Raw genomic sequence first — 72089 nt, 5'->3', positions numbered from 1 at the left:
AACGTTTTATTTTGAATTAATCTCCAACTTTAGTACTGCCTTTGTTTCTTGTAACAGTAAGGCTATCAAGTTGGGGCAAATGTGAGAATAATATACTGCTTTTTATTTACCAAAATGTAACCCAGTACACAGTACAGTGAATATGAACCTGGACAAATGTAATGCCAGGTGACAGTTTTAAACAGACAAGATTTGTTTTATTCAGAAGGATTATTGTAACGTATACACTGACTGGTTTTATGTGTTAGAAAGTTATTTGAATTTGCATCGTTTCAGTTGCTTCTCACTTGGAAGCCTCGATTCTACAGGTTTTGGGGCAGAAAAGGAATTACTCTTTACTTTGCTAATGATATTTTAGAATTCACCAACGACCAATTATATCAACATCATTTTTTAACCATGCAGGCTACTTCAAAAAAAGGCATTCTCTTTCATTTATTATAGTAAGAGCTTTTCTTTGGGGTAGCTTTATTGGCGTTTATCAGCCAGTATCTCAACATGTTGTGTTTTTATATCCAAAGCTACAACAGTTCCTTTTGAATTCTACTTCAACTTTAGTACTGTCTTTTATAAATAAGAGTAAGTGCTATCAAGTTGGGGCAACATTTGAGGATACTAAGCTTCTCTTCTCTGCTGTTTCTCATCCAAACATTAGAAAATCGAAAAATGAATGAAAATGTTCACAAAATTAACTGTGAAAGGATAATGCTGATCCAGAAATGTCTTATAGTCACAAGGATTACTTTAACAAAAGCACTAACTCGTTCATTGCATTAGTAAGTGCTTTTTGTTGGGGTAGATCTTGGCTGTATTTTTTTCAATTTACCAATAATGTGTTTTAACAATCAGAATGCGGGCGCAAGGGTTATTTTACAAAATGTTATATCATATCTATCAAATAAATGGACAATGGGTTCAATAAGTATTAACACTTGTGTTGACATAGAAACTACATGTGTGAGACTGCTGATTGGGTACTCAACACTATCTTTTGTTTAGTAAAGCAGAAGGAGGTTAAATCATTTTCATTGAGACAAATATAATGACGGTGCAAGAAAGGGGCTTGGCTGCAAATAGTTCCGTTCCTGCCAGATTTCTCCCAGAACATAAAAAGGGAGCATTTTTGTAGTAGGAACATTCCTGCAAGGTATCCAGAAGGAGAAGACATTGCCACTAAGAAGGAAGATTTGTTTCACCAAGGATTTGCACATGCTGGAATTAAGTAAGTCTTAGTTGTATTTCTTTAAAACAACACTTTATTGTCCCAGGAGTTGAAATACTTACAGATTGTAATAGTCACAATGATTACTTTAACTTAAGCACTAACTCGTTGTTTTTAAAAGTAAGTGCTTTTTGTTGGGGTACTCTGTAGTTGATTTTTTCATCAGATATTTCACTCTGTCTGTCTCCATTGAGAACAGTCCATCTCCAGCTTTATTTTTGATAGAAATGAACACTTTCAGGCTACTTCAAAAAGGGGCATTCACTTTACTTTTCTTGTAGTAAGTGCTTTTCTTTGGGGTAGCTTTATTGCTGCATTTCAACCAGAAACTCTTCAAATCAATGTTGTTTGTCAATCGTATCCTACAACAACGTTTTATTTTGAATTAATCTCCAACTTTAGTACTGCCTTTGTTTCTTGTAACAGTAAGGCTATCAAGTTGGGGCAAATGTGAGAATAATATACTGCTTTTTATTTACCAAAATGTAACCCAGTACACAGTACAGTGAATATGAACCTGGACAAATGTAATGCCAGGTGACAGTTTTAAACAGACAAGATTTGTTTTATTCAGAAGGATTATTGTAACGTATACACTGACTGGTTTTATGTGTTAGAAAGTTATTTGAATTTGCATCGTTTCAGTTGCTTCTCACTTGGAAGCCTCGATTCTACAGGTTTTGGGGCAGAAAAGGAATTACTCTTTACTTTGCTAATGATATTTTAGAATTCACCAACGACCAATTATATCAACATCATTTTTTAACCATGCAGGCTACTTCAAAAAAAGGCATTCTCTTTCATTTATTATAGTAAGTGCTTTTCTTTGGGGTAGCTTTATTGGCGTTTATCAGCCAGTATCTCAACATGTTGTGTTTTTATATCCAAAGCTACAACAGTTCCTTTTGAATTCTACTTCAACTTTAGTACTGTCTTTTATAAATAAGAGTAAGTGCTATCAAGTTGGGGCAACATTTGAGGATACTAAGCTTCTCTTCTCTGCTGTTTCTCATCCAAACATTAGAAAATCGAAAAATGAATGAAAATGTTCACAAAATTAACTGTGAAAGGATAAGGCTGATCCAGAAATGTCTTATAGTCACAAGGATTACTTTAACAAAAGCACTAACTCATTCATTGCATTAGTAAGTGCTTTTTGTTGGGGTAGATCTTGGCTGTATTTTTTTCAATTTACCAATAATGTGTTTTAACAATCAGAATGCGGGCACAAGGGTTATTTTACAAAATGTTATATCATATCTATCAAATAAATGGACAATGGGTTCAATAAGTATTAACACTTGTATTGACATAGAAACTACATGTGTGAGACTGCTGATTGGGTACTCAACACTATCTTTTGTTTAGTAAAGCAGAAGGAGGTTAAATCATTTTCATTGAGACAAATGTAACGAAGGTGCAAGAAAGGGGCTTGGCTGCAAATAGTCCCGTTCCTGCCAGATTTCTCCCAGAACATAAAAAGGGAGCATTTTTGTAGTAGGAACATTCCTGCAAGGTATCCAGAAGGAGAAGACATTGCCACTAAGAAGGAAGATTTGTTTCACCAAGGATTTGCACATGCTGGAATTAAGTAAGTCTTAGTTGTATTTCTTTAAAACAACACTTTATTGTCCCAGGAGTTGAAATACTTACAGATTGTAATAGTCACAATGATTACTTTAACTTAAGCACTAACTCATTGTTTTTAAAAGTAAGTGCTTTTTGTTGGGGTACTCTGTAGTTGATTTTTTCATCAGATATTTCACTCTGTCTGTCTCCATTGAGAACAGTCCATCTCCAGCTTTATTTTTGATAGAAATGAACACTTTCAGGCTACTTCAAAAAGGGGCATTCACTTTACTTTTCTTGTAGTAAGTGCTTTTCTTTGGGGTAGCTTTATTGCTGCATTTCAACCAGAAACTCTTCAAATCAATGTTGTTTGTCAATCATATCCTACAACAACGTTTTATTTTGAATTAATCTCCAACTTTAGTACTGCCTTTGTTTCTTGTAACAGTAAGGCTATCAAGTTGGGGCAAATGTGAGAATAATATACTGCTTTTTATTTACCAAAATGTAACCCAGTACACAGTACAGTGAATATGAACCTGGACAAATGTAATGCCAGGTGACAGTTTTAAACAGACAAGATTTGTTTTATTCAGAAGGATTATTGTAACGTATACACTGACTGGTTTTATGTGTTAGAAAGTTATTTGAATTTGCATCGTTTCAGTTGCTTCTCACTTGGAAGCCTCGATTCTACAGGTTTTGGGGCAGAAAAGGAATTACTCTTTACTTTGCTAATGATATTTTAGAATTCACCAACGACCAATTATATCAACATCATTTTTTAACCATGCAGGCTACTTCAAAAAAAGGCATTCTCTTTCATTTATTATAGTAAGAGCTTTTCTTTGGGGTAGCTTTATTGGCGTTTATCAGCCAGTATCTCAACATGTTGTGTTTTTATATCCAAAGCTACAACAGTTCCTTTTGAATTCTACTTCAACTTTAGTACTGTCTTTTATAAATAAGAGTAAGTGCTATCAAGTTGGGGCAAAATTTGAGGATACTAAGCTTCTCTTCTCTGCTGTTTCTCATCCAAACATTAGAAAATCGAAAAATGAATGAAAATGTTCACAAAATTAACTGTGAAAGGATAATGCTGATCCAGAAATGTCTTATAGTCACAAGGATTACTTTAACAAAAGCACTAACTCGTTCATTGCATTAGTAAGTGCTTTTTGTTGGGGTAGATCTTGGCTGTATTTTTTTCAATTTACCAATAATGTGTTTTAACAATCAGAATGCGGGCGCAAGGGTTATTTTACAAAATGTTATATCATATCTATCAAATAAATGGACAATGGGTTAAATAAGTATTAACACTTGTGTTGACATAGAAACTACATGTGTGAGACTGCTGATTGGGTACTCAACACTATCTTTTGTTTAGTAAAGCAGAAGGAGGTTAAATAATTTTCATTGAGACAAATATAATGACGGTGCAAGAAAGGGGCTTGGCTGCAAATAGTTCCGTTCCTGCCAGATTTCTCCCAGAACATAAAAAGGGAGCATTTTTGTAGTAGGAACATTCCTGCAAGGTATCCAGAAGGAGAAGACATTGCCACTAAGAAGGAAGATTTGTTTCACCAAGGATTTGCACATGCTGGAATTAAGTAAGTCTTAGTTGTATTTCTTTAAAACAACACTTTATTGTCCCAGGAGTTGAAATACTTACAGATTGTAATAGTCACAATGATTACTTTAACTTAAGCACTAACTCGTTGTTTTTAAAAGTAAGTGCTTTTTGTTAAGGTACTCTGTAGTTGATTTTTTCATCAGATATTTCACTCTGTCTGTCTCCATTGAGAACAGTCCATCTCCAGCTTTATTTTTGATAGAAATGAACACTTTCAGGCTACTTCAAAAAGGGGCATTCACTTTACTTTTCTTGTAGTAAGTGCTTTTCTTTGGGGTAGCTTTATTGCTGCATTTCAACCAGAAACTCTTCAAATCAATGTTGTTTGTCAATCGTATCCTACAACAACGTTTTATTTTGAATTAATCTCCAACTTTAGTACTGCCTTTGTTTCTTGTAACAGTAAGGCTATCAAGTTGGGGCAAATGTGAGAATAATATACTGCTTTTTATTTACCAAAATGTAACCCAGTACACAGTACAGTGAATATGAACCTGGACAAATGTAATACCAGGTGACAGTTTTAAACAGACAAGATTTGTTTTATTCAGAAGGATTATTGTAACGTATACACTGACTGGTTTTATGTGTTAGAAAGTTGTTTGAATTTGCAATGTTTCAGTTGCTTCTCACTTGGAAGCCTCGATTCTACAGGTTTTGGGGCAGAAAAGGAATTACTCTTTACTTTGCTAATGATATTTTAGAATTCACCAACGACCAATTATATCAACATCATTTTTTAACCATGCAGGCTACTTCAAAAAAAGGCATTCTCTTTCATTTATTATAGTAAGTGCTTTTCTTTGGGGTAGCTTTATTGGCGTTTATCAGCCAGTATCTCAACATGTTGTGTTTTTATATCCAAAGCTACAACAGTTCCTTTTGAATTCTACTTCAACTTTAGTACTGTCTTTTATAAATAAGAGTAAGTGCTATCAAGTTGGGGCAAAATTTGAGGATACTAAGCTTCTCTTCTCTGCTGTTTCTCATCCAAACATTAGAAAATCGAAAAATGAATGAAAATGTTCACAAAATTAACTGTGAAAGGATAATGCTGATCCAGAAATGTCTTATAGTCACAAGGATTACTTTAACAAAAGCACTAACTCGTTCATTGCATTAGTAAGTGCTTTTTGTTGGGGTAGATCTTGGCTGTATTTTTTTCAATTTACCAATAATGTGTTTTAACAATCAGAATGCGGGCGCAAGGGTTATTTTACAAAATGTTATATCATATCTATCAAATAAATGGACAATGGGTTCAATAAGTATTAACACTTGTGTTGACATAGAAACTACATGTGTGAGACTGCTGATTGGGTACTCAACACTATCTTTTGTTTAGTAAAGCAGAAGGAGGTTAAATAATTTTCATTGAGACAAATATAATGACGGTGCAAGAAAGGGGCTTGGCTGCAAATAGTTCCGTTCCTGCCAGATTTCTCCCAGAACATAAAAAGGGAGCATTTTTGTAGTAGGAACATTCCTGCAAGGTATCCAGAAGGAGAAGACATTGCCACTAAGAAGGAAGATTTGTTTCACCAAGGATTTGCACATGCTGGAATTAAGTAAGTCTTAGTTGTATTTCTTTAAAACAACACTTTATTGTCCCAGGAGTTGAAATACTTACAGATTGTAATAGTCACAATGATTACTTTAACTTAAGCACTAACTCGTTGTTTTTAAAAGTAAGTGCTTTTTGTTGGGGTACTCTGTAGTTGATTTTTTCATCAGATATTTCACTCTGTCTGTCTCCATTGAGAACAGTCCATCTCCAGCTTTATTTTTGATAGAAATGAACACTTTCAGGCTACTTCAAAAAGGGGCATTCACTTTACTTTTCTTGTAGTAAGTGCTTTTCTTTGGGGTAGCTTTATTGCTGCATTTCAACCAGAAACTCTTCAAATCAATGTTGTTTGTCAATCGTATCCTACAACAACGTTTTATTTTGAATTAATCTCCAACTTTAGTACTGCCTTTGTTTCTTGTAACAGTAAGGCTATCAAGTTGGGGCAAATGTGAGAATAATATACTGCTTTTTATTTACCAAAATGTAACCCAGTACACAGTACAGTGAATATGAACCTGGACAAATGTAATGCCAGGTGACAGTTTTAAACAGACAAGATTTGTTTTATTCAGAAGGATTATTGTAACGTATACACTGACTGGTTTTATGTGTTAGAAAGTTATTTGAATTTGCATCGTTTCAGTTGCTTCTCACTTGGAAGCCTCGATTCTACAGGTTTTGGGGCAGAAAAGGAATTACTCTTTACTTTGCTAATGATATTTTAGAATTCACCAACGACCAATTATATCAACATCATTTTTTAACCATGCAGGCTACTTCAAAAAAAGGCATTCTCTTTCATTTATTATAGTAAGAGCTTTTCTTTGGGGTAGCTTTATTGGCGTTTATCAGCCAGTATCTCAACATGTTGTGTTTTTATATCCAAAGCTACAACAGTTCCTTTTGAATTCTACTTCAACTTTAGTACTGTCTTTTATAAATAAGAGTAAGTGCTATCAAGTTGGGGCAACATTTGAGGATACTAAGCTTCTCTTCTCTGCTGTTTCTCATCCAAACATTAGAAAATCGAAAAATGAATGAAAATGTTCACAAAATTAACTGTGAAAGGATAATGCTGATCCAGAAATGTCTTATAGTCACAAGGATTACTTTAACAAAAGCACTAACTCGTTCATTGCATTAGTAAGTGCTTTTTGTTGGGGTAGATCTTGGCTGTATTTTTTTCAATTTACCAATAATGTGTTTTAACAATCAGAATGCGGGCGCAAGGGTTATTTTACAAAATGTTATATCATATCTATCAAATAAATGGACAATGGGTTCAATAAGTATTAACACTTGTGTTGACATAGAAACTACATGTGTGAGACTGCTGATTGGGTACTCAACACTATCTTTTGTTTAGTAAAGCAGAAGGAGGTTAAATCATTTTCATTGAGACAAATATAATGACGGTGCAAGAAAGGGGCTTGGCTGCAAATAGTTCCGTTCCTGCCAGATTTCTCCCAGAACATAAAAAGGGAGCATTTTTGTAGTAGGAACATTCCTGCAAGGTATCCAGAAGGAGAAGACATTGCCACTAAGAAGGAAGATTTGTTTCACCAAGGATTTGCACATGCTGGAATTAAGTAAGTCTTAGTTGTATTTCTTTAAAACAACACTTTATTGTCCCAGGAGTTGAAATACTTACAGATTGTAATAGTCACAATGATTACTTTAACTTAAGCACTAACTCGTTGTTTTTAAAAGTAAGTGCTTTTTGTTGGGGTACTCTGTAGTTGATTTTTTCATCAGATATTTCACTCTGTCTGTCTCCATTGAGAACAGTCCATCTCCAGCTTTATTTTTGATAGAAATGAACACTTTCAGGCTACTTCAAAAAGGGGCATTCACTTTACTTTTCTTGTAGTAAGTGCTTTTCTTTGGGGTAGCTTTATTGCTGCATTTCAACCAGAAACTCTTCAAATCAATGTTGTTTGTCAATCGTATCCTACAACAACGTTTTATTTTGAATTAATCTCCAACTTTAGTACTGCCTTTGTTTCTTGTAACAGTAAGGCTATCAAGTTGGGGCAAATGTGAGAATAATATACTGCTTTTTATTTACCAAAATGTAACCCAGTACACAGTACAGTGAATATGAACCTGGACAAATGTAATGCCAGGTGACAGTTTTAAACAGACAAGATTTGTTTTATTCAGAAGGATTATTGTAACGTATACACTGACTGGTTTTATGTGTTAGAAAGTTATTTGAATTTGCATCGTTTCAGTTGCTTCTCACTTGGAAGCCTCGATTCTACAGGTTTTGGGGCAGAAAAGGAATTACTCTTTACTTTGCTAATGATATTTTAGAATTCACCAACGACCAATTATATCAACATCATTTTTTAACCATGCAGGCTACTTCAAAAAAAGGCATTCTCTTTCATTTATTATAGTAAGTGCTTTTCTTTGGGGTAGCTTTATTGGCGTTTATCAGCCAGTATCTCAACATGTTGTGTTTTTATATCCAAAGCTACAACAGTTCCTTTTGAATTCTACTTCAACTTTAGTACTGTCTTTTATAAATAAGAGTAAGTGCTATCAAGTTGGGGCAACATTTGAGGATACTAAGCTTCTCTTCTCTGCTGTTTCTCATCCAAACATTAGAAAATCGAAAAATGAATGAAAATGTTCACAAAATTAACTGTGAAAGGATAAGGCTGATCCAGAAATGTCTTATAGTCACAAGGATTACTTTAACAAAAGCACTAACTCATTCATTGCATTAGTAAGTGCTTTTTGTTGGGGTAGATCTTGGCTGTATTTTTTTCAATTTACCAATAATGTGTTTTAACAATCAGAATGCGGGCACAAGGGTTATTTTACAAAATGTTATATCATATCTATCAAATAAATGGACAATGGGTTCAATAAGTATTAACACTTGTATTGACATAGAAACTACATGTGTGAGACTGCTGATTGGGTACTCAACACTATCTTTTGTTTAGTAAAGCAGAAGGAGGTTAAATCATTTTCATTGAGACAAATGTAACGAAGGTGCAAGAAAGGGGCTTGGCTGCAAATAGTCCCGTTCCTGCCAGATTTCTCCCAGAACATAAAAAGGGAGCATTTTTGTAGTAGGAACATTCCTGCAAGGTATCCAGAAGGAGAAGACATTGCCACTAAGAAGGAAGATTTGTTTCACCAAGGATTTGCACATGCTGGAATTAAGTAAGTCTTAGTTGTATTTCTTTAAAACAACACTTTATTGTCCCAGGAGTTGAAATACTTACAGATTGTAATAGTCACAATGATTACTTTAACTTAAGCACTAACTCATTGTTTTTAAAAGTAAGTGCTTTTTGTTGGGGTACTCTGTAGTTGATTTTTTCATCAGATATTTCACTCTGTCTGTCTCCATTGAGAACAGTCCATCTCCAGCTTTATTTTTGATAGAAATGAACACTTTCAGGCTACTTCAAAAAGGGGCATTCACTTTACTTTTCTTGTAGTAAGTGCTTTTCTTTGGGGTAGCTTTATTGCTGCATTTCAACCAGAAACTCTTCAAATCAATGTTGTTTGTCAATCATATCCTACAACAACGTTTTATTTTGAATTAATCTCCAACTTTAGTACTGCCTTTGTTTCTTGTAACAGTAAGGCTATCAAGTTGGGGCAAATGTGAGAATAATATACTGCTTTTTATTTACCAAAATGTAACCCAGTACACAGTACAGTGAATATGAACCTGGACAAATGTAATGCCAGGTGACAGTTTTAAACAGACAAGATTTGTTTTATTCAGAAGGATTATTGTAACGTATACACTGACTGGTTTTATGTGTTAGAAAGTTATTTGAATTTGCATCGTTTCAGTTGCTTCTCACTTGGAAGCCTCGATTCTACAGGTTTTGGGGCAGAAAAGGAATTACTCTTTACTTTGCTAATGATATTTTAGAATTCACCAACGACCAATTATATCAACATCATTTTTTAACCATGCAGGCTACTTCAAAAAAAGGCATTCTCTTTCATTTATTATAGTAAGAGCTTTTCTTTGGGGTAGCTTTATTGGCGTTTATCAGCCAGTATCTCAACATGTTGTGTTTTTATATCCAAAGCTACAACAGTTCCTTTTGAATTCTACTTCAACTTTAGTACTGTCTTTTATAAATAAGAGTAAGTGCTATCAAGTTGGGGCAAAATTTGAGGATACTAAGCTTCTCTTCTCTGCTGTTTCTCATCCAAACATTAGAAAATCGAAAAATGAATGAAAATGTTCACAAAATTAACTGTGAAAGGATAATGCTGATCCAGAAATGTCTTATAGTCACAAGGATTACTTTAACAAAAGCACTAACTCGTTCATTGCATTAGTAAGTGCTTTTTGTTGGGGTAGATCTTGGCTGTATTTTTTTCAATTTACCAATAATGTGTTTTAACAATCAGAATGCGGGCGCAAGGGTTATTTTACAAAATGTTATATCATATCTATCAAATAAATGGACAATGGGTTAAATAAGTATTAACACTTGTGTTGACATAGAAACTACATGTGTGAGACTGCTGATTGGGTACTCAACACTATCTTTTGTTTAGTAAAGCAGAAGGAGGTTAAATAATTTTCATTGAGACAAATATAATGACGGTGCAAGAAAGGGGCTTGGCTGCAAATAGTTCCGTTCCTGCCAGATTTCTCCCAGAACATAAAAAGGGAGCATTTTTGTAGTAGGAACATTCCTGCAAGGTATCCAGAAGGAGAAGACATTGCCACTAAGAAGGAAGATTTGTTTCACCAAGGATTTGCACATGCTGGAATTAAGTAAGTCTTAGTTGTATTTCTTTAAAACAACACTTTATTGTCCCAGGAGTTGAAATACTTACAGATTGTAATAGTCACAATGATTACTTTAACTTAAGCACTAACTCGTTGTTTTTAAAAGTAAGTGCTTTTTGTTAAGGTACTCTGTAGTTGATTTTTTCATCAGATATTTCACTCTGTCTGTCTCCATTGAGAACAGTCCATCTCCAGCTTTATTTTTGATAGAAATGAACACTTTCAGGCTACTTCAAAAAGGGGCATTCACTTTACTTTTCTTGTAGTAAGTGCTTTTCTTTGGGGTAGCTTTATTGCTGCATTTCAACCAGAAACTCTTCAAATCAATGTTGTTTGTCAATCGTATCCTACAACAACGTTTTATTTTGAATTAATCTCCAACTTTAGTACTGCCTTTGTTTCTTGTAACAGTAAGGCTATCAAGTTGGGGCAAATGTGAGAATAATATACTGCTTTTTATTTACCAAAATGTAACCCAGTACACAGTACAGTGAATATGAACCTGGACAAATGTAATACCAGGTGACAGTTTTAAACAGACAAGATTTGTTTTATTCAGAAGGATTATTGTAACGTATACACTGACTGGTTTTATGTGTTAGAAAGTTGTTTGAATTTGCAATGTTTCAGTTGCTTCTCACTTGGAAGCCTCGATTCTACAGGTTTTGGGGCAGAAAAGGAATTACTCTTTACTTTGCTAATGATATTTTAGAATTCACCAACGACCAATTATATCAACATCATTTTTTAACCATGCAGGCTACTTCAAAAAAAGGCATTCTCTTTCATTTATTATAGTAAGTGCTTTTCTTTGGGGTAGCTTTATTGGCGTTTATCAGCCAGTATCTCAACATGTTGTGTTTTTATATCCAAAGCTACAACAGTTCCTTTTGAATTCTACTTCAACTTTAGTACTGTCTTTTATAAATAAGAGTAAGTGCTATCAAGTTGGGGCAAAATTTGAGGATACTAAGCTTCTCTTCTCTGCTGTTTCTCATCCAAACATTAGAAAATCGAAAAATGAATGAAAATGTTCACAAAATTAACTGTGAAAGGATAAGGCTGATCCAGAAATGTCTTATAGTCACAAGGATTACTTTAACAAAAGCACTAACTCGTTCATTGCATTAGTAAGTGCTTTTTGTTGGGGTAGATCTTGGCTGTATTTTTTTCAATTTACCAATAATGTGTTTTAACAATCAGAATGCGGGCGCAAGGGTTATTTTACAAAATGTTATATCATATCTATCAAATAAATGGACAATGGGTTAAATAAGTATTAACACTTGTGTTGACATAGAAACTACATGTGTGAGACTGCTGATTGGGTACTCAACACTATCTTTTGTTTAGTAAAGCAGAAGGAGGTTAAATAATTTTCATTGAGACAAATATAATGACGGTGCAAGAAAGGGGCTTGGCTGCAAATAGTTCCGTTCCTGCCAGATTTCTCCCAGAACATAAAAAGGGAGCATTTTTGTAGTAGGAACATTCCTGCAAGGTATCCAGAAGGAGAAGACATTGCCACTAAGAAGGAAGATTTGTTTCACCAAGGATTTGCACATGCTGGAATTAAGTAAGTCTTAGTTGTATTTCTTTAAAACAACACTTTATTGTCCCAGGAGTTGAAATACTTACAGATTGTAATAGTCACAATGATTACTTTAACTTAAGCACTAACTCGTTGTTTTTAAAAGTAAGTGCTTTTTGTTGGGGTACTCTGTAGTTGATTTTTTCATCAGATATTTCACTCTGTCTGTCTCCATTGAGAACAGTCCATCTCCAGCTTTATTTTTGATAGAAATGAACACTTTCAGGCTACTTCAAAAAGGGGCATTCACTTTACTTTTCTTGTAGTAAGTGCTTTTCTTTGGGGTAGCTTTATTGCTGCATTTCAACCAGAAACTCTTCAAATCAATGTTGTTTGTCAATCGTATCCTACAACAACGTTTTATTTTGAATTAATCTCCAACTTTAGTACTGCCTTTGTTTCTTGTAACAGTAAGGCTATCAAGTTGGGGCAAATGTGAGAATAATATACTGCTTTTTATTTACCAAAATGTAACCCAGTACACAGTACAGTGAATATGAACCTGGACAAATGTAATGCCAGGTGACAGTTTTAAACAGACAAGATTTGTTTTATTCAGAAGGATTATTGTAACGTATACACTGACTGGTTTTATGTGTTAGAAAGTTATTTGAATTTGCATCGTTTCAGTTGCTTCTCACTTGGAAGCCTCGATTCTACAGGTTTTGGGGCAGAAAAGGAATTACTCTTTACTTTGCTAATGATATTTTAGAATTCACCAACGACCAATTATATCAACATCATTTTTTAACCATGCAGGCTACTTCAAAAAAAGGCATTCTCTTTCATTTATTATAGTAAGAGCTTTTCTTTGGGGTAGCTTTATTGGCGTTTATCAGCCAGTATCTCAACATGTTGTGTTTTTATATCCAAAGCTACAACAGTTCCTTTTGAATTCTACTTCAACTTTAGTACTGTCTTTTATAAATAAGAGTAAGTGCTATCAAGTTGGGGCAACATTTGAGGATACTAAGCTTCTCTTCTCTGCTGTTTCTCATCCAAACATTAGAAAATCGAAAAATGAATGAAAATGTTCACAAAATTAACTGTGAAAGGATAAGGCTGATCCAGAAATGTCTTATAGTCACAAGGATTACTTTAACAAAAGCACTAACTCATTCATTGCATTAGTAAGTGCTTTTTGTTGGGGTAGATCTTGGCTGTATTTTTTTCAATTTACCAATAATGTGTTTTAACAATCAGAATGCGGGCACAAGGGTTATTTTACAAAATGTTATATCATATCTATCAAATAAATGGACAATGGGTTCAATAAGTATTAACACTTGTATTGACATAGAAACTACATGTGTGAGACTGCTGATTGGGTACTCAACACTATCTTTTGTTTAGTAAAGCAGAAGGAGGTTAAATCATTTTCATTGAGACAAATATAACGAAGGTGCAAGAAAGGGGCTTGGCTGCAAATAGTCCCGTTCCTGCCAGATTTCTCCCAGAACATAAAAAGGGAGCATTTTTGTAGTAGGAACATTCCTGCAAGGTATCCAGAAGGAGAAGACATTGCCACTAAGAAGGAAGATTTGTTTCACCAAGGATTTGCACATGCTGGAATTAAGTAAGTCTTAGTTGTATTTCTTTAAAACAACACTTTATTGTCCCAGGAGTTGAAATACTTACAGATTGTAATAGTCACAATGATTACTTTAACTTAAGCACTAACTCGTTGTTTTTAAAAGTAAGTGCTTTTTGTTGGGGTACTCTGTAGTTGATTTTTTCATCAGATATTTCACTCTGTCTGTCTCCATTGAGAACAGTCCATCTCCAGCTTTATTTTTGATAGAAATGAACACTTTCAGGCTACTTCAAAAAGGGGCATTCACTTTACTTTTCTTGTAGTAAGTGCTTTTCTTTGGGGTAGCTTTATTGCTGCATTTCAACCAGAAACTCTTCAAATCAATGTTGTTTGTCAATCATATCCTACAACAACGTTTTATTTTGAATTAATCTCCAACTTTAGTACTGCCTTTGTTTCTTGTAACAGTAAGGCTATCAAGTTGGGGCAAATGTGAGAATAATATACTGCTTTTTATTTACCAAAATGTAACCCAGTACACAGTACAGTGAATATGAACCTGGACAAATGTAATGCCAGGTGACAGTTTTAAACAGACAAGATTTGTTTTATTCAGAAGGATTATTGTAACGTATACACTGACTGGTTTTATGTGTTAGAAAGTTGTTTGAATTTGCAATGTTTCAGTTGCTTCTCACTTGGAAGCCTCGATTCTACAGGTTTTGGGGCAGAAAAGGAATTACTCTTTACTTTGCTAATGATATTTTAGAATTCACCAACGACCAATTATATCAACATCATTTTTTAACCATGCAGGCTACTTCAAAAAAAGGCATTCTCTTTCATTTATTATAGTAAGTGCTTTTCTTTGGGGTAGCTTTATTGGCGTTTATCAGCCAGTATCTCAACATGTTGTGTTTTTATATCCAAAGCTACAACAGTTCCTTTTGAATTCTACTTCAACTTTAGTACTGTCTTTTATAAATAAGAGTAAGTGCTATCAAGTTGGGGCAACATTTGAGGATACTAAGCTTCTCTTCTCTGCTGTTTCTCATCCAAACATTAGAAAATCGAAAAATGAATGAAAATGTTCACAAAATTAACTGTGAAAGGATAATGCTGATCCAGAAATGTCTTATAGTCACAAGGATTACTTTAACAAAAGCACTAACTCGTTCATTGCATTAGTAAGTGCTTTTTGTTGGGGTAGATCTTGGCTGTATTTTTTTCAATTTACCAATAATGTGTTTTAACAATCAGAATGCGGGCGCAAGGGTTATTTTACAAAATGTTATATCATATCTATCAAATAAATGGACAATGGGTTCAATAAGTATTAACACTTGTGTTGACATAGAAACTACATGTGTGAGACTGCTGATTGGGTACTCAACACTATCTTTTGTTTAGTAAAGCAGAAGGAGGTTAAATAATTTTCATTGAGACAAATATAATGACGGTGCAAGAAAGGGGCTTGGCTGCAAATAGTTCCGTTCCTGCCAGATTTCTCCCAGAACATAAAAAGGGAGCATTTTTGTAGTAGGAACATTCCTGCAAGGTATCCAGAAGGAGAAGACATTGCCACTAAGAAGGAAGATTTGTTTCACCAAGGATTTGCACATGCTGGAATTAAGTAAGTCTTAGTTGTATTTCTTTAAAACAACACTTTATTGTCCCAGGAGTTGAAATACTTACAGATTGTAATAGTCACAATGATTACTTTAACTTAAGCACTAACTCGTTGTTTTTAAAAGTAAGTGCTTTTTGTTGGGGTACTCTGTAGTTGAATTTTTCATCAGATATTTCACTCTGTCTGTCTCCATTGAGAACAGTCCATCTCCAGCTTTATTTTTGATAGAAATGAACACTTTCAGGCTACTTCAAAAAGGGGCATTCACTTTACTTTTCTTGTAGTAAGTGCTTTTCTTTGGGGTAGCTTTATTGCTGCATTTCAACCAGAAACTCTTCAAATCAATGTTGTTTGTCAATCGTATCCTACAACAACGTTTTATTTTGAATTAATCTCCAACTTTAGTACTGCCTTTGTTTCTTGTAACAGTAAGGCTATCAAGTTGGGGCAAATGTGAGAATAATATACTGCTTTTTATTTACCAAAATGTAACCCAGTACACAGTACAGTGAATATGAACCTGGACAAATGTAATGCCAGGTGACAGTTTTAAACAGACAAGATTTGTTTTATTCAGAAGGATTATTGTAACGTATACACTGACTGGTTTTATGTGTTAGAAAGTTATTTGAATTTGCATCGTTTCAGTTGCTTCTCACTTGGAAGCCTCGATTCTACAGGTTTTGGGGCAGAAAAGGAATTACTCTTTACTTTGCTAATGATATTTTAGAATTCACCAACGACCAATTATATCAACATCATTTTTTAACCATGCAGGCTACTTCAAAAAAAGGCATTCTCTTTCATTTATTATAGTAAGTGCTTTTCTTTGGGGTAGCTTTATTGGCGTTTATCAGCCAGTATCTCAACATGTTGTGTTTTTATATCCAAAGCTACAACAGTTCCTTTTGAATTCTACTTCAACTTTAGTACTGTCTTTTATAAATAAGAGTAAGTGCTATCAAATTGGGGCAACATTTGAGGATACTAAGCTTCTCTTCTCTGCTGTTTCTCATCCAAACATTAGAAAATCGAAAAATGAATGAAAATGTTCACAAAATTAACTGTGAAAGGATAAGGCTGATCCAGAAATGTCTTATAGTCACAAGGATTACTTTAACAAAAGCACTAACTCATTCATTGCATTAGTAAGTGCTTTTTGTTGGGGTAGATCTTGGCTGTATTTTTTTCAATTTACCAATAATGTGTTTTAACAATCAGAATGCGGGCACAAGGGTTATTTTACAAAATGTTATATCATATCTATCAAATAAATGGACAATGGGTTCAATAAGTATTAACACTTGTATTGACATAGAAACTACATGTGTGAGACTGCTGATTGGGTACTCAACACTATCTTTTGTTTAGTAAAGCAGAAGGAGGTTAAATCATTTTCATTGAGACAAATATAACGAAGGTGCAAGAAAGGGGCTTGGCTGCAAATAGTCCCGTTCCTGCCAGATTTCTCCCAGAACATAAAAAGGGAGCATTTTTGTAGTAGGAACATTCCTGCAAGGTATCCAGAAGGAGAAGACATTGCCACTAAGAAGGAAGATTTGTTTCACCAAGGATTTGCACATGCTGGAATTAAGTAAGTCTTAGTTGTATTTCTTTAAAACAACACTTTATTGTCCCAGGAGTTGAAATACTTACAGATTGTAATAGTCACAATGATTACTTTAACTTAAGCACTAACTCGTTGTTTTTAAAAGTAAGTGCTTTTTGTTGGGGTACTCTGTAGTTGATTTTTTCATCAGATATTTCACTCTGTCTGTCTCCATTGAGAACAGTCCATCTCCAGCTTTATTTTTGATAGAAATGAACACTTTCAGGCTACTTCAAAAAGGGGCATTCACTTTACTTTTCTTGTAGTAAGTGCTTTTCTTTGGGGTAGCTTTATTGCTGCATTTCAACCAGAAACTCTTCAAATCAATGTTGTTTGTCAATCGTATCCTACAACAACGTTTTATTTTGAATTAATCTCCAACTTTAGTACTGCCTTTGTTTCTTGTAACAGTAAGGCTATCAAGTTGGGGCAAATGTGAGAATAATATACTGCTTTTTATTTACCAAAATGTAACCCAGTACACAGTACAGTGAATATGAACCTGGACAAATGTAATGCCAGGTGACAGTTTTAAACAGACAAGATTTGTTTTATTCAGAAGGATTATTGTAACGTATACACTGACTGGTTTTATGTGTTAGAAAGTTATTTGAATTTGCATCGTTTCAGTTGCTTCTCACTTGGAAGCCTCGATTCTACAGGTTTTGGGGCAGAAAAGGAATTACTCTTTACTTTGCTAATGATATTTTAGAATTCACCAACGACCAATTATATCAACATCATTTTTTAACCATGCAGGCTACTTCAAAAAAAGGCATTCTCTTTCATTTATTATAGTAAGTGCTTTTCTTTGGGGTAGCTTTATTGGCGTTTATCAGCCAGTATCTCAACATGTTGTGTTTTTATATCCAAAGCTACAACAGTTCCTTTTGAATTCTACTTCAACTTTAGTACTGTCTTTTATAAATAAGAGTAAGTGCTATCAAATTGGGGCAACATTTGAGGATACTAAGCTTCTCTTCTCTGCTGTTTCTCATCCAAACATTAGAAAATCGAAAAATGAATGAAAATGTTCACAAAATTAACTGTGAAAGGATAAGGCTGATCCAGAAATGTCTTATAGTCACAAGGATTACTTTAACAAAAGCACTAACTCATTCATTGCATTAGTAAGTGCTTTTTGTTGGGGTAGATCTTGGCTGTATTTTTTTCAATTTACCAATAATGTGTTTTAACAATCAGAATGCGGGCACAAGGGTTATTTTACAAAATGTTATATCATATCTATCAAATAAATGGACAATGGGTTCAATAAGTATTAACACTTGTATTGACATAGAAACTACATGTGTGAGACTGCTGATTGGGTACTCAACACTATCTTTTGTTTAGTAAAGCAGAAGGAGGTTAAATCATTTTCATTGAGACAAATATAACGAAGGTGCAAGAAAGGGGCTTGGCTGCAAATAGTCCCGTTCCTGCCAGATTTCTCCCAGAACATAAAAAGGGAGCATTTTTGTAGTAGGAACATTCCTGCAAGGTATCCAGAAGGAGAAGACATTGCCACTAAGAAGGAAGATTTGTTTCACCAAGGATTTGCACATGCTGGAATTAAGTAAGTCTTAGTTGTATTTCTTTAAAACAACACTTTATTGTCCCAGGAGTTGAAATACTTACAGATTGTAATAGTCACAATGATTACTTTAACTTAAGCACTAACTCGTTGTTTTTAAAAGTAAGTGCTTTTTGTTGGGGTACTCTGTAGTTGATTTTTTCATCAGATATTTCACTCTGTCTGTCTCCATTGAGAACAGTCCATCTCCAGCTTTATTTTTGATAGAAATGAACACTTTCAGGCTACTTCAAAAAGGGGCATTCACTTTACTTTTCTTGTAGTAAGTGCTTTTCTTTGGGGTAGCTTTATTGCTGCATTTCAACCAGAAACTCTTCAAATCAATGTTGTTTGTCAATCATATCCTACAACAACGTTTTATTTTGAATTAATCTCCAACTTTAGTACTGCCTTTGTTTCTTGTAACAGTAAGGCTATCAAGTTGGGGCAAATGTGAGAATAATATACTGCTTTTTATTTACCAAAATGTAACCCAGTACACAGTACAGTGAATATGAACCTGGACAAATGTAATGCCAGGTGACAGTTTTAAACAGACAAGATTTGTTTTATTCAGAAGGATTATTGTAACGTATACACTGACTGGTTTTATGTGTTAGAAAGTTGTTTGAATTTGCAATGTTTCAGTTGCTTCTCACTTGGAAGCCTCGATTCTACAGGTTTTGGGGCAGAAAAGGAATTACTCTTTACTTTGCTAATGATATTTTAGAATTCACCAACGACCAATTATATCAACATCATTTTTTAACCATGCAGGCTACTTCAAAAAAAGGCATTCTCTTTCATTTATTATAGTAAGAGCTTTTCTTTGGGGTAGCTTTATTGGCGTTTATCAGCCAGTATCTCAACATGTTGTGTTTTTATATCCAAAGCTACAACAGTTCCTTTTGAATTCTACTTCAACTTTAGTACTGTCTTTTATAAATAAGAGTAAGTGCTATCAAGTTGGGGCAAAATTTGAGGATACTAAGCTTCTCTTCTCTGCTGTTTCTCATCCAAACATTAGAAAATCGAAAAATGAATGAAAATGTTCACAAAATTAACTGTGAAAGGATAATGCTGATCCAGAAATGTCTTATAGTCACAAGGATTACTTTAACAAAAGCACTAACTCGTTCATTGCATTAGTAAGTGCTTTTTGTTGGGGTAGATCTTGGCTGTATTTTTTTCAATTTACCAATAATGTGTTTTAACAATCAGAATGCGGGCGCAAGGGTTATTTTACAAAATGTTATATCATATCTATCAAATAAATGGACAATGGGTTCAATAAGTATTAACACTTGTGTTGACATAGAAACTACATGTGTGAGACTGCTGATTGGGTACTCAACACTATCTTTTGTTTAGTAAAGCAGAAGGAGGTTAAATAATTTTCATTGAGACAAATATAATGACGGTGCAAGAAAGGGGCTTGGCTGCAAATAGTTCCGTTCCTGCCAGATTTCTCCCAGAACATAAAAAGGGAGCATTTTTGTAGTAGGAACATTCCTGCAAGGTATCCAGAAGGAGAAGACATTGCCACTAAGAAGGAAGATTTGTTTCACCAAGGATTTGCACATGCTGGAATTAAGTAAGTCTTAGTTGTATTTCTTTAAAACAACACTTTATTGTCCCAGGAGTTGAAATACTTACAGATTGTAATAGTCACAATGATTACTTTAACTTAAGCACTAACTCGTTGTTTTTAAAAGTAAGTGCTTTTTGTTGGGGTACTCTGTAGTTGATTTTTTCATCAGATATTTCACTCTGTCTGTCTCCATTGAGAACAGTCCATCTCCAGCTTTATTTTTGATAGAAATGAACACTTTCAGGCTACTTCAAAAAGGGGCATTCACTTTACTTTTCTTGTAGTAAGTGCTTTTCTTTGGGGTAGCTTTATTGCTGCATTTCAACCAGAAACTCTTCAAATCAATGTTGTTTGTCAATCGTATCCTACAACAACGTTTTATTTTGAATTAATCTCCAACTTTAGTACTGCCTTTGTTTCTTGTAACAGTAAGGCTATCAAGTTGGGGCAAATGTGAGAATAATATACTGCTTTTTATTTACCAAAATGTAACCCAGTACACAGTACAGTGAATATGAACCTGGACAAATGTAATGCCAGGTGACAGTTTTAAACAGACAAGATTTGTTTTATTCAGAAGGATTATTGTAACGTATACACTGACTGGTTTTATGTGTTAGAAAGTTATTTGAATTTGCATCGTTTCAGTTGCTTCTCACTTGGAAGCCTCGATTCTACAGGTTTTGGGGCAGAAAAGGAATTACTCTTTACTTTGCTAATGATATTTTAGAATTCACCAACGACCAATTATATCAACATCATTTTTTAACCATGCAGGCTACTTCAAAAAAAGGCATTCTCTTTCATTTATTATAGTAAGTGCTTTTCTTTGGGGTAGCTTTATTGGCGTTTATCAGCCAGTATCTCAACATGTTGTGTTTTTATATCCAAAGCTACAACAGTTCCTTTTGAATTCTACTTCAACTTTAGTACTGTCTTTTATAAATAAGAGTAAGTGCTATCAAGTTGGGGCAAAATTTGAGGATACTAAGCTTCTCTTCTCTGCTGTTTCTCATCCAAACATTAGAAAATCGAAAAATGAATGAAAATGTTCACAAAATTAACTGTGAAAGGATAATGCTGATCCAGAAATGTCTTATAGTCACAAGGATTACTTTAACAAAAGCACTAACTCGTTCATTGCATTAGTAAGTGCTTTTTGTTGGGGTAGATCTTGGCTGTATTTTTTTCAATTTACCAATAATGTGCTTTAACAATCAGAATGCGGGCGCAAGGGTTATTTTACAAAATGTTATATCATATCTATCAAATAAATGGACAATGGGTTAAATAAGTATTAACACTTGTGTTGACATAGAAACTACATGTGTGAGACTGCTGATTGGGTACTCAACACTATCTTTTGTTTAGTAAAGCAGAAGGAGGTTAAATCATTTTCATTGAGACAAATATAATGACGGTGCAAGAAAGGGGCTTGGCTGCAAATAGTTCCGTTCCTGCCAGATTTCTCCCAGAACATAAAAAGGGAGCATTTTTGTAGTAGGAACATTCCTGCAAGGTATCCAGAAGGAGAAGACATTGCCACTAAGAAGGAAGATTTGTTTCACCAAGGATTTGCACATGCTGGAATTAAGTAAGTCTTAGTTGTATTTCTTTAAAACAACACTTTATTGTCCCAGGAGTTGAAATACTTACAGATTGTAATAGTCACAATGATTACTTTAACTTAAGCACTAACTCGTTGTTTTTAAAAGTAAGTGCTTTTTGTTGGGGTACTCTAGTTGATTTTTTCATCAGATATTTCACTCTGTCTGTCTCCATTGAGAACAGTCCATCTCCAGCTTTATTTTTGATAGAAATGAACACTTTCAGGCTACTTCAAAAAGGGGCATTCACTTTACTTTTCTTGTAGTAAGTGCTTTTCTTTGGGGTAGCTTTATTGCTGCATTTCAACCAGTAACTCTTCAAATCAATGTTGTTTGTCAATCGTATCCTACAACAACGTTTTATTTTGAATTAATCTCCAACTTTAGTACTGCCTTTGTTTCTTGTAACAGTAAGGCTATCAAGTTGGGGCAAATGTGAGAATAATATACTGCTTTTTATTTACCAAAATGTAACCCAGTACACAGTACAGTGAATATGAACCTGGACAAATGTAATGCCAGGTGACAATTTTAAACAGACAAGATTTGTTTTATTCAGAAGGATTATTGTAACGTATACACTGACTGGTTTTATGTGTTAGAAAGTTATTTGAATTTGCATCGTTTCAGTTGCTTCTCACTTGGAAGCCTCGATTCTACAGGTTTTGGGGCAGAAAAGGAATTACTCTTTACTTTGCTAATGATATTTTAGAATTCACCAACGACCAATTATATCAACATCATTTTTTAACCATGCAGGCTACTTCAAAAAAAGGCATTCTCTTTCATTTATTATAGTAAGTGCTTTTCTTTGGGGTAGCTTTATTGGCGTTTATCAGCCAGTATCTCAACATGTTGTGTTTTTATATCCAAAGCTACAACAGTTCCTTTTGAATTCTACTTCAACTTTAGTACTGTCTTTTATAAATAAGAGTAAGTGCTATCAAGTTGGGGCAAAATTTGAGGATACTAAGCTTCTCTTCTCTGCTGTTTCTCATCCAAACATTAGAAAATCGAAAAATGAATGAAAATGTTCACAAAATTAACTGTGAAAGGATAAGGCTGATCCAGAAATGTCTTATAGTCACAAGGATTACTTTAACAAAAGCACTAACTCGTTCATTGCATTAGTAAGTGCTTTTTGTTGGGGTAGATCTTGGCTGTATTTTTTTCAATTTACCAATAATGTGTTTTAACAATCAGAATGCGGGCGCAAGGGTTATTTTACAAAATGTTATATCATATCTATCAAATAAATGGACAATGGGTTCAATAAGTATTAACACTTGTGTTGACATAGAAACTACATGTGTGAGACTGCTGATTGGGTACTCAACACTATCTTTTGTTTAGTAAAGCAGAAGGAGGTTAAATCATTTTCATTGAGACAAATATAACGAAGGTGCAAGAAAGGGGCTTGGCTGCAAATAGTCCCGTTCCTGCCAGATTTCTCCCAGAACATAAAAAGGGAGCATTTTTGTAGTAGGAACATTCCTGCAAGGTATCCAGAAGGAGAAGACATTGCCACTAAGAAGGAAGATTTGTTTCACCAAGGATTTGCACATGCTGGAATTAAGTAAGTCTTAGTTGTATTTCTTTAAAACAACACTTTATTGTCCCAGGAGTTGAAATACTTACAGATTGTAATAGTCACAATGATTACTTTAACTTAAGCACTAACTCGTTGTTTTTAAAAGTAAGTGCTTTTTGTTGGGGTACTCTGTAGTTGATTTTTTCATCAGATATTTCACTCTGTCTGTCTCCATTGAGAACAGTCCATCTCCAGCTTTATTTTTGATAGAAATGAACACTTTCAGGCTACTTCAAAAAGGGGCATTCACTTTACTTTTCTTGTAGTAAGTGCTTTTCTTTGGGGTAGCTTTATTGCTGCATTTCAACCAGTAACTCTTCAAATCAATGTTGTTTGTCAATTGTATCCTACAACAACGTTTTATTTTGAATTAATCTCCAACTTTAGTACTGCCTTTGTTTCTTGTAACAGTAAGGCTATCAAGTTGGGGCAAATGTGAGAATAATATACTGCTTTTTATTTACCAAAATGTAACCCAGTACACAGTACAGTGAATATGAACCTGGACAAATGTAATGCCAGGTGACAGTTTTAAACAGACAAGATTTGTTTTATTCAGAAGGATTATTGTAACGTATACACTGACTGGTTTTATGTGTTAGAAAGTTATTTGAATTTGCATCGTTTCAGTTGCTTCTCACTTGGAAGCCTCGATTCTACAGGTTTTGGGGCAGAAAAGGAATTACTCTTTACTTTGCTAATGATATTTTAGAATTCACCAACGACCAATTATATCAACATCATTTTTTAACCATGCAGGCTACTTCAAAAAAAGGCATTCTCTTTCATTTATTATAGTAAGTGCTTTTCTTTGGGGTAGCTTTATTGGCGTTTATCAGCCAGTATCTCAACATGTTGTGTTTTTATATCCAAAGCTACAACAGTTCCTTTTGAATTCTACTTCAACTTTAGTACTGTCTTTTATAAATAAGAGTAAGTGCTATCAAGTTGGGGCAAAATTTGAGGATACTAAGCTTCTCTTCTCTGCTGTTTCTCATCCAAACATTAGAAAATCGAAAAATGAATGAAAATGTTCACAAAATTAACTGTGAAAGGATAATGCTGATCCAGAAATGTCTTATAGTCACAAGGATTACTTTAACAAAAGCACTAACTCGTTCATTGCATTAGTAAGTGCTTTTTGTTGGGGTAGATCTTGGCTGTATTTTTTTCAATTTACCAATAATGTGTTTTAACAATCAGAATGCGGGCGCAAGGGTTATTTTACAAAATGTTATATCATATCTATCAAATAAATGGACAATGGGTTCAATAAGTATTAACACTTGTGTTGACATAGAAACTACATGTGTGAGACTGCTGATTGGGTACTCAACACTATCTTTTGTTTAGTAAAGCAGAAGGAGGTTAAATCATTTTCATTGAGACAAATATAATGACGGTGCAAGAAAGGGGCTTGGCTGCAAATAGTTCCGTTCCTGCCAGATTTCTCCCAGAACATAAAAAGGGAGCATTTTTGTAGTAGGAACATTCCTGCAAGGTATCCAGAAGGAGAAGACATTGCCACTAAGAAGGAAGATTTGTTTCACCAAGGATTTGCACATGCTGGAATTAAGTAAGTCTTAGTTGTATTTCTTTAAAACAACACTTTATTGTCCCAGGAGTTGAAATACTTACAGATTGTAATAGTCACAATGATTACTTTAACTTAAGCACTAACTCGTTGTTTTTAAAAGTAAGTGCTTTTTGTTGGGGTACTCTGTAGTTGATTTTTTCATCAGATATTTCACTCTGTCTGTCTCCATTGAGAACAGTCCATCTCCAGCTTTATTTTTGATAGAAATGAACACTTTCAGGCTACTTCAAAAAGGGGCATTCACTTTACTTTTCTTGTAGTAAGTGCTTTTCTTTGGGGTAGCTTTATTGCTGCATTTCAACCAGTAACTCTTCAAATCAATGTTGTTTGTCAATCGTATCCTACAACAACGTTTTATTTTGAATTAATCTCCAACTTTAGTACTGCCTTTGTTTCTTGTAACAGTAAGGCTATCAAGTTGGGGCAAATGTGAGAATAATATACTGCTTTTTATTTACCAAAATGTAACCCAGTACACAGTACAGTGAATATGAACCTGGACAAATGTAATGCCAGGTGACAGTTTTAAACAGACAAGATTTGTTTTATTCAGAAGGATTATTGTAACGTATACACTGACTGGTTTTATGTGTTAGAAAGTTATTTGAATTTGCATCGTTTCAGTTGCTTCTCACTTGGAAGCCTCGATTCTACAGGTTTTGGGGCAGAAAAGGAATTACTCTTTACTTTGCTAATGATATTTTAGAATTCACCAACGACCAATTATATCAACATCATTTTTTAACCATGCAGGCTACTTCAAAAAAAGGCATTCTCTTTCATTTATTATAGTAAGTGCTTTTCTTTGGGGTAGCTTTATTGGCGTTTATCAGCCAGTATCTCAACATGTTGTGTTTTTATATCCAAAGCTACAACAGTTCCTTTTGAATTCTACTTCAACTTTAGTACTGTCTTTTATAAATAAGAGTAAGTGCTATCAAGTTGGGGCAAAATTTGAGGATACTAAGCTTCTCTTCTCTGCTGTTTCTCATCCAAACATTAGAAAATCGAAAAATGAATGAAAATGTTCACAAAATTAACTGTGAAAGGATAATGCTGATCCAGAAATGTCTTATAGTCACAAGGATTACTTTAACAAAAGCACTAACTCGTTCATTGCATTAGTAAGTGCTTTTTGTTGGGGTAGATCTTGGCTGTATTTTTTTCAATTTACCAATAATGTGTTTTAACAATCAGAATGCGGGCGCAAGGGTTATTTTACAAAATGTTATATCATATCTATCAAATAAATGGACAATGGGTTCAATAAGTATTAACACTTGTGTTGACATAGAAACTACATGTGTGAGACTGCTGATTGGGTACTCAACACTATCTTTTGTTTAGTAAAGCAGAAGGAGGTTAAATAATTTTCATTGAGACAAATATAATGACGGTGCAAGAAAGGGGCTTGGCTGCAAATAGTTCCGTTCCTGCCAGATTTCTCCCAGAACATAAAAAGGGAGCATTTTTGTAGTAGGAACATTCCTGCAAGGTATCCAGAAGGAGAAGACATTGCCACTAAGAAGGAAGATTTGTTTCACCAAGGATTTGCACATGCTGGAATTAAGTAAGTCTTAGTTGTATTTCTTTAAAACAACACTTTATTGTCCCAGGAGTTGAAATACTTACAGATTGTAATAGTCACAATGATTACTTTAACTTAAGCACTAACTCGTTGTTTTTAAAAGTAAGTGCTTTTTGTTGGGGTACTCTGTAGTTGATTTTTTCATCAGATATTTCACTCTGTCTGTCTCCATTGAGAACAGTCCATCTCCAGCTTTATTTTTGATAGAAATGAACACTTTCAGGCTACTTCAAAAAGGGGCATTCACTTTACTTTTCTTGTAGTAAGTGCTTTTCTTTGGGGTAGCTTTATTGCTGCATTTCAACCAGTAACTTCAAATCAATGTTGTTTGTCAATCGTATCCTACAACAATGTTTTATTTTGAATTAATCTCCAACTTTAGTACTGCCTTTGTTTCTTGTAACAGTAAGGCTATCAAGTTGGGGCAAATGTGAGAATAATATACTGCTTTTTATTTACCAAAATGTAACCCAGTACACAGTACAGTGAATATGAACCTGGACAAATGTAATTCCAGGTGACAGTTTTAAACAGACAAGATTTGTTTTATTCAGAAGGATTATTGTTACGTATACACTGACTGGTTTTATGTGTTAGAAAGTTGTTTGAATTTGCATCGTTTCAGTTGCTTCTCACTTGGAAGCCTCGATTCTACAGGTTTTGGGGCAGAAAAGGAATTACTCTTTACTTTGCTAATGATATTTTAGAATTCACCAACGACCAATTATATCAACATCATTTTTTAGCCATGCAGGCTACTTCAAAAAAAGGCATTCTCTTTCATTTATTATAGTAAGTGCTTTTCTTTGGGGTAGCTTTATTGGCGTTTATCAGCCAGTATCTCAACATGTTGTGTTTTTATATCCAAAGCTACAACAGTTCCTTTTGAATTCTACTTCAACTTTAGTACTGTCTTTTATAAATAAGAGTAAGTGCTATCAAGTTGGGGCAAAATTTGAGGATACTAAGCTTCTCTTCTCTGCTGTTTCTCATCCAAACATTAGAAAATCGAAAAATGAATGAAAATGTTCACAAAATTAACTGTGAAAGGATAATGCTGATCCAGAAATGTCTTATAGTCACAAGGATTACTTTAACAAAAGCACTAACTCGTTCATTGCATTAGTAAGTGCTTTTTGTTGGGGTAGATCTTGGCTGTATTTTTTTCAATTTACCAATAATGTGTTTTAACAATCAGAATGCGGGCGCAAGGGTTATTTTACAAAATGTTATATCATATCTATCAAATAAATGGACAATGGGTTCAATAAGTATTAACACTTGTGTTGACATAGAAACTACATGTGTGAGACTGCTGATTGGGTACTCAACACTATCTTTTGTTTAGTAAAGCAGAAGGAGGTTAAATAATTTTCATTGAGACAAATATAATGACGGTGCAAGAAAGGGGCTTGGCTGCAAATAGTTCCGTTCCTGCCAGATTTCTCCCAGAACATAAAAAGGGAGCATTTTTGTAGTAGGAACATTCCTGCAAGGTATCCAGAAGGAGAAGACATTGCCACTAAGAAGGAAGATTTGTTTCACCAAGGATTTGCACATGCTGGAATTAAGTAAGTCTTAGTTGTATTTGTTTAAAACATCACTTTATTGTCCCAGGAGTTGAAATACTTACAGATTGTAATAGTCACAATGATTACTTTAACTTAAGCACTAACTCGTTGTTTTTAAAAGTAAGTGCTTTTTGTTGGGGTACTCTGTAGTTGATTTTTTCATCAGATATTTCACTCTGTCTGTCTCCATTGAGAACAGTCCATCTCCAGCTTTATTTTTGATAGAAATGAACACTTTCAGGCTACTTCAAAAAGGGGCATTCACTTTACTTTTCTTGTAGTAAGTGCTTTTCTTTGGGGTAGCTTTATTGCTGCATTTCAACCAGTAACTCTTCAAATCAATGTTGTTTGTCAATCGTATCCTACAACAACGTTTTATTTTGAATTAATCTCCAACTTTAGTACTGCCTTTGTTTCTTGTAACAGTAAGGCTATCAAGTTGGGGCAAATGTGAGAATAATATACTGCTTTTTATTTACCAAAATGTAACCCAGTACACAGTACAGTGAATATGAACCTGGACAAATGTAATGCCAGGTGACAGTTTTAAACAGACAAGATTTGTTTTATTCAGAAGGATTATTGTAACGTATACACTGACTGGTTTTATGTGTTAGAAAGTTGTTTGAATTTGCATCGTTTCAGTTGCTTCTCACTTGGAAGCCTCGATTCTACAGGTTTTGGGGCAGAAAAGGAATTACTCTTTACTTTGCTAATGATATTTTAGAATTCACCAACGACCAATTATATCAACATCATTTTTTAACCATGCAGGCTACTTCAAAAAAAGGCATTCTCTTTCATTTATTATAGTAAGTGCTTTTCTTTGGGGTAGCTTTATTGGCGTTTATCAGCCAGTATCTCAACATGTTGTGTTTTTATATCCAAAGCTACAACAGTTCCTTTTGAATTCTACTTCAACTTTAGTACTGTCTTTTATAAATAAGAGTAAGTGCTATCAAGTTGGGGCAAAATTTGAGGATACTAAGCTTCTCTTCTCTGCTGTTTCTCATCCAAACATTAGAAAATCAAAAAATGAATGAAAATGTTCACAAAATTAACTGTGAAAGGATAAGGCTGATCCAGAAATGTCTTATAGTCACAAGGATTACTTGAACAAAAGCACTAACTCGTTCATTGCATTAGTAAGTGCTTTTTGTTGGGGTAGATCTTGGCTGTATTTTTTTTAAATTTACCAATAATGTGTTTTAACAATCAGAATGCGGGAGTAAGGGTTATTTTACAAAATGTTATATCATATCTATCAAATAAATGGACAATGGGTTCAATAAGTATTAACACTTGTATTGACATAGAAACTAAATGTGTGACACTGCTGATTGGGTAGTCAACACTATCTTTTGTTTAGTAAAGCAGAAGGAGGTTAAATCATTTTCATTGAGACAAATATAACGAAGGTGCAAGAAAGGGGCTTGGCTGCAAATAGTCCCGTTCCTGCCAGATTTCTCCCAGAACATAAAAAGGGAGCATTTTTGTAGTAGGAACATTCCTGCAAGGTATCCAGAAGGAGAAGACATTGCCACTAAGAAGGAAGATTTGTTTCACCAAGGATTTGCACATGCTGGAATTAAGTAAGTCTTAGTTGTATTTCTTTAAAACAACACTTTATTGTCCCAGGAGTTGAAATACTTACAGATTGTAATAGTCACAATGATTACTTTAACTTAAGCACTAACTCGTTGTTTTTAAAAGTAAGTGCTTTTTGTTGGGGTACTCTGTAGTTGATTTTTTCATCAGATATTTCACTCTGTCTGTCTCCATTGAGAACAGTCCATCTCCAGCTTTATTTTTGATAGAAATGAACACTTTCAGGCTACTTCAAAAAGGGGCATTCACTTTACTTTTCTTGTAGTAAGTGCTTTTCTTTGGGGTAGCTTTATTGCTGCATTTCAACCAGAAACTCTTCAAATCAATGTTGTTTGTCAATCGTATCCTACAACAACGTTTTATTTTGAATTAATCTCCAACTTTAGTACTGCCTTTGTTTCTTGTAACAGTAAGGCTATCAAGTTGGGGCAAATGTGAGAATAATATACTGCTTTTTATTTACCAAAATGTAACCCAGTACACAGTACAGTGAATATGAACCTGGACAAATGTAATGCCAGGTGACAGTTTTAAACAGACAAGATATGTTTTATTCAGAAGGATTATTGTAACGTATACACTGACTGGTTTTATGTGTTAGAAAGTTGTTTGAATTTGCATTGTTTCAGTTGCTTCTCACTTGGAAGCCTCGATTCTACAGGTTTTGGGGCAGAAAAGGAATTACTCTTTACTTTGCTAATGATATTTTAGAATTCACCAACGACCAATTATATCAACATCATTTTTTAGCCATGCAGGCTACTTCAAAAAAAGGCATTCTCTTTCATTTATTATAGTAAGTGCTTTTCTTTGGGGTAGCTTTATTGGCGTTTATCAGCCAGTATCTCAACATGTTGTGTTTTTATATCCAAAGCTACAACAGTTCCTTTTGAATTCTACTTTAACTTTAGTACTGTCTTTTATAAATAAGAGTAAGTGCTATCAAGTTGGGGCAAAATTTGAGGATACTAAGCTTCTCTTCTCTGCTGTTTCTCATCCAAACATTAGAAAATCGAAAAATGAATGAAAATGTTCACAAAATTAACTGTGAAAGGATAATGCTGATCCAGAAATGTCTTATAGTCACAAGGATTACTTTAACAAAAGCACTAACTCGTTCATTGCATTAGTAAGTGCTTTTTGTTGGGGTAGATCTTGGCTGTATTTTTTTCAATTTACCAATAATGTGTTTTAACAATCAGAATGCGGGCGCAAGGGTTATTTTACAAAATGTTATATCATATCTATCAAATAAATGGACAATGGGTTCAATAAGTATTAACACTTGTGTTGACATAGAAACTACATGTGTGAGACTGCTGATTGGGTACTCAACACTATCTTTTGTTTAGTAAAGCAGAAGGAGGTTAAATCATTTTCATTGAGACAAATATAATGACGGTGCAAGAAAGGGGCTTGGCTGCAAATAGTTCCGTTCCTGCCAGATTTCTCCCAGAACATAAAAAGGGAGCATTTTTGTAGTAGGAACATTCCTGCAAGGTATCCAGAAGGAGAAGACATTGCCACTAAGAAGGAAGATTTGTTTCACCAAGGATTTGCACATGCTGGAATTAAGTAAGTCTTAGTTGTATTTCTTTAAAACAACACTTTATTGTCCCAGGAGTTGAAATACTTACAGATTGTAATAGTCACAATGATTACTTTAACTTAAGCACTAACTCGTTGTTTTTAAAAGTAAGTGCTTTTTGTTGGGGTACTCTGTAGTTGATTTTTTCATCAGATATTTCACTCTGTCTGTCTCCATTGAGAACAGTCCATCTCCAGCTTTATTTTTGATAGAAATGAACACTTTCAGGCTACTTCAAAAAGGGGCATTCACTTTACTTTTCTTGTAGTAAGTGCTTTTCTTTGGGGTAGCTTTATTGCTGCATTTCAACCAGTAACTCTTCAAATCAATGTTGTTTGTCAATCGTATCCTACAACAACGTTTTATTTTGAATTAATCTCCAACTTTAGTACTGCCTTTGTTTCTTGTAACAGTAAGGCTATCAAGTTGGGGCAAATGTGACTTCCAGTTACACATAAACCCAGAATATGAAAGAGAAGGAGTTGCTGCAGTATCAATGGAAAGCATCTGAACAATAGCGTTCATTGTAGAATGTAATGTGCGTGTTTGGAACTAATAAATGGTAAGCATTGTTAAGATTTGAAACATGGTCTGGTCTTATCCTTATAGCGTTAACAAAGTCATTAATTCCATGTTTACCTGAATCCACAAACCTTACAGGCTACAGTGTTAGCCTGTAATTTAAAGAGACAGGGCGGTACACCTGCCATACACACAGCATGCAAATACACACAATACAGCACTGTTCAAAGAGCTAGCCCATTTACAATAGGAACACCTGCCATACACATAGCATGCAAATACACACAATATAGCACTGTCCAAAAGAGCTGGCCAAAACATTAGGAACACCTGCACTATGTAGTGCACTTTCTTCCTTTCTGCATTTTAAAAGCATGTGCAGTCTAAGCATTAAAATATCAAGTGTGCTTTGTTTTTGTACAAATTGCATTGCAGTTCTCATGTTATGCATCGACAATTATTTACACAGACCTGCCAAGTCTCCCTCATTCAGCAAAGATCTCCAGCTCTCTCTCACTGAGGGAAAGAGAAAACAGTTTCTACCTGAAGACTTCATTGACTTCTACATTCTCTGTGAGTGAGAGAAAGAACTGAGTTTGAGGCAAGAAGGAGGGTTCAAAACACAAAGCCTCAACTTTGCCTTCAATGAGCGGATCTGCCTTCCCCACTCAACACTTACCTGGGTGACCTCCTGTTCATTTAGAGAGAGCGTTCAATGATCAGGAAGTCATTTCAAGGAATCTCAAAATGAATTAGAGATATCTAAATGAAGAGGAGGTTATTTTGAGATATCTTAAAATTAACTGGCCTAACAATGAATGGTACAATCTGGGGATCATTTGTGCCGGACTTAACCAGATCTCAGATCCGGTACCTATTTTGTCTGACAGGTGAGAATTCTACAGTTTGCAAATGATAAACCGTATGGGGGAAAAATAACTACACCACCCACTTGATATATATTGCAGGTGTCGGGGTCCAGTGCAAATCCACTATATATCGATGGCCGCGATATAGCAAGAGACACAGAAAAACAAATTTGCTAACAAATACTGTACAACCACTCCCTCGTTTTATCATGGGTGTCAGGGTCCAATATAAATCCTCTACGCAACCCGCTTTTTCTCATTTTTTGTATAGAAGCAGTATACCGTTTTAAATTTGTACTGTGGAGGGTAATTGCTTCTCATCAACTTAAGTCTCCAATTAATTTCATTATTATTATTATTATTAATTTCTTAGCAGATGCCCTTATCCAGGGCGACTTACAATTGTTACAAAATATCACATTATTTTTACATACAATTACCCATTTATACAGTTGGGTTTTTACTGGAGCAATCTAGGTAAAGTACCTTGCTCAAGGGTACAGCAGCAGTGTCCCCCACCTGGGATTGAACACACGACCCTCCAGGCAAGGGTCCTGAGCCCTAACCACTACTCCACACTGCTGCCCCATGAATCTTTCTCTCCTTTCTCAAATTAATTGAATGACAAACATTTACTGTAACAATATATTTTATATTTTAACATCTAGGAATAAGAAAATTACTTTTAAATTTCTTTTAACAACTCAAATAGCAAAAGGCCAGAAAACCAGCGTTCTTAGCAGTGTCGTCGATCCTGTTCACCAGATGAGTCGGCCCATCGCTGGTATTGTTCAAACCTGAATGTTAAAACACAAATGTGGACATGCAACTACCGACACCAACAATAAGACACAACCCCAGTACATTAGATTTGGAAACAAAAATGCTATTTCCTTAATAATAACATCCGGTAACTTTCTGTGTACAAGTGAACCCCTGTTTGTTTTTTAACAGTAAGTTTGCCTTCTCCATGACCAGCACGCCACTTATAGGAGTGCCTATCTGTATAATTGACTCACTGTGTGTGTGTGATCCTGAAGAAGTCACTTAACCTCCTTGTGCACTGTCCTTCGGATGAGACGTAAATCAAACACAGTCCTAAAAGTGACTCTGCAGCAGAAGTTATTGATGTATAGTTCACCCCCTAGTCTATGTAAGTCCCTTTTTTTGATAAAAGTGTGTGCTAAAAGACAAATTAATAATAATAATAAATTCGAGTCATGACTGAAGGGGGTATCCAGAATAAAGCGTTGTTATGTACAGATCGTACTGTAAATAATCATATAGAGTCGATGGAAAGTGAACAGGGTGTTTTTTTAATGTAAAAAAGTCTAATAATAATAAAAAAGTTTCTCTAGTGTCTATATTTCTTCACCTGAAAAACAAACCAGCCTGTCGGTGACATCCATCCCCACGGCTGTACATTAATAATACTACAACTAATAATAATATTAAATAAGAACATAAGGAGGCCATTTGGCCCATTTAGCTCTTTTGGTTGTTAGTAGCTTATTGATCCCAGAATCTCATCAAGCAGCTTCTTGAAGGATCCCAGGGTGTCAGACCTTCAACAACATTACAGGGGAGTTGGTTCCAGACTCCCAGAATTCTCTGTAAAAGAGCGCCACCTATTTTCTGTTCTGAATTCCACTTTATCTAATCTCCATTTGTGACCCCTGGTCCTTGTTTCTTTGTTCAGGTTGAAAAAGTCCCCTGGTTCGACATTGTCAATACCTTTTAGGATTTTGAATGCTTGAATCAGATCGCCATGTATTCAATTCTTTTAGCCTGTCTGCAATACTTTACACTTTTCTATATTAAATGTCATTTGCCATGTGTCTGCCCAGTTCTGAATGCTGTCTAGATCATTTTGCATGTTGCATCCTCAAAAAAATCAAGCAGGTTAGTTAGACACAATCTCCCTTTCCTAAAGCCATGCTGACTGTCTCCCAGGATATTGTTACCATATAGGTAATTTTCCATTTTGGATCTTATTATAGTTTCCATAAGTTTACATATAATAGAAGTCAGGCTTATTGGTCTGTAGTTACCTGGTTCGGTTTTGTCTCCCTTTTTGTGGATCGGTATTACGTTTGCAATTTTCCAGTCTGTTGGTAAAACCCCTGTGTCAAGATACTGTTGCATGATCTTGGTTAGCGGTTTGTAAATAACTTCTTTCATTTCTTTGAGTACTATTGGGAGGATCTCATCCAGCCCAGTTGATTTGTTTATTTTAAGAGCTCCTAGTCCCTTTAACACTTCTGCCTCTGTTATGCTAAAGTTATTTAAAACTGGATAGGAACAGGTCGACATGTGGGGCATGTTGTCCGTGTCCTCCTTTGTAAAAGCCTGTGAAAAGTAATCATTTAATATATTTGCTATTTTTTTCATCGTCTGTGATTTTGCCATTTGTGTCTCTTAGACCTTTAACCTCCTCTTTGAATGTTCTTTTGCTGTTATAATATTGGAAAAACATTTTGGAATTTTTTTTAACCCCCTTAGCAATATTGATTTCTATCTCTCTCTTGGCCTTTCCAACTTCCTTTTTGACTTGTATTTGCAGTTCCAAGTACTCTTTCTGTGTACTTTGTTTTTGGTCCCTTTTAAACACTCTGTAAAGTGCCTTTTTGCTGAATTTTCTTTTTAATTGATCTATTAAACCATTTGGGCCATTTTGTTTTAGATTTAGATTTGTCTACTTTTGGGATGTAATTGTTTTGTGCCTCTAGTACTACATTTTTAAAAAAAAACAGCTATCCTTTTTTCTGTGGATGTTTTCTCTATTTTACTCCAATCTACTTCTGTTAGTCTCTGTTTCATACCTTCATAGTTTGCTTTTCTAAAATTGTAAACCTTAGCTTTAGTCATTGCTTTTGGGGTTTTAAAAAACACTTCAAATGAGACCATGTTGTGGTCTGAGTTTGCCAATGGCTCTCTGACCTCTGTTTTTGTTATTCTGTCTTCGTTATTTGAAAAGACTAAATCAAGGCATGCCTCCACTCTAGTCGGTGCCTTGACAAATTGCGTTAGGAAGCAGTCATTTGTCATTGCCACCATTTCAATTTTATGTGGGGGAAGTTGAAATCCCCCATTAGGATGGCTTCTCCTTTTCTACACGCATTTCTAATGTCATTGTATAACAGATTATTTCGCTTGGCGTCTGAATTTGGCGGTCTATAGCATGCTCCTATTATTATGCCCTGAATTTTTGTCCATTATTCTGACCCATATTGATTCGGCGTTGTTTTGTTTGTCCAGATTTAACACCTGGGCTTCAAGACTATTTCTTATGTATAGCGCTACCCCTTTGCCTCTTCTGTCCTGCCTGTCTTTCCTATACAGTGTATACCCACTAATATTATATTCGTCTCCATCACTCTCAGACAACCACGTTTCTTTAACACCTATCACATCATAGTTGCTTGTTGGTGCAGTAGCTTTAAGTTCCAACATTTTGTTATTGAGAATTCTAACATTAAGATAAATACATTTAATAGCTGTCTTTCCTGAGTTGTTGCCTTTGTTCTGATGTCGTCTCCCTTCTGTTTTTTTGGTTTTCTCTAGCTTAAATGCTTCTGGACCTCCTCAAGGATGCTTTCTCTGAGTAGATTGGTTCCCTTTTCGTTTAAGTGCAGTCCATCCCACTTATATAGATAGTCCTTGTTGTAGAATGTGCTCCAATGTTCAAGAAATGTGAAGCCTCCCTGTGTGCACCATGATTTCAGCCATGCATTTTGATTTTGTTTTTCCAGCTGTCCATATGGTCCTTTGCAAGGTGCCGGCAGTATCCCAGAAAATACCACAGTTTTGGTTTTGTCTTTTAATTTCCTTCCTCTGAATGTGTTTTGCAGGGATCTTGGCCTATCTCTTCCAATGTTGTTTGTACCGATGTGGACGACTACTACCAGGTCGTCTCCTGTTCGTTCTAGGAGCCTGTCCACGTTCTCAGTCATGTGCTTGACAGAGGGTCCTGGAAGGCAGCACACTGTTGTAGTAAGGGGGTCCAAACTGTTAACTGAACTTGCTGTGTTTCTCAATATGGAGTCCCCATCATGACCTCCCTTCTTTTTGCTTCCTGGCAAACACTGTTTATAGGGTCCTGGATGTTGTTCCTTTCTTTCTCTTGATGTTGGTTTTGGTCATCAAAATTTTGAAGTGGCTCAAATTTGTTGGATGTTTGGATTTCTGGTGGTTGTGTTTGACGAAGTTTCTTTTTTTCCCTGCTTCTGCCTATCCGAACCCAGCTGTTTCATTCCTCTTCCATCTCCCTGGTGGTTTCAGTCTGCTAGGGGTGCAGACTTCCATGAATTGTGGGTGTGCCAGCTCCTCAAGCTCCTGTTGCTGTCTCATTTCCCCCTGCTCCATTTCTAGCACACTTATTAGTTTAAGCAAGTCCTGTTTTTTGCATCACTTTACACACACTTGGTTGAGCTCTGTTGGGTTTTCTCGGATTTCCCACACCATGCAGTTGTCACAGATTACTGGCTTGAAGACCTTGTCTCCCACTGCACCTATATTATAATCTTTCCTTTGGCTTTCTTGAGCTTTTACTAAGTTTTCAGAAACTAAATTTTGAATTTTGTCCATTCTGTTTCTCATTGATACAATGTAATCAATCACATTTACACCTACAACAGGCTTTTCCTCCCAGACTTCCCACACTATGTCTAAGACACCTCTTGGTTGTCTGCCATACAGGAGCTCAAAAGGTGAAAACCCTGTTGAAGCCTGTGGAACCACTCTAATGGTGAACATTAAGTACGGCAGGAGACTACCAATCCTTCCCGTCCTCGTGTATGACTTTCCTTAACATATGTTTGAGAGTCTTATTTAATCTCTCCACTAGGCCGTCTGTTTGGGGGTGGTATATTGAAGTGTTAATGCTCTTTATGTGTAACAGTTTGCATAGCTGTTTGAACACTACAGACATAAAGGGAGTTACCTGATCAGTAATTACTTCCTTTGGTAGGCACACCATTGCAAAATCTTGTACTAGGGCGACCTCTATATTGTTAGCATTAACATTTCTCAATGGCACAAACTAGAATAATCTAGAATTACTAACATATATTGGTAAACGTTTTTGGATTTTTCTATGGGTCCAACTATGTCCATTGCTATCCGCTCAAACGGAACCTCTATCACCGACAATGGAACTAGTGGAGCCTGTTTGGGCTTCTGCCCTGACACCAATTTACAATTTGGACAGGCAATACAGAACTGTTCTACCTCTTTATAAACTCCAGGCCAATAGAACCTCCTCAGCACTTTCTCCCTAGTTTTATGCACCCCCAAGTGGCCCCCAAGCAAATGATTATGGGCCAAATGAAGAATTTTTTCTCCGGAAAAGCCGAGAAAACCATTCAATGGCTGAGTCGGAGCGACAGGAGCTGAGACAAATCAAAAAAAAGGGCGTATCTCATGAATAGTCATACTTGCCCGTGGCATAAGATAGGGGCATTCATAAGGAAACAAGCTGGCTGATACTGCATCAGCACTCAGAGAATATCACAGACATTTGCAGAGCTTTTTTGAGATGTTATAGTAATAAAATAATGACTTGGATCGCATTATTGAGGAGTCTGGTGATAAAACGAGTGATCAGGAGATGACTGATCGGTATGTATGACTATTATTATTATTATTATTATTTATTTCTTAGCATAGGTGAAAGCTATAGTGAACGAAAGGGTGGGCAGGGCTGGGGATGCCTAGTGAGTGCTTTGTTGATATGCAAGGCCTTTTAAACCCATTTGACTGTGGAAAAAATACTTTTAAACAGCGCGTCTAAAATTAACTGCGCGTGTGAAAATAATTTGGACCTGACACGCCTGACACGCACTTAATAAATGGACTGCAAAGGGTTAAAGGGCCCCGGTACCACTAACTGTTCCAACCATTTTCCATCATCAGTCGTTACCCTTAGCGGTCCATTTATTCAGTGTGTCTCAGGCGCGTCAGGTCCAATTTATTTTTACACGCGCAGTTTATTTTAGACGCGCTGTTTAAAAGTATTTTTTTTCACAGTAAAACAGGTTTCAAAGGCACTGCATATCAACAGGACACTCAGTACTGCATCTCCAACTCCGCCCTACCACTTGTTCGCTGTATTTTTCACATACCTCTTCATAGTCGTGCATACCGATAAATCATCTGATCACTCGTTTTATCACCAAATTCCTCAATAATGTGATCCAATTCATTATTTTATTACTATAACATCTCAAAAAGCTCTGCAAATGTCTGTGATATTCTTTGAGCACTGGATGCAGAAGCAGCTATATTGTTTGTTTATGTATGAGTTATCCCTGTGGTGCAGGGTCTGTGTGTATTGCTGAGATACACCCTTATGGTAGGGTGTGGAAAAAGACAAGACAGACACCAAGTTTAACCTGTCAAAACCCCAGCCCCTCACAGACAATTTCCACCTGGGGGGGCTGTGCCCTTAAATAAATCACAATATCTTCCAAAGTATAGACAGCACAGGCATGGTTCAGGGCTTGAATTCAAGGTAACCCCTTGGGCATCAAGACTAAAACCTCAGGTGTGATAAAAGTCTTACTCAGTACCACACTGGAAGGAGATATCCAGAAAAAATACATAAAAAGACAACAAACGCTTTTCATTTTTTTATATTCTATAGTCATTTTTTCAACTTGTAGCATAGGGGTAGCTTTATTGCTGCATTTCAACCAGTAACTCTTCAAATCAATGTTGTTTGTCAATCGTATCCTACAACAACATTTTATTTTGAATTAATCTCCAATTTTAGTACTGCCTTTGTTTCTTGTAACAGTAAGGCTATCAAGTTGGGGCAAATGTGAGAATAATATACTGCTTTTTATTTACCAAAATGTAACCCAGTACACAGTACAGTGAATATGAACCAGGACAAATGTAATGCCAGGTGACAGTTTTAAACAGACAAGATTTGTTTTATTCAGAAGGATTATTATAACGTATACACTGACTGGTTTTATGTGTTAGAAAGTTGTTTGAATTTGCATAGTTTCAGTTGCTTCTCACTTGGAAGCCTCGATTCTACAGGTTTTGGGGCAGAAAAGGAATTACTCTTTACTTTGCTAATGATATTTTAGAATTCACCAACGACCAATTATATCAACATCATTTTTTAACCATGCAGGCTACTTCAAAAAAAGGCATTCTCTTTCATTTATTATAGTAAGTGCTTTTCTTTGGGGTAGCTTTATTGGCGTTTATCAGCCAGTATCTCAACATGTTGTGTTTTTATATCCAAAGCTACAACAGTTCCTTTTGAATTCTACTTCAAATTTAGTACTGTCTTTTATAAATAAGAGTAAGTGCTATCAAGTTGGGGTAAAATTTGAGGATACTAAGCTTCTCTTCTCTGCTGTTTCTCATCCAAATATTAGAAAATCGAAAAATGAATGAAAATGTTCACAAAATTAACTGTGAAAGGATAAGGCTGATCCAGAAATGTCTTATAGTCACAAGGATTACTTGAACAAAAGCACTAACTCGTTCATTGCATTAGTAAGTGCTTTTTGTTGGGGTAGATCTTGGCTGTATTTTTTTTCAATTTACCAATAATGTGTTTTAACAATCAGAATGCGGCCGCAAGGGTTATTTTACAAAATGTTATATCATATCTATCAAATAAATGGACAATGGGTTCAATAAGTATTAACACATGTATTGACATAGAAACTACATGTGTGAGACTGCTGATTGGGTACTCAACACTATCTTTTGTTTAGTAAAGCAGAAGGAGGTTAAATCATTTTCATTGAGACAAATATAACGACGGTGCAAGAAAGGGGCTTGGCTGCAAATAGTCCCGTTCTTGCCAGATTTCTACCCGAACATAAAAAGGGAGCATTTTTGTAGTAGGAACATTCCTGCAAGGTATCCAGAAGGAGAAGACATTGCCACTAAGAAGGAAGATTTGTTTCACCAAGGATTTGCACATGCTGGAATTAAGTAAGTCTTAGTTGTATTTCTTTAAAACAACACTTTATTGTCCCAGGAGTTGAAATACTTACAGATTGTAATAGTCACAATGATTACTTTAACTTAAGCACCAACTCGTTGTTTTTAAAAGTAAGTGCTTTTTGTTGGGGTACTCTGTAGTTGATTTTTTCATCAGATATTTCACTCTGTCTTTCTCCATTGAGAACAGTCCATCTCCAGCTTTATTTTTGATAGAAATGAACACTTTCAGGCTACTTCAAAAAGGGGCATTCACTTTACTTTTCTTGTAGTAAGTGCTTTTCTTTGGGGTAGCTTTATTGCTGCATTTCAACCAGAAACTCTTCAAATCAATATTGTTTGTCAATCGTATCCTACAACAACGTTTTATTTTGAATTAATCTCCAACTTTAGTACTGCCTTTGTTTCTTGTAACAGTAAGGCTATCAAGTTGGGGCAAATGTGAGAATAATATACTGCTTTTTATTTACCAAAATGTAACCCAGTACACAGTACAGTGAATATGAACCTGGACAAATGTAATGCCAGGTGACAGTTTTAAACAGACAAGATTTGTTTTATTCAGAAGGATTATTGTAACGTATACACTGACTGGTTTTATGTGTTAGAAAGTTGTTTGAATTTGCATCGTTTCAGTTGCTTCTCACTTGGAAGCCTCGATTCTACAGGTTTTGGGGCAGAAAAGGAATTACTCTTTACTTTGCTAATGATATTTTAGAATTCACCAACGACCAATTATATCAACATCATTTTTTAACCATGCAGGCTACTTCAAAAAAAGGCATTCTCTTTCATTTATTATAGTAAGTGCTTTTCTTTGGTGTAGCTTTATTGGCGTTTATCAGCCAGTATCTCAACATGTTGTGTTTTTATATCCAAAGCTACAACAGTTCCTTTTGAATTCTACTTCAACTTTAGTACTGTCTTTTATAAATAAGAGTAAGTGCTATCAAGTTGGGGCAAAATTTGAGGATACTAAGCTTCTCTTCTCTGCTGTTTCTCATCCAAACATTAGAAAATCGAAAAATGAATGAAAATGTTCACAAAATTAACTGTGAAAGGATAAGGCTGATCCAGAAATGTCTTATAGTCACAAGGATTACTTTAACAAAAGCACTAACTCATTCATTGCATTAGTAAGTGCTTTTTGTTGGGGTAGATCTTGGCTGTATTTTTTTCAATTTACCAATAATGTGTTTTAACAATCAGAATGCGGGCACAAGGGTTATTTTACAAAATGTTATATCATATCTATCAAATAAATGGACAATGGGTTCAATAAGTATTAACACTTGTATTGACATAGAAACTACATGTCTGAGACTGCTGATTGGGTACTCAACACTATCTTTTGTTTAGTAAAGCAGAAGGAGGTTAAATCATTTTCATTGAGACAAATATAACGAAGGTGCAAGAAAGGGGCTTGGCTGCAAATAGTTCCGTTCCTGCCAGATTTCTCCCAGAACATAAAAAGGGAGCATTTTTGTAGTAGGAACATTCCTGCAAGGTATCCAGAAGGAGAAGACATTGCCACTAAGAAGGAAGATTTGTTTCACCAAGGATTTGCACATGCTGGAATTAAGTAAGTCTTAGTTGTATTTCTTTAAAACAACACTTTATTGTCCCAGGAGTTGAAATACTTACAGATTGTAATAGTCACAATGATTACTTTAACTTAAGCACTAACTCGTTGTTTTTAAAAGTAAGTGCTTTTTGTTGGGGTACTCTGTAGTTGATTTTTTCATCAGATATTTCACTCTGTCTGTCTCCATTGAGAACAGTCCATCTCCAGCTTTATTTTTGATAGAAATGAACACTTTCAGGCTACTTCAAAAAGGGGCATTCACTTTACTTTTCTTGTAGTAAGTGCTTTTCTTTGGGGTAGCTTTATTGCTGCATTTCAACCAGAAACTCTTCAAATCAATGTTGTTTGTCAATCGTATCCTACAACAACGTTTTATTTTGAATTAATCTCCAACTTTAGTACTGCCTTTGTTTCTTGTAACAGTAAGGCTATCAAGTTGGGGCAAATGTGAGAATAATATACTGCTTTTTATTTACCAAAATGTAACCCAGTACACAGTACAGTGAATATGAACCTGGACAAATGTAATGCCAGGTGACAGTTTTAAACAGACAAGATTTGTTTTATTCAGATGGATTATTGTAACGTATACACTGACTGGTTTTATGTGTTAGAAAGTTGTTTGAATTTGCATCGTTTCAGTTGCTTCTCACTTGGAAGCCTCGATTCTACAGGTTTTGGGGCAGAAAAGGAATTACTCTTTACTTTGCTAATGATATTTTAGAATTCACCAACGACCAATTATATCAACATCATTTTTTAACCATGCAGGCTACTTCAAAAAAAGGCATTCTCTTTCATTTATTATAGTAAGTGCTTTTCTTTGGGGTAGCTTTATTGGCGTTTATCAGCCAGTATCTCAACATGTTGTGTTTTTATATCCAAAGCTACAACAGTTCCTTTTGAATTCTACTTCAACTTTAGTACTGTCTTTTATAAATAAGAGTAAGTGCTATCAAGTTGGGGCAAAATTTGAGGATACTAAGCTTCTCTTGTCTGCTGTTTCTCATCCAAACATTAGAAAATCGAAAAAATGAATGAAAATGTTCACAAAATTAACTGTGAAAGGATAAGGCTGATCCAGAAATGTCTTATAGTCACAAGGATTACTTGAACAAAAGCACTAACTCGTTCATTGCATTAGTAAGTGCTTTTTGTTGGGGTAGATGTTGGCTGTATTTTTTTTCAATTTACCAATAATGTGTTTTAACAATCAAAATGCGGGCACAAGGGTTATTTTACAAAATGTTATATCATATCTATCAAAAAAATGGACAATGGGTTCAATAAGTATTAACACTTGTATTGACATAGAAACTACATGTGTGAGACTGCTGATTGGGTACTCAACACTATCTTTTGTTTAGGAAAGCAGAAGGAGGTTAAATCATTTTCATTGAGACAAATATAACGACGGTGCAAGAAAGGGGCTTGGCTGCAAATAGTCCCGTTCCTGCCAGATTTCTCCCAGAACATAAAAAGGGAGCATTTTTGTAGTAGGAACATTCCTGCAAGGTATCCAGAAGGAGAAGACATTGCCACTAAGAAGGAAGATTTGTTTCACCAAGGATTTGCACATGCTGGAATTAAGTAAGTCTTAGTTGTATTTCTTTAAAACAACACTTTATTGTCCCAGGAGTTGAAATACTTACAGATTGTAATAGTCACAATGATTACTTTAACTTAAGCACTAACTCATTGTTTTTAAAAGTAAGTGCTTTTTGTTGGGGTACTCTGTAGTTGATTTTTTCATCAGATATTTCACTCTGTCTATCTCCATTGAGAACAGTCCATCTCCAGCTTTATTTTTGATAGAAATGAACACTTTCAGGCTACTTCAAAAAGGGGGATTCACTTTACTTTTCTTGTAGTAAGTGCTTTTCTTTGGGGTAGCTTTATTGCTGCATTTCAACCAGTAACTCTTCAAATCAATGTTGTTTGTCAATCGTATCCTACAACAACGTTTTATTTTGAATTAATCTCCAACTTTAGTACTGCCTTTGTTTCTTGTAACAGTAAGGCTATCAAGTTGGGGCAAATGTGAGAATAATATACTGCTTTTTATTTACCAAAATGTAACCCAATACACAGTACAGTGAATATGAACCAGGACGAATGTAATGCCAGGTGACAGTTTTAAATAGTGAAGGTTTGTTTTGTTCAGAAGGATTATTGTAACGTATACACTGACTGGTTTTATATGTTAGAAAGTTGTTTTAATTTGCATAGTTTCAGTTGCTTATTCTTAGTTGGAAGTTTCGATTCTACAGGTTTTGGGGCAAAAAAGGAATTACCCTTTACTTTGTTAATGATATTTTAGAATTCACCAACGACCAATTATATCAACATCATTTTTTAACCATGCAGGGTACTTCAAAAAAAGTCATTCTCTTTCATTTATTATAGTAAGTGCTTTTCTTTGGGGTAACTTTATTGGCGTTTATCAGCCAGTATCTCAACATGTTGTGTTTTTATATCCAAAGCTACAACAGTTCCTTTTGAATTCTACTTCAACTTTAGTACTGTCTTTTATAAATAAGAGTAAGTGCTATCAAGTTGGGGCAAAATTTGAGGATACTAAGCTTCTCTTCTCTGCTGTTTCTCATCCAAACATTAGAAAATCGAAAAATGAATGAAAATGTTCACAAAATTAACTGTGCAAGAAAGGGGCTTGGCTGCAAATAGTTCCGTTCCTGCCAGATTTCTCCCAGAACATAAAAAGGGAGCTGTGACAGGATGGACCGAGGTTTGAGACTCAGAGACAGTTTTAAAGTTCAAAAATAAAGTTTTTAATAAACAAAAATACAAAATAAATAGGCTCAAGGGCCAAACAAAACGGTTTTAAACACAAAATACACACAAAGCAAAAAGCAAAACTTACAAAAATAAAGGTTTCCAGGCTGGGCGTTGCCTTCACTGGAACAGAAAAACAACACATACAAACACACTCTCTTGTTTCTAGATCTCTCCTTCAACTCTCTCCCCAGCCAGGGCCTCTCCCCTGGCTTTTATTCCCTGTGGCTGGAGCCCAATTAATCAATAATTGCTAATTAGTCAATTAGGGCTCCAGCCACATTCTCACATGTTTTCCTGGCAGGGAGGAATTTTAACCCCCTCCCTGCCAGTCCCAACATTGATCATAAAGACGGGCAGTACCCCGTCACATATCCCCCCCCTTGTGCCAAGCACAACATGGCCTAAATGGCCACCTCCCCCCTCAGTCTCAGTCCCGGAAGAGGGGGAAGCACAGTGTCCATGGGGGTGGCCATGGTGGGACGTCCGGCACCACCCAATTCTTCGTGGCCAGCAGCTCCCTCTTCCGGGGCTCCGGCCACACACCATCTTGCCGCGAAAGTGCAGCTGGGGGAGCTGGTCTCCTGACCTCCCTCCCCCTCTTCATGGTCAGCAACTCCCCTCCGTGGGGCTCCGACCACAGTGTAGCGACCCCAGGCGACGCAGGATCCCCGAAGACCCCAAGCAACGGCAGCAGCAGCGGACCCTCGGAAGGCGACAGCAGCAGCAGCGGACCCTTGGGAGGCGACGGCAGCAGCAGCGGACCCTCGGGAGGCGACGGCAGCAGCAGCGGACCCTCGGGAGGAGACGGCAGCAGCAGCGGACCCTCGGGAGGCGACGGCAGCAGCAGCGGACCCTCGGGAGGCGGAGACGGGAACGGCGGCCCGGCTCCCTCTGCTGGCGGAGACGGGAACGGCGGCCCGGCTCCCTCTGCTGGCGGAGGCAGGAACGGCGGCCCGGCTCCCTCTGCTGGCGGAGGCGGGAACGGCGGCCCGGCTCCCTCTGCTGGCGGAGGCGGGAACGGCGGCCCGGCTCCCTCTGCTGGCGGAGGCGGGAACGGCGGCCCGGCTCCCTCTGCTGGCGGAGGCGGGAACGGCGGCCCCTCTCCCTCTAGTGGCGGAGGCGGGAACGGCAACTCGTCTCCCTCTGCTGGCGGAGGCGGGAACGGCAACTCGTCTCCCTCTGCTGGCGGAGGCGGGAACAGCAACTCGTCTCCCTCTGCTGGCGGAGGCGGGAACAGCAACTCGTCTCCCTCTGCTGGCGGAGGCGGGAACAGCAACTCGTCTCCCTCTGCTGGCGGAGGCGGGAACAGCAGCTCGTCTCCCTCTGCTGGCGGAGGCGGGAACAGCAGCTCGTCTCCCTCTACTGGCGGACCCTCGGGAGGCGACTCCTCCCCTTCTGGCTCTCGGGACGACGGCTCCTCCCCTTCTGGCTCTCGGGACGACGGCTCCTTCCCTTCTGGCTCTCGGGACGACGGCTCCTTCCCTTCTGGCTCTCGGGACGACGGCTCCTCCCCTTCTGGCTCTCGGGACAGCGGCTCCTCCCCTTCTGGCTCTCGGGACAGCGGCTCCTCCCCTTCTGGCTCTCGGGACAGCGGCTCCTCCCCTTCTGGCTCTCGGGACGGCAGCTCCTCCCCTTCTGGCTCTCGGGACGGCAGCTCCTCCCCTTCTGGCTCTCGGGACGGCGGCAGCAGGGGAACCAGCAGGCATGCTCCTTCTGCTGGTGACGGTGATGGAGGCAAAACCAGCAGGAACTCTCCCTCTGCTGGTGGACACCTGGACCGTGGACGTTGGGCCTTCCCCCTCTTGGGCTCTGGACGCACCGACTTCCCCCTCTTGGGCTCTGGACGCACCGACTCCCCCCTCTTGGGCTCTGGATGCACCGACTCCCCCCTCTTGGGCTCTGGACGCACCGATTCCCCCCTCTTTTGGGGGCGCAGGACGTTCGGGCTCCTCCCACTCAGGCGCAAGACGTTCGGGCTCCTCCCACTCAGGTGCAGGACGTTCGGGCTCCTCCCACTCAGGCGCAGGACGTTCGGGCTCCTCCCACTCCAGGTCTGTGTCCGATAACACCTCCGGGCAGTGGTGCTCCTCATGCCCATACTGCATGCACTGGGTGCACCACTCCTCTTCCTCCCATGTCTTCTTTCCTCTCTGCCTCCTTCTTCTCCCCTCTATTTGCGTGGGGCAGATGGCCACTGTGTGCCCATATGCCCCACAGCCAGTGCACAACTCTGCCGCGAGACTTTTTAAAAACAACTCCCCGTCGTCATCTGCCTCCTCCTGGGCCAGGGCGTAGGGGCGTCCTGCCCAGTTGTGGCCGTAGACTTCACAGCACCCACACCAGTGCGCTGGTAGCACTTCTGGGCAGGATCTCCATCGATGGTCCTGCATCTCGCACCATGAGCACCAGGGGAAAAGACTGGCTGGGTCCTCCAGCTGGGGTGGCTGTTGTTGCAGCAGCCTACATTTCTTCGGCTGCTGCATCTCCTGCCTTTGCCGCTGTCTGCTCTTCCTCCCCATTTAAATCAAGTTTCCAAAAAAAAAACTCCCAAAATTCAAGAGAAAAAAAAAAATGTACTGCTCTGAGGCTCCAGGTGGCGCTATCCCACTCTGACACCAAATGTGACAGGATGGACCGAGGTTTGAGACTCAGAGACAGTTTTAAAGTTCAAAAATAAAGTTTTTAATAAACAAAAATACAAAATAAATAGGCACAAGGGCCAAACAAAACGGTTTTAAACACAAAATACACACAAAGCAAAAAGCAAAACTTACAAAAATAAAGGTTTCCAGGCTGGGCGTTGCCTTCACTGGAACAGAAAAACAACACATACAAACACACTCTTGTTTCTAGATCTCTCCTTCAACTCTCTCCCCAGCCAGGGCCTCTCCCCTGGCTTTTATTCCCTGTGGCTGGAGCCCAATTAATCAATAATTGCTAATTAGTCAATTAGGGCTCCAGCCACATTCTCACATGTTTTCCTGGCAGGGAGGAATTTTAACCCCCTCCCTGCCAGTCCCAACATTGATCATAAAGACGGGCAGTACCCCGTCACAGGAGCATTTTTGTAGTAGGAACATTCCTGCAAGGTATCCAGAAGGAGAAGACATTGCCACTAAGAAGGAAGATTTGTTTCACCAAGGATTTGCACATGCTGGAATTAAGTAAGTCTTAGTTGTATTTCTTTAAAACAACACTTTATTGTCCCAGGAGTTGAAATACTTACAGATTGTAATAGTCACAATGATTACTTTAACTTAAGCACTAACTTGTTGTTTTTAAAAGTAAGTGCTTTATGTTGGGGTACTCTGTAGTTGATTTTTTCATCAGATATTTCACTCTGTCTATCTCCATTGAGAACAGTCCATCTCCAGCTTTATTTTTGATAGAAATGAACACTTTCAGGCTACTTCAAAAAGGGGCATTCACTTTACTTTTCTTGTAGTAAGTGCTTTTCTTTGGGGTAGCTTTATTGCTGCATTTCAACCAGTAACTCTTCAAATCAATGTTGTTTGGGGTTTTGGGGCAGAAAAGGAATTACTCTTTACTTTGCTAATGATATTTTAGAATTCACCAACGACCAATTATATCAACATCATTTTTTAGCCATGCAGGCTACTTCAAAAAAAGGCATTCTCTTTCATTTATTATAGTAAGTGCTTTTCTTTGGGGTAGCTTTATTGGCGTTTATCAGCCAGTATCTCAACATGTTGTGTTTTTATATCCAAAGCTACAACAGTTCCTTTTGAATTCTACTTTAACTTTAGTACTGTCTTTTATAAATAAGAGTAAGTGCTATCAAGTTGGGGCAAAATTTGAGGATACTAAGCTTCTCTTCTCTGCTGTTTCTCATCCAAACATTAGAAAATCGAAAAATGAATGAAAATGTTCACAAAATTAACTGTGAAAGGATAATGCTGATCCAGAAATGTCTTATAGTCACAAGGATTACTTTAACAAAAGCACTAACTCGTTCATTGCATTAGTAAGTGCTTTTTGTTGGGGTAGATCTTGGCTGTATTTTTTTCAATTTACCAATAATGTGTTTTAACAATCAGAATGCGGGCGCAAGGGTTATTTTACAAAATGTTATATCATATCTATCAAATAAATGGACAATGGGTTCAATAAGTATTAACACTTGTGTTGACATAGAAACTACATGTGTGAGACTGCTGATTGGGTACTCAACACTATCTTTTGTTTAGTAAAGCAGAAGGAGGTTAAATAATTTTCATTGAGACAAATATAATGACGGTGCAAGAAAGGGGCTTGGCTGCAAATAGTTCCGTTCCTGCCAGATTTCTCCCAGAACATAAAAAGGGAGCATTTTTGTAGTAGGAACATTCCTGCAAGGTATCCAGAAGGAGAAGACATTGCCACTAAGAAGGAAGATTTGTTTCACCAAGGATTTGCACATGCTGGAATTAAGTAAGTCTTAGTTGTATTTCTTTAAAACAACACTTTATTGTCCCAGGAGTTGAAATACTTACAGATTGTAATAGTCACAATGATTACTTTAACTTAAGCACTAACTCGTTGTTTTTAAAAGTAAGTGCTTTTTGTTGGGGTACTCTGTAGTTGATTTTTTCATCAGATATTTCACTCTGTCTGTCTCCATTGAGAACAGTCCATCTCCAGCTTTATTTTTGATAGAAATGAACACTTTCAGGCTACTTCAAAAAGGGGCATTCACTTTACTTTTCTTGTAGTAAGTGCTTTTCTTTGGGGTAGCTTTATTGCTGCATTTCAACCAGTAACTCTTCAAATCAATGTTGTTTGTCAATCGTATCCTACAACAACGTTTTATTTTGAATTAATCTCCAACTTTAGTACTGCCTTTGTTTCTTGTAACAGTAAGGCTATCAAGTTGGGGCAAATGTGAGAATAATATACTGCTTTTTATTTACCAAAATGTAACCCAGTACACAGTACAGTGAATATGAACCTGGACAAATGTAATGCCAGGTGACAGTTTTAAACAGACAAGATTTGTTTTATTCAGAAGGATTATTGTAACGTATACACTGACTGGTTTTATGTGTTAGAAAGTTATTTGAATTTGCATCGTTTCAGTTGCTTCTCACTTGGAAGCCTCGATTCTACAGGTTTTGGGGCAGAAAAGGAATTACTCTTTACTTTGCTAATGATATTTTAGAATTCACCAACGACCAATTATATCAACATCATTTTTTAACCATGCAGGCTACTTCAAAAAAAGGCATTCTCTTTCATTTATTATAGTAAGTGCTTTTCTTTGGGGTAGCTTTATTGGCGTTTATCAGCCAGTATCTCAACATGTTGTGTTTTTATATCCAAAGCTACAACAGTTCCTTTTGAATTCTACTTCAACTTTAGTACTGTCTTTTATAAATAAGAGTAAGTGCTATAAGTTGGGGCAAAATTTGAGGATACTAAGCTTCTCTTCTCTGCTGTTTCTCATCCAAACATTAGAAAATCGAAAAATGAATGAAAATGTTCACAAAATTAACTGTGAAAGGATAATGCTGATCCAGAAATGTCTTATAGTCACAAGGATTACTTTAACAAAAGCACTAACTCGTTCATTGCATTAGTAAGTGCTTTTTGTTGGGGTAGATCTTGGCTGTATTTTTTTCAATTTACCAATAATGTGTTTTAACAATCAGAATGCGGGCGCAAGGGTTATTTTACAAAATGTTATATCATATCTATCAAATAAATGGACAATGGGTTCAATAAGTATTAACACTTGTGTTGACATAGAAACTACATGTGTGAGACTGCTGATTGGGTACTCAACACTATCTTTTGTTTAGTAAAGCAGAAGGAGGTTAAATCATTTTCATTGAGACAAATATAATGACGGTGCAAGAAAGGGGCTTGGCTGCAAATAGTTCCGTTCCTGCCAGATTTCTCCCAGAACATAAAAAGGGAGCATTTTTGTAGTAGGAACATTCCTGCAAGGTATCCAGAAGGAGAAGACATTGCCACTAAGAAGGAAGATTTGTTTCACCAAGGATTTGCACATGCTGGAATTAAGTAAGTCTTAGTTGTATTTCTTTAAAACAACACTTTATTGTCCCAGGAGTTGAAATACTTACAGATTGTAATAGTCACAATGATTACTTTAACTTAAGCACTAACTCGTTGTTTTTAAAAGTAAGTGCTTTTTGTTGGGGTACTCTGTAGTTGATTTTTTCATCAGATATTTCACTCTGTCTGTCTCCATTGAGAACAGTCCATCTCCAGCTTTATTTTTGATAGAAATGAACACTTTCAGGCTACTTCAAAAAGGGGCATTCACTTTACTTTTCTTGTAGTAAGTGCTTTTCTTTGGGGTAGCTTTATTGCTGCATTTCAACCAGTAACTTCAAATCAATGTTGTTTGTCAATCGTATCCTACAACAATGTTTTATTTTGAATTAATCTCCAACTTTAGTACTGCCTTTGTTTCTTGTAACAGTAAGGCTATCAAGTTGGGGCAAATGTGAGAATAATATACTGCTTTTTATTTACCAAAATGTAACCCAGTACACAGTACAGTGAATATGAACCTGGACAAATGTAATTCCAGGTGACAGTTTTAAACAGACAAGATTTGTTTTATTCAGAAGGATTATTGTAACGTATACACTGACTGGTTTTATGTGTTAGAAAGTTGTTTGAATTTGCATCGTTTCAGTTGCTTCTCACTTGGAAGCCTCGATTCTACAGGTTTTGGGGCAGAAAAGGAATTACTCTTTACTTTGCTAATGATATTTTAGAATTCACCAACGACCAATTATATCAACATCATTTTTTAACCATGCAGGCTACTTCAAAAAAAGGCATTCTCTTTCATTTATTATAGTAAGTGCTTTTCTTTGGGGTAGCTTTATTGGCGTTTATCAGCCAGTATCTCAACATGTTGTGTTTTTATATCCAAAGCTACAACAGTTCCTTTTGAATTCTACTTCAACTTTAGTACTGTCTTTTATAAATAAGAGTAAGTGCTATCAAGTTGGGGCAAAATTTGAGGATACTAAGCTTCTCTTGTCTGCTGTTTCTCATCCAAACATTAGAAAATCGAAAAAATGAATGAAAATGTTCACAAAATTAACTGTGAAAGGATAAGGCTGATCCAGAAATGTCTTATAGTCACAAGGATTACTTGAACAAAAGCACTAACTCGTTCATTGCATTAGTAAGTGCTTTTTGTTGGGGTAGATGTTGGCTGTATTTTTTTTCAATTTACCAATAATGTGTTTTAACAATCAAAATGCGGGCACAAGGGTTATTTTACAAAATGTTATATCATATCTATCAAAAAAATGGACAATGGGTTCAATAAGTATTAACACTTGTATTGACATAGAAACTACATGTGTGAGACTGCTGATTGGGTACTCAACACTATCTTTTGTTTAGGAAAGCAGAAGGAGGTTAAATCATTTTCATTGAGACAAATATAACGACGGTGCAAGAAAGGGGCTTGGCTGCAAATAGTCCCGTTCCTGCCAGATTTCTCCCAGAACATAAAAAGGGAGCATTTTTGTAGTAGGAACATTCCTGCAAGGTATCCAGAAGGAGAAGACATTGCCACTAAGAAGGAAGATTTGTTTCACCAAGGATTTGCACATGCTGGAATTAAGTAAGTCTTAGTTGTATTTCTTTAAAACAACACTTTATTGTCCCAGGAGTTGAAATACTTACAGATTGTAATAGTCACAATGATTACTTTAACTTAAGCACTAACTCATTGTTTTTAAAAGTAAGTGCTTTTTGTTGGGGTACTCTGTAGTTGATTTTTTCATCAGATATTTCACTCTGTCTATCTCCATTGAGAACAGTCCATCTCCAGCTTTATTTTTGATAGAAATGAACACTTTCAGGCTACTTCAAAAAGGGGGATTCACTTTACTTTTCTTGTAGTAAGTGCTTTTCTTTGGGGTAGCTTTATTGCTGCATTTCAACCAGTAACTCTTCAAATCAATGTTGTTTGTCAATCGTATCCTACAACAACGTTTTATTTTGAATTAATCTCCAACTTTAGTACTGCCTTTGTTTCTTGTAACAGTAAGGCTATCAAGTTGGGGCAAATGTGAGAATAATATACTGCTTTTTATTTACCAAAATGTAACCCAATACACAGTACAGTGAATATGAACCAGGACGAATGTAATGCCAGGTGACAGTTTTAAATAGTGAAGGTTTGTTTTGTTCAGAAGGATTATTGTAACGTATACACTGACTGGTTTTATATGTTAGAAAGTTGTTTTAATTTGCATAGTTTCAGTTGCTTATTCTTAGTTGGAAGTTTCGATTCTACAGGTTTTGGGGCAAAAAAGGAATTACCCTTTACTTTGTTAATGATATTTTAGAATTCACCAACGACCAATTATATCAACATCATTTTTTAACCATGCAGGGTACTTCAAAAAAAGGCATTCTCTTTCATTTATTATAGTAAGTGCTTTTCTTTGGGGTAACTTTATTGGCGTTTATCAGCCAGTATCTCAACATGTTGTGTTTTTATATCCAAAGCTACAACAGTTCCTTTTGAATTCTACTTCAACTTTAGTACTGTCTTTTATAAATAAGAGTAAGTGCTATCAAGTTGGGGCAAAATTTGAGGATACTAAGCTTCTCTTCTCTGCTGTTTCTCATCCAAACATTAGAAAATCGAAAAATGAATGAAAATGTTCACAAAATTAACTGTGCAAGAAAGGGGCTTGGCTGCAAATAGTTCCGTTCCTGCCAGATTTCTCCCAGAACATAAAAAGGGAGCTGTGACAGGATGGACCGAGGTTTGAGACTCAGAGACAGTTTTAAAGTTCAAAAATAAAGTTTTTAATAAACAAAAATACAAAATAAATAGGCTCAAGGGCCAAACAAAACGGTTTTAAACACAAAATACACACAAAGCAAAAAGCAAAACTTACAAAAATAAAGGTTTCCAGGCTGGGCGTTGCCTTCACTGGAACAGAAAAACAACACATACAAACACACTCTCTTGTTTCTAGATCTCTCCTTCAACTCTCTCCCCAGCCAGGGCCTCTCCCCTGGCTTTTATTCCCTGTGGCTGGAGCCCAATTAATCAATAATTGCTAATTAGTCAGTTAGGGCTCCAGCCACATTCTCACATGTTTTCCTGGCAGGGAGGAATTTTAACCCCCTCCCTGCCAGTCCCAACATTGATCATAAAGACGGGCAGTACCCCGTCACATATCCCCCCCCTTGTGCCAAGCACAACATGGCCTAAATGGCCACCTCCCCCCTCAGTCTCAGTCCCGGAAGAGGGGGAAGCACAGTGTCCATGGGGGTGGCCATGGTGGGACGTCCGGCACCACCCAATTCTTCGTGGCCAGCAGCTCCCTCTTCCGGGGCTCCGGCCACACACCATCTTGCCGCGAAAGTGCAGCTGGGGGAGCTGGTCTCCTGACCTCCCTCCCCCTCTTCATGGTCAGCAACTCCCCTCCGTGGGGCTCCGACCACAGTGTAGCGACCCCAGGCGACGCAGGATCCCCGAAGACCCCAAGCAACGGCAGCAGCAGCGGACCCTCGGAAGGCGACAGCAGCAGCAGCGGACCCTTGGGAGGCGACGGCAGCAGCAGCGGACCCTCGGGAGGCGACGGCAGCAGCAGCGGACCCTCGGGAGGAGACGGCAGCAGCAGCGGACCCTCGGGAGGCGACGGCAGCAGCAGCGGACCCTCGGGAGGCGGAGACGGGAACGGCGGCCCGGCTCCCTCTGCTGGCGGAGACGGGAACGGCGGCCCGGCTCCCTCTGCTGGCGGAGGCAGGAACGGCGGCCCGGCTCCCTCTGCTGGCGGAGGCGGGAACGGCGGCCCGGCTCCCTCTGCTGGCGGAGGCGGGAACGGCGGCCCGGCTCCCTCTGCTGGCGGAGGCGGGAACGGCGGCCCGGCTCCCTCTGCTGGCGGAGGCGGGAACGGCGGCCCCTCTCCCTCTAGTGGCGGAGGCGGGAACGGCAACTCGTCTCCCTCTGCTGGCGGAGGCGGGAACGGCAACTCGTCTCCCTCTGCTGGCGGAGGCGGGAACAGCAACTCGTCTCCCTCTGCTGGCGGAGGCGGGAACGGCAACTCGTCTCCCTCTGCTGGCGGAGGCGGGAACAGCAACTCGTCTCCCTCTGCTGGCGGAGGCGGGAACAGCAGCTCGTCTCCCTCTGCTGGCGGAGGCGGGAACAGCAGCTCGTCTCCCTCTACTGGCGGACCCTCGGGAGGCGACTCCTCCCCTTCTGGCTCTCGGGACGACGGCTCCTCCCCTTCTGGCTCTCGGGACGACGGCTCCTTCCCTTCTGGCTCTCGGGACGACGGCTCCTTCCCTTCTGGCTCTCGGGACGACGGCTCCTCCCCTTCTGGCTCTCGGGACAGCGGCTCCTCCCCTTCTGGCTCTCGGGACAGCGGCTCCTCCCCTTCTGGCTCTCGGGACAGCGGCTCCTCCCCTTCTGGCTCTCGGGACGGCAGCTCCTCCCCTTCTGGCTCTCGGGACGGCAGCTCCTCCCCTTCTGGCTCTCGGGACGGCGGCAGCAGGGGAACCAGCAGGCATGCTCCTTCTGCTGGTGACGGTGATGGAGGCAAAACCAGCAGGAACTCTCCCTCTGCTGGTGGACACCTGGACCGTGGACGTTGGGCCTTCCCCCTCTTGGGCTCTGGACGCACCGACTTCCCCCTCTTGGGCTCTGGACGCACCGACTCCCCCCTCTTGGGCTCTGGATGCACCGACTCCCCCCTCTTGGGCTCTGGACGCACCGATTCCCCCCTCTTTTGGGGGCGCAGGACGTTCGGGCTCCTCCCACTCAGGCGCAAGACGTTCGGGCTCCTCCCACTCAGGTGCAGGACGTTCGGGCTCCTCCCACTCAGGCGCAGGACGTTCGGGCTCCTCCCACTCCAGGTCTGTGTCCGATAACACCTCCGGGCAGTGGTGCTCCTCATGCCCATACTGCATGCACTGGGTGCACCACTCCTCTTCCTCCCATGTCTTCTTTCCTCTCTGCCTCCTTCTTCTCCCCTCTATTTGCGTGGGGCAGATGGCCACTGTGTGCCCATATGCCCCACAGCCAGTGCACAACTCTGCCGCGAGACTTTTTAAAAACAACTCCCCGTCGTCATCTGCCTCCTCCTGGGCCAGGGCGTAGGGGCGTCCTGCCCAGTTGTGGCCGTAGACTTCACAGCACCCACACCAGTGCGCTGGTAGCACTTCTGGGCAGGATCTCCATCGATGGTCCTGCATCTCGCACCATGAGCACCAGGGGAAAAGACTGGCTGGGTCCTCCAGCTGGGGTGGCTGTTGTTGCAGCAGCCTACATTTCTTCGGCTGCTGCATCTCCTGCCTTTGCCGCTGTCTGCTCTTCCTCCCCATTTAAATCAAGTTTCCAAAAAAAAAACTCCCAAAATTCAAGAGAAAAAAAAAAATGTACTGCTCTGAGGCTCCAGGTGGCGCTATCCCACTTCTGACACCAAATGTGACAGGATGGACCGAGGTTTGAGACTCAGAGACAGTTTTAAAGTTCAAAAATAAAGTTTTTAATAAACAAAAATACAAAATAAATAGGCACAAGGGCCAAACAAAACGGTTTTAAACACAAAATACACACAAAGCAAAAAGCAAAACTTACAAAAATAAAGGTTTCCAGGCTGGGCGTTGCCTTCACTGGAACAGAAAAACAACACATACAAACACACTCTTGTTTCTAGATCTCTCCTTCAACTCTCTCCCCAGCCAGGGCCTCTCCCCTGGCTTTTATTCCCTGTGGCTGGAGCCCAATTAATCAATAATTGCTAATTAGTCAATTAGGGCTCCAGCCACATTCTCACATGTTTTCCTGGCAGGGAGGAATTTTAACCCCCTCCCTGCCAGTCCCAACATTGATCATAAAGACGGGCAGTACCCCGTCACAGGAGCATTTTTGTAGTAGGAACATTCCTGCAAGGTATCCAGAAGGAGAAGACATTGCCACTAAGAAGGAAGATTTGTTTCACCAAGGATTTGCACATGCTGGAATTAAGTAAGTCTTAGTTGTATTTCTTTAAAACAACACTTTATTGTCCCAGGAGTTGAAATACTTACAGATTGTAATAGTCACAATGATTACTTTAACTTAAGCACTAACTTGTTGTTTTTAAAAGTAAGTGCTTTATGTTGGGGTACTCTGTAGTTGATTTTTTCATCAGATATTTCACTCTGTCTATCTCCATTGAGAACAGTCCATCTCCAGCTTTATTTTTGATAGAAATGAACACTTTCAGGCTACTTCAAAAAGGGGCATTCACTTTACTTTTCTTGTAGTAAGTGCTTTTCTTTGGGGTAGCTTTATTGCTGCATTTCAACCAGTAACTCTTCAAATCAATGTTGTTTGGGGTTTTGGGGCAGAAAAGGAATTACTCTTTACTTTGCTAATGATATTTTAGAATTCACCAACGACCAATTATATCAACATCATTTTTTAGCCATGCAGGCTACTTCAAAAAAAGGCATTCTCTTTCATTTATTATAGTAAGTGCTTTTCTTTGGGGTAGCTTTATTGGCGTTTATCAGCCAGTATCTCAACATGTTGTGTTTTTATATCCAAAGCTACAACAGTTCCTTTTGAATTCTACTTTAACTTTAGTACTGTCTTTTATAAATAAGAGTAAGTGCTATCAAGTTGGGGCAAAATTTGAGGATACTAAGCTTCTCTTCTCTGCTGTTTCTCATCCAAACATTAGAAAATCGAAAAATGAATGAAAATGTTCACAAAATTAACTGTGAAAGGATAATGCTGATCCAGAAATGTCTTATAGTCACAAGGATTACTTTAACAAAAGCACTAACTCGTTCATTGCATTAGTAAGTGCTTTTTGTTGGGGTAGATCTTGGCTGTATTTTTTTCAATTTACCAATAATGTGTTTTAACAATCAGAATGCGGGCGCAAGGGTTATTTTACAAAATGTTATATCATATCTATCAAATAAATGGACAATGGGTTCAATAAGTATTAACACTTGTGTTGACATAGAAACTACATGTGTGAGACTGCTGATTGGGTACTCAACACTATCTTTTGTTTAGTAAAGCAGAAGGAGGTTAAATCATTTTCATTGAGACAAATATAATGACGGTGCAAGAAAGGGGCTTGGCTGCAAATAGTTCCGTTCCTGCCAGATTTCTCCCAGAACATAAAAAGGGAGCATTTTTGTAGTAGGAACATTCCTGCAAGGTATCCAGAAGGAGAAGACATTGCCACTAAGAAGGAAGATTTGTTTCACCAAGGATTTGCACATGCTGGAATTAAGTAAGTCTTAGTTGTATTTCTTTAAAACAACACTTTATTGTCCCAGGAGTTGAAATACTTACAGATTGTAATAGTCACAATGATTACTTTAACTTAAGCACTAACTCGTTGTTTTTAAAAGTAAGTGCTTTTTGTTGGGGTACTCTGTAGTTGATTTTTTCATCAGATATTTCACTCTGTCTGTCTCCATTGAGAACAGTCCATCTCCAGCTTTATTTTTGATAGAAATGAACACTTTCAGGCTACTTCAAAAAGGGGCATTCACTTTACTTTTCTTGTAGTAAGTGCTTTTCTTTGGGGTAGCTTTATTGCTGCATTTCAACCAGTAACTCTTCAAATCAATGTTGTTTGTCAATCGTATCCTACAACAACGTTTTATTTTGAATTAATCTCCAACTTTAGTACTGCCTTTGTTTCTTGTAACAGTAAGGCTATCAAGTTGGGGCAAATGTGAGAATAATATACTGCTTTTTATTTACCAAAATGTAACCCAGTACACAGTACAGTGAATATGAACCTGGACAAATGTAATGCCAGGTGACAGTTTTAAACAGACAAGATTTGTTTTATTCAGAAGGATTATTGTAACGTATACACTGACTGGTTTTATGTGTTAGAAAGTTATTTGAATTTGCATCGTTTCAGTTGCTTCTCACTTGGAAGCCTCGATTCTACAGGTTTTGGGGCAGAAAAGGAATTACTCTTTACTTTGCTAATGATATTTTAGAATTCACCAACGACCAATTATATCAACATCATTTTTTAACCATGCAGGCTACTTCAAAAAAAGGCATTCTCTTTCATTTATTATAGTAAGTGCTTTTCTTTGGGGTAGCTTTATTGGCGTTTATCAGCCAGTATCTCAACATGTTGTGTTTTTATATCCAAAGCTACAACAGTTCCTTTTGAATTCTACTTCAACTTTAGTACTGTCTTTTATAAATAAGAGTAAGTGCTATAAGTTGGGGCAAAATTTGAGGATACTAAGCTTCTCTTCTCTGCTGTTTCTCATCCAAACATTAGAAAATCGAAAAATGAATGAAAATGTTCACAAAATTAACTGTGAAAGGATAATGCTGATCCAGAAATGTCTTATAGTCACAAGGATTACTTTAACAAAAGCACTAACTCGTTCATTGCATTAGTAAGTGCTTTTTGTTGGGGTAGATCTTGGCTGTATTTTTTTCAATTTACCAATAATGTGTTTTAACAATCAGAATGCGGGCGCAAGGGTTATTTTACAAAATGTTATATCATATCTATCAAATAAATGGACAATGGGTTCAATAAGTATTAACACTTGTGTTGACATAGAAACTACATGTGTGAGACTGCTGATTGGGTACTCAACACTATCTTTTGTTTAGTAAAGCAGAAGGAGGTTAAATCATTTTCATTGAGACAAATATAATGACGGTGCAAGAAAGGGGCTTGGCTGCAAATAGTTCCGTTCCTGCCAGATTTCTCCCAGAACATAAAAAGGGAGCATTTTTGTAGTAGGAACATTCCTGCAAGGTATCCAGAAGGAGAAGACATTGCCACTAAGAAGGAAGATTTGTTTCACCAAGGATTTGCACATGCTGGAATTAAGTAAGTCTTAGTTGTATTTCTTTAAAACAACACTTTATTGTCCCAGGAGTTGAAATACTTACAGATTGTAATAGTCACAATGATTACTTTAACTTAAGCACTAACTCGTTGTTTTTAAAAGTAAGTGCTTTTTGTTGGGGTACTCTGTAGTTGATTTTTTCATCAGATATTTCACTCTGTCTGTCTCCATTGAGAACAGTCCATCTCCAGCTTTATTTTTGATAGAAATGAACACTTTCAGGCTACTTCAAAAAGGGGCATTCACTTTACTTTTCTTGTAGTAAGTGCTTTTCTTTGGGGTAGCTTTATTGCTGCATTTCAACCAGTAACTTCAAATCAATGTTGTTTGTCAATCGTATCCTACAACAATGTTTTATTTTGAATTAATCTCCAACTTTAGTACTGCCTTTGTTTCTTGTAACAGTAAGGCTATCAAGTTGGGGCAAATGTGAGAATAATATACTGCTTTTTATTTACCAAAATGTAACCCAGTACACAGTACAGTGAATATGAACCTGGACAAATGTAATTCCAGGTGACAGTTTTAAACAGACAAGATTTGTTTTATTCAGAAGGATTATTGTAACGTATACACTGACTGGTTTTATGTGTTAGAAAGTTGTTTGAATTTGCATCGTTTCAGTTGCTTCTCACTTGGAAGCCTCGATTCTACAGGTTTTGGGGCAGAAAAGGAATTACTCTTTACTTTGCTAATGATATTTTAGAATTCACCAACGACCAATTATATCAACATCATTTTTTAGCCATGCAGGCTACTTCAAAAAAAGGCATTCTCTTTCATTTATTATAGTAAGTGCTTTTCTTTGGGGTAGCTTTATTGGCGTTTATCAGCCAGTATCTCAACATGTTGTGTTTTTATATCCAAAGCTACAACAGTTCCTTTTGAATTCTACTTTAACTTTAGTACTGTCTTTTATAAATAAGAGTAAGTGCTATCAAGTTGGGGCAAAATTTGAGGATACTAAGCTTCTCTTCTCTGCTGTTTCTCATCCAAACATTAGAAAATCGAAAAATGAATGAAAATGTTCACAAAATTAACTGTGAAAGGATAATGCTGATCCAGAAATGTCTTATAGTCACAAGGATTACTTTAACAAAAGCACTAACTCGTTCATTGCATTAGTAAGTGCTTTTTGTTGGGGTAGATCTTGGCTGTATTTTTTTCAATTTACCAATAATGTGTTTTAACAATCAGAATGCGGGCGCAAGGGTTATTTTACAAAATGTTATATCATATCTATCAAATAAATGGACAATGGGTTCAATAAGTATTAACACTTGTGTTGACATAGAAACTACATGTGTGAGACTGCTGATTGGGTACTCAACACTATCTTTTGTTTAGTAAAGCAGAAGGAGGTTAAATAATTTTCATTGAGACAAATATAATGACGGTGCAAGAAAGGGGCTTGGCTGCAAATAGTTCCGTTCCTGCCAGATTTCTCCCAGAACATAAAAAGGGAGCATTTTTGTAGTAGGAACATTCCTGCAAGGTATCCAGAAGGAGAAGACATTGCCACTAAGAAGGAAGATTTGTTTCACCAAGGATTTGCACATGCTGGAATTAAGTAAGTCTTAGTTGTATTTCTTTAAAACAACACTTTATTGTCCCAGGAGTTGAAATACTTACAGATTGTAATAGTCACAATGATTACTTTAACTTAAGCACTAACTCGTTGTTTTTAAAAGTAAGTGCTTTTTGTTGGGGTACTCTGTAGTTGATTTTTTCATCAGATATTTCACTCTGTCTGTCTCCATTGAGAACAGTCCATCTCCAGCTTTATTTTTGATAGAAATGAACACTTTCAGGCTACTTCAAAAAGGGGCATTCACTTTACTTTTCTTGTAGTAAGTGCTTTTCTTTGGGGTAGCTTTATTGCTGCATTTCAACCAGTAACTCTTCAAATCAATGTTGTTTGTCAATCGTATCCTACAACAACGTTTTATTTTGAATTAATCTCCAACTTTAGTACTGCCTTTGTTTCTTGTAACAGTAAGGCTATCAAGTTGGGGCAAATGTGAGAATAATATACTGCTTTTTATTTACCAAAATGTAACCCAGTACACAGTACAGTGAATATGAACCTGGACAAATGTAATGCCAGGTGACAGTTTTAAACAGACAAGATTTGTTTTATTCAGAAGGATTATTGTAACGTATACACTGACTGGTTTTATGTGTTAGAAAGTTATTTGAATTTGCATCGTTTCAGTTGCTTCTCACTTGGAAGCCTCGATTCTACAGGTTTTGGGGCAGAAAAGGAATTACTCTTTACTTTGCTAATGATATTTTAGAATTCACCAACGACCAATTATATCAACATCATTTTTTAACCATGCAGGCTACTTCAAAAAAAGGCATTCTCTTTCATTTATTATAGTAAGTGCTTTTCTTTGGGGTAGCTTTATTGGCGTTTATCAGCCAGTATCTCAACATGTTGTGTTTTTATATCCAAAGCTACAACAGTTCCTTTTGAATTCTACTTCAACTTTAGTACTGTCTTTTATAAATAAGAGTAAGTGCTATAAGTTGGGGCAAAATTTGAGGATACTAAGCTTCTCTTCTCTGCTGTTTCTCATCCAAACATTAGAAAATCGAAAAATGAATGAAAATGTTCACAAAATTAACTGTGAAAGGATAATGCTGATCCAGAAATGTCTTATAGTCACAAGGATTACTTTAACAAAAGCACTAACTCGTTCATTGCATTAGTAAGTGCTTTTTGTTGGGGTAGATCTTGGCTGTATTTTTTTCAATTTACCAATAATGTGTTTTAACAATCAGAATGCGGGCGCAAGGGTTATTTTACAAAATGTTATATCATATCTATCAAATAAATGGACAATGGGTTCAATAAGTATTAACACTTGTGTTGACATAGAAACTACATGTGTGAGACTGCTGATTGGGTACTCAACACTATCTTTTGTTTAGTAAAGCAGAAGGAGGTTAAATCATTTTCATTGAGACAAATATAATGACGGTGCAAGAAAGGGGCTTGGCTGCAAATAGTTCCGTTCCTGCCAGATTTCTCCCAGAACATAAAAAGGGAGCATTTTTGTAGTAGGAACATTCCTGCAAGGTATCCAGAAGGAGAAGACATTGCCACTAAGAAGGAAGATTTGTTTCACCAAGGATTTGCACATGCTGGAATTAAGTAAGTCTTAGTTGTATTTCTTTAAAACAACACTTTATTGTCCCAGGAGTTGAAATACTTACAGATTGTAATAGTCACAATGATTACTTTAACTTAAGCACTAACTCGTTGTTTTTAAAAGTAAGTGCTTTTTGTTGGGGTACTCTGTAGTTGATTTTTTCATCAGATATTTCACTCTGTCTGTCTCCATTGAGAACAGTCCATCTCCAGCTTTATTTTTGATAGAAATGAACACTTTCAGGCTACTTCAAAAAGGGGCATTCACTTTACTTTTCTTGTAGTAAGTGCTTTTCTTTGGGGTAGCTTTATTGCTGCATTTCAACCAGTAACTTCAAATCAATGTTGTTTGTCAATCGTATCCTACAACAATGTTTTATTTTGAATTAATCTCCAACTTTAGTACTGCCTTTGTTTCTTGTAACAGTAAGGCTATCAAGTTGGGGCAAATGTGAGAATAATATACTGCTTTTTATTTACCAAAATGTAACCCAGTACACAGTACAGTGAATATGAACCTGGACAAATGTAATTCCAGGTGACAGTTTTAAACAGACAAGATTTGTTTTATTCAGAAGGATTATTGTAACGTATACACTGACTGGTTTTATGTGTTAGAAAGTTGTTTGAATTTGCATCGTTTCAGTTGCTTCTCACTTGGAAGCCTCGATTCTACAGGTTTTGGGGCAGAAAAGGAATTACTCTTTACTTTGCTAATGATATTTTAGAATTCACCAACGACCAATTATATCAACATCATTTTTTAGCCATGCAGGCTACTTCAAAAAAAGGCATTCTCTTTCATTTATTATAGTAAGTGCTTTTCTTTGGGGTAGCTTTATTGGCGTTTATCAGCCAGTATCTCAACATGTTGTGTTTTTATATCCAAAGCTACAACAGTTCCTTTTGAATTCTACTTCAACTTTAGTACTGTCTTTTATAAATAAGAGTAAGTGCTATCAAGTTGGGGCAAAATTTGAGGATACTAAGCTTCTCTTCTCTGCTGTTTCTCATCCAAACATTAGAAAATCGAAAAATGAATGAAAATGTTCACAAAATTAACTGTGAAAGGATAATGCTGATCCAGAAATGTCTTATAGTCACAAGGATTACTTTAACAAAAGCACTAACTCGTTCATTGCATTAGTAAGTGCTTTTTGTTGGGGTAGATCTTGGCTGTATTTTTTTCAATTTACCAATAATATGTTTTAACAATCAGAATGCGGGCGCAAGGGTTATTTTACAAAATGTTATATCATATCTATCAAATAAATGGACAATGGGTTCAATAAGTATTAACACTTGTGTTGACATAGAAACTACATGTGTGAGACTGCTGATTGGGTACTCAACACTATCTTTTGTTTAGTAAAGCAGAAGGAGGTTAAATCATTTTCATTGAGACAAATATAATGACGGTGCAAGAAAGGGGCTTGGCTGCAAATAGTTCCGTTCCTGCCAGATTTCTCCCAGAACATAAAAAGGGAGCATTTTTGTAGTAGGAACATTCCTGCAAGGTATCCAGAAGGAGAAGACATTGCCACTAAGAAGGAAGATTTGTTTCACCAAGGATTTGCACATGCTGGAATTAAGTAAGTCTTAGTTGTATTTCTTTAAAACAACACTTTATTGTCCCAGGAGTTGAAATACTTACAGATTGTAATAGTCACAATGATTACTTTAACTTAAGCACTAACTCGTTGTTTTTAAAAGTAAGTGCTTTTTGTTGGGGTACTCTGTAGTTGATTTTTTCATCAGATATTTCACTCTGTCTGTCTCCATTGAGAACAGTCCATCTCCAGCTTAATTTTTGATAGAAATGAACACTTTCAGGCTACTTCAAAAAGGGGCATTCACTTTACTTTTCTTGTAGTAAGTGCTTTTCTTTGGGGTAGCTTTATTGCTGCATTTCAACCAGTAACTTCAAATCAATGTTGTTTGTCAATCGTATCCTACAACAATGTTTTATTTTGAATTAATCTCCAACTTTAGTACTGCCTTTGTTTCTTGTAACAGTAAGGCTATCAAGTTGGGGCAAATGTGAGAATAATATACTGCTTTTTATTTACCAAAATGTAACCCAGTACACAGTACAGTGAATATGAACCTGGACAAATGTAATTCCAGGTGACAGTTTTAAACAGACAAGATTTGTTTTATTCAGAAGGATTATTGTAACGTATACACTGACTGGTTTTATGTGTTAGAAAGTTGTTTGAATTTGCATTGTTTCAGTTGCTTCTCACTTGGAAGCCTCGATTCTACAGGTTTTGGGGCAGAAAAGGAATTACTCTTTACTTTGCTAATGATATTTTAGAATTCACCAACGACCAATTATATCAACATCATTTTTTAGCCATGCAGGCTACTTCAAAAAAAGGCATTCTCTTTCATTTATTATAGTAAGTGCTTTTCTTTGGGGTAGCTTTATTGGCGTTTATCAGCCAGTATCTCAACATGTTGTGTTTTTATATCCAAAGCTACAACAGTTCCTTTTGAATTCTACTTCAACTTTAGTACTGTCTTTTATAAATAAGAGTAAGTGCTATCAAGTTGGGGCAAAATTTGAGGATACTAAGCTTCTCTTCTCTGCTGTTTCTCATCCAAACATTAGAAAATCGAAAAATGAATGAAAATGTTCACAAAATTAACTGTGAAAGGATAATGCTGATCCAGAAATGTCTTATAGTCACAAGGATTACTTTAACAAAAGCACTAACTCGTTCATTGCATTAGTAAGTGCTTTTTGTTGGGGTAGATCTTGGCTGTATTTTTTTCAATTTACCAATAATGTGTTTTAACAATCAGAATGCGGGCGCAAGGGTTATTTTACAAAATGTTATATCATATCTATCAAATAAATGGACAATGGGTTCAATAAGTATTAACACTTGTGTTGACATAGAAACTACATGTGTGAGACTGCTGATTGGGTACTCAACACTATCTTTTGTTTAGTAAAGCAGAAGGAGGTTAAATAATTTTCATTGAGACAAATATAATGACGGTGCAAGAAAGGGGCTTGGCTGCAAATAGTTCCGTTCCTGCCAGATTTCTCCCAGAACATAAAAAGGGAGCATTTTTGTAGTAGGAACATTCCTGCAAGGTATCCAGAAGGAGAAGACATTGCCACTAAGAAGGAAGATTTGTTTCACCAAGGATTTGCACATGCTGGAATTAAGTAAGTCTTAGTTGTATTTCTTTAAAACAACACTTTATTGTCCCAGGAGTTGAAATACTTACAGATTGTAATAGTCACAATGATTACTTTAACTTAAGCACTAACTCGTTGTTTTTAAAAGTAAGTGCTTTTTGTTGGGGTACTCTGTAGTTGATTTTTTCATCAGATATTTCACTCTGTCTGTCTCCATTGAGAACAGTCCATCTCCAGCTTTATTTTTGATAGAAATGAACACTTTCAGGCTACTTCAAAAAGGGGCATTCACTTTACTTTTCTTGTAGTAAGTGCTTTTCTTTGGGGTAGCTTTATTGCTGCATTTCAACCAGTAACTCTTCAAATCAATGTTGTTTGTCAATCGTATCCTACAACAACGTTTTATTTTGAATTAATCTCCAACTTTAGTACTGCCTTTGTTTCTTGTAACAGTAAGGCTATCAAGTTGGGGCAAATGTGAGAATAATATACTGCTTTTTATTTACCAAAATGTAACCCAGTACACAGTACAGTGAATATGAACCTGGACAAATGTAATGCCAGGTGACAATTTTAAACAGACAAGATTTGTTTTATTCAGAAGGATTATTGTAACGTATACACTGACTGGTTTTATGTGTTAGAAAGTTGTTTGAATTTGCATCGTTTCAGTTGCTTCTCACTTGGAAGCCTCGATTCTACAGGTTTTGGGGCAGAAAAGGAATTACTCTTTACTTTGCTAATGATATTTTAGAATTCACCAACGACCAATTATATCAACATCATTTTTTAACCATGCAGGCTACTTCAAAAAAAGGCATTCTCTTTCATTTATTATAGTAAGTGCTTTTCTTTGGGGTAGCTTTATTGGCGTTTATCAGCCAGTATCTCAACATGTTGTGTTTTTATATCCAAAGCTACAACAGTTCCTTTTGAATTCTACTTCAACTTTAGTACTGTCTTTTATAAATAAGAGTAAGTGCTATCAAGTTGGGGCAAAATTTGAGGATACTAAGCTTCTCTTCTCTGCTGTTTCTCATCCAAACATTAGAAAATCGAAAAATGAATGAAAATGTTCACAAAATTAACTGTGAAAGGATAATGCTGATCCAGAAATGTCTTATAGTCACAAGGATTACTTTAACAAAAGCACTAACTCGTTCATTGCATTAGTAAGTGCTTTTTGTTGGGGTAGATCTTGGCTGTATTTTTTTCAATTTACCAATAATGTGTTTTAACAATCAGAATGCGGGCGCAAGGGTTATTTTACAAAATGTTATATCATATCTATCAAATAAATGGACAATGGGTTCAATAAGTATTAACACTTGTGTTGACATAGAAACTACATGTGTGAGACTGCTGATTGGGTACTCAACACTATCTTTTGTTTAGTAAAGCAGAAGGAGGTTAAATAATTTTCATTGAGACAAATATAATGACGGTGCAAGAAAGGGGCTTGGCTGCAAATAGTTCCGTTCCTGCCAGATTTCTCCCAGAACATAAAAAGGGAGCATTTTTGTAGTAGGAACATTCCTGCAAGGTATCCAGAAGGAGAAGACATTGCCACTAAGAAGGAAGATTTGTTTCACCAAGGATTTGCACATGCTGGAATTAAGTAAGTCTTAGTTGTATTTCTTTAAAACAACACTTTATTGTCCCAGGAGTTGAAATACTTACAGATTGTAATAGTCACAATGATTACTTTAACTTAAGCACTAACTCGTTGTTTTTAAAAGTAAGTGCTTTTTGTTGGGGTACTCTGTAGTTGATTTTTTCATCAGATATTTCACTCTGTCTGTCTCCATTGAGAACAGTCCATCTCCAGCTTTATTTTTGATAGAAATGAACACTTTCAGGCTACTTCAAAAAGGGGCATTCACTTTACTTTTCTTGTAGTAAGTGCTTTTCTTTGGGGTAGCTTTATTGCTGCATTTCAACCAGTAACTTCAAATCAATGTTGTTTGTCAATCGTATCCTACAACAATGTTTTATTTTGAATTAATCTCCAACTTTAGTACTGCCTTTGTTTCTTGTAACAGTAAGGCTATCAAGTTGGGGCAAATGTGAGAATAATATACTGCTTTTTATTTACCAAAATGTAACCCAGTACACAGTACAGTGAATATGAACCTGGACAAATGTAATTCCAGGTGACAGTTTTAAACAGACAAGATTGTTTTATTCACTAGGATTATTGTAACGTATACACTGACTGGTTTTATGTGTTAGAAAGTTGTTTGAATTTGCATCGTTTCAGTTGCTTCTCACTTGGAAGCCTCGATTCTACAGGTTTTGGGGCAGAAAAGGAATTACTCTTTACTTTGCTAATGATATTTTAGAATTCACCAACGACCAATTATATCAACATCATTTTTTAGCCATGCAGGCTACTTCAAAAAAAGGCATTCTCTTTCATTTATTATAGTAAGTGCTTTTCTTTGGGGTAGCTTTATTGGCGTTTATCAGCCAGTATCTCAACATGTTGTGTTTTTATATCCAAAGCTACAACAGTTCCTTTTGAATTCTACTTTAACTTTAGTACTGTCTTTTATAAATAAGAGTAAGTGCTATCAAGTTGGGGCAAAATTTGAGGATACTAAGCTTCTCTTCTCTGCTGTTTCTCATCCAAACATTAGAAAATCGAAAAATGAATGAAAATGTTCACAAAATTAACTGTGAAAGGATAATGCTGATCCAGAAATGTCTTATAGTCACAAGGATTACTTTAACAAAAGCACTAACTCGTTCATTGCATTAGTAAGTGCTTTTTGTTGGGGTAGATCTTGGCTGTATTTTTTTCATTTTACCAATAATGTGTTTTAACAATCAGAATGCGGGTGCAAGGGTTATTTTACAAAATGTTATATCATATCTATCAAATAAATGGACAATGGGTTCAATAAGTATTAACACTTGTGTTGACATAGAAACTACATGTGTGAGACTGCTGATTGGGTACTCAACACTATCTTTTGTTTAGTAAAGCAGAAGGAGGTTAAATCATTTTCATTGAGACAAATATAATGACGGTGCAAGAAAGGGGCTTGGCTGCAAATAGTTCCGTTCCTGCCAGATTTCTCCCAGAACATAAAAAGGGAGCATTTTTGTAGTAGGAACATTCCTGCAAGGTATCCAGAAGGAGAAGACATTGCCACTAAGAAGGAAGATTTGTTTCACCAAGGATTTGCACATGCTGGAATTAACCCTTTGCGGTCCATTTATTAATCGCGCGTCAGGCACGCCAGGAATAATTAATTTTCACACGCGCAGTTAATTTTATACGCGCTGTTTAAAAGTATTTTTTTTCACAGTCAAACGGGTTTAAATGGCCCTGCATATCAACAAAGCACACACTAGGCATCTCCAGCCCCTCCCCAGCCTTTTGTTTGCTATAGCGTTCAGCTGTGTAAGAAATAAATAATAATAATAATAATAGTCGTACATACCGATCGATCATCTCCAGATCACTCGTTTTATCACCAAACTCCTCAATAATGCGATCAAAGTCATTATTTTATTACTATAACATCTGAAAAAAGCTCTGCAAATGTCCATGATAGTCTCAGTGCGCTGACGCACTTAGCCAGCTTGTTTATTATGGACGCCCATTATCTGATACCTGATACCATGTATGACTATTCATGAAATACGCCTTTTTTTTTTTTTTTTTTTTTTTCCGACTTGTCTCGGCTCCTGTCGCTACCACTCGGCAATTGAATGGTTTTCTCGGCTTTTTCCGGAGAAAAAACGACTAAACACCCGTTTATTGCGTTGCTATAATGATGTCGGACACAGTCCGACAAAGGACCTGTGAGGAATAATTGCAATGTCGGACCCAGTCCGACAATGGACCGCAAAGGGTTAAGTAAGTCTTAGTTGTATTTCTTTAAAACAACACTTTATTGTCCCAGGAGTTGAAATACTTACAGATTGTAATAGTCACAATGATTACTTTAACTTAAGCACTAACTCGTTGTTTTTAAAAGTAAGTGCTTTTTGTTGGGGTACTCTGTAGTTGATTTTTTCATCAGATATTTCACTCTGTCTATCTCCATTGAGAACAGTCCATCTCCAGCTTTATTTTTGATAGAAATGAACACTTTCAGGCTACTTCAAAAAGGGGCATTCACTTTACTTTTCTTGTAGTAAGTGCTTTTCTTTGGGGTAGCTTTATTGCTGCATTTTAACCAGTAACTCTTCAAATCAATGTTGTTTGTCAATCGTATCCTACAACAACGTTTTATTTTGAATTAATCTCCAACTTTAGTACTGCCTTTGTTTCTTGTAACAGTAAGGCTATCAAGTTGGGGCAAATGTGAGAATAATATACTGCTTTTTATTTACCAAAATGTAACCCAGTACACAGTACAGTGAATATGAACCTGGACAAATGTAATTCCAGGTGACAGTTTTAAACAGACAAGATTTGTTTTATTCAGAAGGATTATTGTAACTGACTGGTTTTATGTGTTAGAAAGTTGTTTGAATTTGCATCGTTTCAGTTGCTTCTCACTTAGAAGCCTCGATTCTACAGGTTTTGGGGCAGAAAAGGAATTACTCTTTGCTTTGCTAATGATATTTTAGAATTCACCAACGACCAATTATATCAACATCGTTTTTTAACCATGCAGGCTACTTCAAAAAGGGGCATTCTCTTTAATTTATTATAGTAAGTGCTTTTCTTTGGGGTAGCTTTATTGGCGTTTATCAGCCAGTATCTCAACATGTTGTGTTTTTATATCCAAAGCTACAACAGTTCATTTTGAATTCTACTTCAACTTTAGTACTGTCTTTTATAAATAAGAGTAAGTGCTATCAAGTTGGGGCAAAATTTGAGGATACTAAGCTTCTCTTCTCTGCTGTTTCTCATCCAAACATTAGAAAATCGAAAAATGAATGAAAATCTTCACAAAATTAACTGTGAAAGGATAAGGCTGATCCAGAAATGTCTTATAGTCACAAGGATTACTTTAACAAAAGCACTAACTCGTTCATTGCATTAGTAAGTGCTTTTTGTTGGGGTAGATCTTGGCTGTATTTTTTTTCAATTTACCAATAATGTGTTTTAACAATCAGAATGCGGGCGCAAGGGTTATTTTACAAAATGTTATGTCATATCTATCAAATAAATGGACAATGGGTTCAATAAATATTAACACTTGTATTGACATAGAAACTACATGTGTGAGACTGCTGATTGGGTACTCAACACTATCTTTTGTTTAGTAAACCAGAAGGAGGTTAAATCATTTTCATTGAGACAAATATAACGACGGTGCAAGAAAGGGGCTTGGCTGCAAATAGTCCCGTTCTTGCCAGATTTCTACCCGAACATAAAAAGGGAGCATTTTTGTAGTAGGAACATACCTGCAAGGTATCCAGAAGGAGAAGACATTGCCACTAAGAAGGAAGATTTGTTTCACCAAGGATTTGCACATGCTGGAATTAAGTAAGTCTTAGTTGTATTTCTTTAAAACAACACTTTATTGTCCCAGGAGTTGAAATACTTACAGATTGTAAGTCACAATGATTACTTTAACTTAAGCACTAACTCGTTGTTTTTAAAAGTAAGTGCTTTTTGTTGGGGTACTCTGTAGTTGATTTTTTCATCAGATATTTCACTCTGTCTATCTCCATTGAGAACAGTCCATCTCCAGCTTTATTTTTGATAGAAATGAACACTTTCAGGCTACTTCAAAAAGGGGCATTCAC

This window comes from Acipenser ruthenus, chromosome 56 (genome assembly GCF_902713425.1).
Source record: "Acipenser ruthenus chromosome 56, fAciRut3.2 maternal haplotype, whole genome shotgun sequence".
Lineage (NCBI taxonomy): Eukaryota > Metazoa > Chordata > Actinopteri > Acipenseriformes > Acipenseridae > Acipenser > Acipenser ruthenus.
This window is presented reverse-complemented; position numbering follows the sequence as displayed.